A 72,089-nucleotide genomic window follows, 5' to 3' on the forward strand; every position below is an offset into this window, starting at 1 on the left:
AATGAAAATCCATACAATCATGATAGTTATGCTAATTGAGGGAAAATTAATCAACGTAATGTTGCAAGGGAAAATAGTATTGCAATCAAGAGAATCCAAAAGGTTATCTCCTAGAAGTCAAGCTAGGTTTCCTCTGTGAATGACTAGCAAGAAGAATCACAAATCAAATTCAATCAATGATGTAACCCCTAAATTAATGATTCATGTCATTAGTGATCACAACGCAATCTAGCTTGAAAATCAAGGTTAGCTACTCCTTAACAATTCAACCACATGCACAATTCTATCAACCAATTTAATCACATCATTTAATCAATCAAATCCACCAATTAGTAATGATACATCATTCATGCATGCTTCACCATTACCCTAGCAAGAAAATACTCACTACAGTCCATCATCAAATCAATAAGAATGTAAATGAAATCAAGAATAAACATATATTGAAGAACTACTACACTAATCAAGAAGTAATCATCAAAACCAAATCAAACAAACATGAATTTAACACAAAGCAATAAAATGAGATAGAGTTAGAAATCCTCATTGATTGACTATGGAGATCTTCAATACAATTGTCACCTTGAATCTTCAATCTCTTAAATCATCATTGAAATCTCTCACTTTCTCTCACTAAATCTACTCCTAAACTAACCCTATAACTAGAGAGAGAAACTCTCTCAACTAAGCTAAGAATATGAAATCTAAAATTGCTTAAAGTAATCCTCTTTCCCAGAAATAAGAAGGGCTATTTATATACAAAGGAAATAAGGCAAAAATCCCAAAATAGACAAAGTCTTGCGCACCCTCCCTAGAGCTTGCGCGCCCGCGATAAATAGGGTACTGTAGACACCTAAAAATGTCTCCCCAAAACCAAACCCGATGATGAACAACCTTTCACCGCCATTATTGGTCAGGTTGAGTATTTAATCTTTAGAGTGCTTAAATCCATGTTCATTCCCAATACATTTCATAAACCAATCCAATTCATAGTCCATTTCACCAAACCATAATTTATTTTCCTCATTTCGTGCCTTTAAACCCAAAATAATTCATTTCGTGTCCATTAAAATCATTCATTTCGTGTCCTTTTTATAAAAACGTTTAGACTAGTTTAGTTTGGTCCATAGTATAATGGGGCTTTAAAAGATCTTTCCAACGATATATTATAAGCCCAAATCCGAGTTATAACGAATAAGTTATGGTCAATTCTCTCTATTCTCTCTCTAAGCAATATAGCTTATTCTTTCTCCCTCTTTTTCTAAAACTAGCTATTTACATACAATATTCCGCATTCACAAGACTTAGAATCTCTTAGCCAAGTTCGAAGTTGCCTTCGTTCTAGACGTGAAAGCTTGATATTTTCTGAGGGTTTGGTCCAAAGCTAGTCAAAACTTTATTTAATTTGATTTTAATTTAATTATTTAATTGTTCTTTATTATTTTCATTGAAGTTTACTAACTTGTGTATTTTGTTATTAGAAAGAGGTACGAGGCTTCAAAGTATGTAATCTTTTCTAATGTCATGTTAGCATGTTAGTGCCATGTTAGGTTAAAGCTTTGATCTTTATTGTTTAGTGACATGCTAGGATTTGTTATTAATCTTGTTAGTATCATGCCTAGGATCTTGCTATTATTTTCAAGCTTTATTATGCCTTATCATGCTATTATCATCATTGTTATTGTTTATTATTATGTTGCTTGATATATTATATTGTTATTGCTTGATCACACCTTTTATGATTGTTAAAGGGAATTTGTATTTGAAATCACGCTTAATAAGATAATTAATAATTTTGGTTTAGGCTAATATGATTTTAACTCAAGTGATCGCCAATAATAGATTTATTTGTGCATTAATATTCAACCAACATAGATAAACAGATTAGGATTAACATAATGTTTGTATATTATTCGAAAAGCGCACATGAATACGAGCAGAACAAAGTGGAGGCCTATTTTATAGGGCGGGTCCTTTCTTTTGTAGATTGGATTCGTACCCTCATCCCCGGACCCTGTTTGGTTCAAGACCTTATGGAGTAGTTGATGGTCCTTTTGGATTGTCTTTTGGGTTTAAAAGTTCCTAAAACTTGTTGGCGACTCTTTTTGCTCTTTGTCTTTCCCTTTGGAACGCCACCGTACTTTAGTGTATGATCACAGTGGGGTTCAAGTTTGGGGTTATCATAATGCTTGAAATATTCCCTACAGACAAGATTGAGGATTTGAGATGATAGAGGTGAGTGAGGTGGAGCTATATGAGCTGTCAATGTTTTAAACGCATTTGAGGCAATATGAGGTAGGGGTGTTCAAATCCGGGTACCCGGGTTTTCAAGTACCCGAAAATCCGGGTACTCGGATCTTCGGGTATTTTGATACTCGGCCCATGTCCCGACCCGAGAAGATCGGGTACCCGGGTTTCGGGTACCCGCTTTTCTCGGGTCGGGTCATAGGGTACCCGGATTTGAGAGAACAATAATTTGCTCAAAATGTGAAAAATGACAAATAATCTAAAATATACTACCCATATTTCACACAATTAGAAGAAGAAGTACAATTAAAAAATACACACAATAAGAAGTTAAGTACAACTAACAATAGATCTTTATTAAAGATTTAATTAAAAAAAATAAAAAATCAAAACAAAAATCCAGATTTCGTTAAGCTACTCCCTTGATTTTACATCATGATATCATCATTCATTAATACCAACCATCAAATATCATCATCCACCATCTTCTTCCCTATCCTTATTTGATCCTTCTCTTACGGTGGGATTCAACTGCAACAGCAAAGGCACCACGATTCTCGCTGGGTTGATGACGATTCTCGCTCAGTTTATGTTTGCGTTTGTGAGTAAATGAGAAGAGAGAGAAAGAGAAGAGGAGGTGGGTGGCGTACTGCGCGTGAGTTGTGACTGTGAGTGACTAGTGAAGGAGAGAGAGGGGGGAGAGGGAGAGAGAGAGGGGGGAGGAGAGGGAGAGAGAAGATTAGAACTGAAACCCTAACTTCCTAAATGAAACTGAGTAAGTGAAGTGGGCTGGGCTACTTGAGTGCTTGGGAATCCGGGTATTTTTTCTTTTTTTTTTAAATTTTGTTTTAATTTATTAGCGGGAATCCTGGTACACCAAATTAGTAAAACGTGTCCCGTGTCCCGGCCCACGAAATTACTATTTTAACGGGACGGGTACCCGAACCGAAAAAAACTGAAAAAAGCCAATTTCCCATTAGGTTTTTGCGGGTCATCGGGAAATCGGGACGGGACAATCAGGTCGGGTTTTTTTTAAACACCCCTAGTATGAGGTGAGTGAGGTGATAGTGATTTCAGCCAAATGTATCTTCCTTTTTTTTTTCTATATTTATCTTCAACTTCCATATAAGTACATGGCTAATTAAAATCCTTTTAATGGACCTTTTTTCAAATTTTATTATTATTATTATTATTATTATTATTATTATTATTATTATTATTATTATTATTATTATTTTTTTTTTTTTTTTTTTTTTAAAGTTTTTGACTTGAACCGAACCCGACCCGACCCGAGAATGACCCGACTTAATTATAACCCGCAAATTATTGACTTGAATCGAACCCGACTCAAACCCGATAATGACCCGACTTGATTATAACCTGCAAATTATTAACTTGAACCGAACCCGATAATCACCCAACCTGATTATAACCCGAAAATAATTGACTGGAACCGAACCCGACTCGAATCTGAACAGGACCCTAACTCATTTAAACTCGTAAAAACCCGAATTTTTAACCCGACTTGTTTTTCACCCGACCTTTTATTGACCCGACCTAAACCCGACCCGAACCTGAAAAGATGTATGACCCGATGTGACTCGACTCAAGCATTACCCAACCCGAACCCGACCCACATAGGTCTTGACATTAACCCGTATTGACCCGACCCGAGATGACCCGACCCACTCAAACCCGACCCATTTACCCGAATTGACAGCTCTAGGCGCAGTAGCCAGGACTCAGCCCAGCCACCGCAGAACCCAGCTAGCGCAACCAGGCCTCAAGCCCAGCCACACAACCAAGCAGGTCAGCAGCTAGACGTGTAACAATTGCATCGTCAAGCCACTACCTAGTACGGCAAAACTACCGAGCTACTCTCTGTGACTGAGCTCTCCGCCAAGCCACACAACTCCTGCCGCAGCCAGGCCGAGCCCAGCCGCAGCCGCAGCTAGCCGCGCAACCAGGCAGAGTGCCTGATAGCCAGCTAGCAGAGCAGCAGCATTATATTTCAGCCACTGCCATACCTCTGTTCCGCAACCCTGCTGCCCTCTTCCCCACCTGACAACCGGAGCAGCCACCGTGGCCCACCCGAGGGTGGTTGTGCCACCCAGCTGTGGTTGCTTCCTCTCAATTCTTGTTTTTTTTTTTTTGAGTTAAAACTAATTTCACAACTTTTGTAAAATTAATTTTGGTGATCTAATTAATCAAACATAAACTCTTTGCGTAATTCCAAAATTAATCCAAAATCACTATTTCAATTAATTTGGGGCTTTTCATACAATTTAATCTATAATGCACGTAAAACCCTTTTACATAAAATAATTAATCAAACACAATATTTTATGTATTAATAATTAAAATAGATCAAATTTTATAAATTAGTAACTTAAAATTCGAAAATCATTAGCATTCATAATACATTAAATTCTTGAAAATAATTAGGGTTTAGGGTTTAATTCGGATTTGCTAGAACTATTAAGCAAGTTAAATCATATTTAATCATATTCCAAAAATTAAATCTCCATCTAATATGAAGATTGAACCATAATTAATTATTCTCCCTCCTAATTGAATTAAAATTGTGGACTATCAAAGAATTATAGTCAATATGTGTAAATGCAATAGGCTAACTGATACCATTGTAAGAGTTTATAGGTACTACACAGCGGAAATAACAGAATCATATTCATAAAGCACCTAAACCAAGGATCATTGCATAACACATAAAGAACATATAATTGTACCTTTGAAGCGTGATTCCACGTGCGATCGCGCAAGAACAATGCGAGATAAAGAACCTCAAGTGTGATTCCTCTACTTGGTCAACGGGCACAGATTAAGACATCCACTAATGCTAGCTAGTTGCAATTGAACCCTTCAATTGACCTTCTACGGAGAGGAGAGACATACTAACCAAGAACCACCACTATAACCACCACGAGCCACCACTTATGGGCACCGGCTGTACGGACGTGAGGGGAGAGGGAAAGCCGTGAGTTAGAGAGAGGATTAGGGTTTTGGGATTGGTTGCCTTGATGTCAAAATACACTGTGTGTGGATTATGACTACTTCATGCAACCCTAGGCATGGATCTTATTTATAGATCTCATCTCTAAATAAGAGCCCATGTTAAAAGCCCAAACCCTAATTCCAATCTAACTATGCTAGCCCAATCCAATTCATGATTAGTTAATAGCTCATGAGGCCCATTAATGGGCCTCTAACTTGCTTAACCTAATAACCTTGTGTGTGACCTCATAGGATCCATTCTAGCGGGCTTTGGACTATTTGACTAGTCCAAAGATCATCTCTCATAGTCTAGCAACAGATGATGACTCCCCAGGAGAACGAACTTATTATCTCCATAATAGTGATCCTTGATATATCTAGTAATTGGACTTATTGAAGACATAACTCTTTCAACAACAATACTGTGAAAGAGACTTTGCAAAATATTATAAGCTTATTTCTACATTCTTTGTTGTTGAAAAGAATAATGATGTTCTATTAAAGAATCACAACCTAAGACCAACTGGTTCTCAAGCATTTAATGAAACAAATAATGTAGAAAGCTCAAATCCAACTGAGACAGATGTTGTGCATGGCCGGAGGTGGACGTGGAAAATATAATAATCGCGGCAGAGGTCGTGGAAATTTCCACGGACGTGGTCGTGCTCGTGGTAGAGGTCATTTCTCCCCTAGGAACAACAATAAAAAAAGAGGCATCAACAAGGAAACAAAAATCAATCCACCACAAAAGGGAAAGATACATGTTATTGATGTAGGGTGAACTAGGTCGTTGACTAATCCTCCTTAGAGCCAAACAAAATTTATAATCACTTAACAAACCTAAATAAAAGTATAGAGGTAAGTCAAGGGTCGAACCACTAGGAACGGTTATGTTTAAGTGCTCTCAATGTGCGCCTAAGCTAGGTCAAAGTCAAAGGTGAAAAGTAGGGTAACCAATACTAACAACTACCAAAACAAACAATCAAACAAATGAAACACTAGGGAATGAAAATCCATACAATCATGATAGTTATGCTAATTGAGGGAAAATTAATCAACGTAATGTTGCAAGGGAAAATAGTATTGCAATCAAGAGAATCCAAAAGGTTATCTCCTAGAAGTCAAGCTAGGTTTCCTCTGTGAATGACTAGCAAGAAGAATCACAAATCAAATTCAATCAATGATGTAACCCCTAAATTAATGATTCATGTCATTAGTGATCACAACGCAATCTAGCTTGAAAATCAAGGTTAGCTACTCCTTAACAATTCAACCACATGCACAATTCTATCAACCAATTTAATCACATCATTTAATCAATCAAATCCACCAATTAGTAATGATACATCATTCATGCATGCTTCACCATTACCCTAGCAAGAAAATACTCACTACAGTCCATCATCAAATCAATAAGAATGTAAATGAAATCAAGAATAAACATATATTGAAGAACTACTACACTAATCAAGAAGTAATCATCAAAACCAAATCAAACAAACATGAATTTAACACAAAGCAATAAAATGAGATAGAGTTAGAAATCCTCATTGATTGACTATGGAGATCTTCAATACAATTGTCACCTTGAATCTTCAATCTCTTAAATCATCATTGAAATCTCTCACTTTCTCTCACTAAATCTACTCCTAAACTAACCCTATAACTAGAGAGAGAAACTCTCTCAACTAAGCTAAGAATATGAAATCTAAAATTGCTTAAAGTAATCCTCTTTCCCAGAAATAAGAAGGGCTATTTATATACAAAGGAAATAAGGCAAAAATCCCAAAATAGACAAAGTCTTGCGCACCCTCCCTAGAGCTTGCGCGCCCGCGATAAATAGGGTACTGTAGACACCTAAAAATGTCTCCCCAAAACCAAACCCGATGATGAACAACCTTTCACCGCCATTATTGGTCAGGTTGAGTATTTAATCTTTAGAGTGCTTAAATCCATGTTCATTCCCAATACATTTCATAAACCAATCCAATTCATAGTCCATTTCACCAAACCATAATTTATTTTCCTCATTTCGTGCCTTTAAACCCAAAATAATTCATTTCGTGTCCATTAAAATCATTCATTTCGTGTCCTTTTTATAAAAACGTTTAGACTAGTTTAGTTTGGTCCATAGTATAATGGGGCTTTAAAAGATCTTTCCAACGATATATTATAAGCCCAAATCCGAGTTATAACGAATAAGTTATGGTCAAAATACTAAACTGAGTCTAAATCGAGCCTAAGCCCACCTTACCTACGACCCAATGATCATGTGGAGGGTCCAAAGGATTTAATCTCATTCCTAAACCAATTAGGATTAATTGGAAGTTTCTATAAGTTTCTAAAAGATCCTAATTATCCTTTTTGAAAAGATAAGATTAAAGAGTTTGAAATAGAATAAAACTCCTCTAGTAATTCTATTCGAATTGAAAGACGTTCAAAGATTGACAGATATTATATTCGTGCTTCATAGTTTTTATCTGATTTTTATATGGTTGTATAGCTCTTGAAATTATCTTTCCAATGATATATTATAATATTAATTCCAAGCTATAACGAAAAAGATATTAAAGAAATACGAAACTCTATCCAAAACTGACACCGTACCACTATTTCGGCCATATATTTTATTCTACAAAATATTTTTATCTGATTTTAATTGGGTTAGAAAGTATACTTCAATATCTTTCCAATGATATCTTATTCATCTTATTTCAATTTCTGGATCAAAAGATATGATAAAAACAAAAACCGCAAAAACTACTGTCTATCGAAAGAGTTTTATCCAATTCGAATTCTTATCTTTTCTTGATTCGACCCCTCTTTTTTCCCTATAAATAGAGGTCATATCTCCCCTTTTTCAATCATCAACAAGCTTGATCATCAAATCATTCTCTCTTCCTCTCTTCTACACCAAAAATCATTCTCTCTCCCTACACCAAAAATCATTCTCTTGCTCTAGCCTAAATTCTAGCCACCCTATTCTCTAATTTTATATCCCTTAAGCACTCTAAGGATTCCATACAATACCCGAAGTTCTATACTTAAACCAAGGTGTGAAAGGTAGAATTAACTGAGGGTTTGTACCAAATCAGCTCTACTTTTTAGTTAATTTCAATTTGGTTTATATTTTTATTGAAGTTACTAACAATTTATTCATGATGTAGCAATTTAAAGGAACGCGCGGAGTGTGAGTAATTAATTCAATTACTTATATTATTTTATATTGCTAATATCATGATTAGGGTTATTTTTATTTGATTTGACTGACGCTATTATTGTTGAATTGCTTCCAATATTAATGTTTATTCTATTGTTATTGATCACCATATTGCATGTTAAAGGTAATATATAATTGAAAATCACGACTAATAAGATAATTTGGACAACCTGTTTAGGTTTCTTTTTAATCTTGTTGTTTAATCAAGTGATCACTAATATTTTAGAATTATATGTTGCATTAATATTCAACCAATTTAGCATAATAATAGTTTGGAGCAAATTGAATATTTTGTTTGTATGCCTTTGAGATCACAGGAATACTTTTCAATATAAGAATCGAGTAGAGGCCAATACGGGCGAATGTGACTCCATGACTCACTTCGTACCATCATCCCCGATCCTCCTTTCGTGGTTCCAAACCATATGGAGTTAGTAATCTCATGGATTATGAATGGGGTGTAACCTTCACGCGTCAATCGTTGTTGTCTTTCGTTGTCCCTTTTCGTGGTTGCCTTATAATGATCCGTGAACGGTTTACAAGTTCCTTAAAAACTTGTTGGCGGCTCCCTACTTTCCTTGTCCCTAATCGTGTCCCTAATCGTTATGTCAATTCCCACTTCCTATGAGTGCCAAGCATATTCACCACTATGCTTCTACGTAGGCGCACTTCGAACGACGCCTACAATTTGGCGACTCCACTGGGGAGGATTCTTGGTTATTTATCGATTTGAGTGATCGGTATTTAATTGAGATGAGTGGATGAGATTTGAAAGATTCTTGAATTGTATTCCTGCGATTTAATTGGCATTGTCACATATGCATATGCATATTAGGTTACCTATTTTGCCACAATAGTACGTGTTCTACGTATGTGGCTAGCCCGGGGGATTATGCTCTATCAACCCAAAAACGCTCATGGCAATAAGGGTTCATCCGAGTTTTTAAATTCACCCAAACCATGGAGTCGAGTTCGATTTCATCACGAACTCGCGGAGCCGCCCGTTGGCATACACCCTCAAGGGAGGCTGCCTTGCTAACGCGTCCAAACTCTTAACCATGGTAACCTTTGACACCCAAATAAGCTTGACCATAGTGGAACATAGATCTTGACTTTAGGTTGCGAACTTCATTGCATCATTCGTGACAATGTGCTTATGTGTGCATATTTTTATTTTATTTTTTTCTTCTCTTTTTTTTCTCTTATCAAATCTTTTTTTTTTTATTATTAGAGTCGAGTCATAGATTTTTTTTATTTATTTTGAGTCAACCCAGATTTTTATTCCCGTATCCTGCATAAGAGTCAACTTGTTTTGGTCATAGCCGAAGTTTTAGAAAGAGTTACGTGTCGTGCCACCTATGGATCTGTAGCCCCGAGTTTTATCTTTTATTTGGATTTGGTTTCACCACAATCAAAGTCACAAAACAAAAGTTATAACCGATATACTACAGCCTGTCCAGTTTAGGTGTCTTTTTTATTAGTGTGCAACCTCTTATTTTTATTTTTTCGTGTCAAGCTAGTCTTGCCAAGTCCTTTAATCCGTGTCAATTCGTATAATATAGGATTATAGGATTTTATTTATTTATACCCATGAGTCCTAACTCTTCTAGAATTCCACTTGTCTTACTAGTTTCTTGTGATTATTGTGCTAACCTTTGTCTTTGGTTATGGTTGATCTTATTTACAACTAACGATTGCCAATGGACCGTTTTCACCTAGTAAATAGCATAAACATTAAAATTGGACAAAATTAATCAATTTAGTTTGTCTTTTAGTCTTTCGTGCTATTTGGTCCTTTGTTTTTATAACGTCATCATGTCTAGCCATGCGAACATACCATGAGTCTTAATAAATTCACCTAATCACACATGTTGAGTCGTTGCACACACTTTGTCTTCGAGTAATGCACTATATTGTTTGTGATCGTATACTAAGACCATGCATGCGTCGTTTTCCGTCATAATAGGAATGAGTGGAGTATTTCACATTGGTTTTGAAAATACTTTCATACACTTTTCCTTTCCAATCCGAGTATTGAGTCAATGCATTAAGTGAGCTCATTTTGTTCCATATATAGTACTCGAGTTCAAGAATCACTAGGCAAGAGTTGGAAGAATAAGGGGAACGTCATTCCTTCCTTCTTTTCTTCCAATCAAAGCATCAGCAATAACAAATTTCTTGTCCCTCTTGGCGGTAACAAGTAATTCATAAGCATCCATGAAGACGAAGCACAAGACAAGTTTCCATACAAGATTTCATGCTTTTTTTTTTATCTTTTGTTCCAACCCTTTTTCCCTAATAAGTCTAGCATAGGTTCCCCTTATCCTTGTGTCTCTATGCCATGTTCCATCAATAAGCATTTCTTTCCTTTGCTTGATCATGTCATTCAACAAAAATAAAAAAAATAAAAAAAATTTGTCGTGTCACGGTACAGTGCACCGTCTGACGGGGTGCCGTACCGTGGCACGGGAATGTCGACCGTGACACGGTGGATTTTCCAAAAAAAAAAAAAAAATTGTCGTGTCACGGTATAGTGCACCGTTTAACGGGCGTACCGTACCGTGGCACGGGAATGTCGACCGTGACACGGTGGAATTTTCAAAAAAGAAAAAAAAAATTGCCGAACTAAACACAAGGTACACCAATGATTTGAGGCACCTTTGCAACCCTGTCATTCCCTTTAAACCATTTCAATCACATATCCATTTCTTCATCAACCACTTTGAGCCTCGTCTAATGTTTGGCCTTTATTTCTTCAACCCACATTCACTTAACCCAGGGATGGAAATATGTGCAAGTTGTGTAACATTCAAAAAGCTAGTTCAAAAAAAAAAAAGAATAAGTAAATTAAAAAAAAAACAGTGTCTAAAGGCAAGTGTTCCAATGTCTTTGATATGAACATGTCTCGAATTGCGTCTCTCATCGAGTGCTTGGTACCGTGCCTGAGAAACATGAATGCTAAGTGAGTGATGAACCGCATGATCCGGGATTGCCTACATTGATTCAAATGACCAAAAAAAAAAAGAAAAAGTTCAAAGCAAAAAAATATGTGAAAAATAAAACTTGCAAAGTTTTCAAATACACAATTACACATCTTTGGGGGTTTCTCTCGGGTCTTGAGCCTTTTACCCCTTTCTTCCTTAAACCATTAGCTTAACCACATTACAACCCTTGAAAGACCTCTTTGATGTGTACACACACTTGTGCAAAGCTCGGTTAGAGCTACGTTTGGCCTGATTCCTAACGGATATGTAGGCAACCTCACATTGAGGTGCGGCCACATTCATATTCATATCTATGCATGATTGAGTCAAAGAATATCCAATGCTTATCCCTTACCCATTTAGAGCTAGACTTGGGGGCTTGAATCCACATCTCTTAGCTTACCCAGCCTAACGAGAGTCATCATCTTTGACTCTTCTCACATCTATTTCCATCACCACAACCTTTGCAGCCAACCTTAGTATCACTTTCACACACTTCACTCACACATACATAGCCATATCATCCTTCCCTTTAAGAACCCTCTATCATGAAATCTTGTTTCAACATTGTGCATGTTACATCTTTCAAGACAACATTCATTAGAAAAAACATTGTATACTTGCTTAGCTTCCTGACCTGAGCAATATTCATTATTTCATGCATCGCATAATGTGTTGAGTTACATTTATATATCTGTGATTTTTAATCATACAAAGCATATCGTGCTTAGCTCCTTGACTTAAGCAACGTTCATTATGCAATAATCACTTCGTCTATATACGTGCTTAGCTTCTAGACCTAAGTGACGTTCAAGATCGCTTCTTACACCATATATGATGCTTAGCTCCATAACCTAAGTTCATTCATCTATCATGTCACATGATGTAATTGTCCTTAGCCTCCTCGCCAAAGAGCATGCATCATGCATAAACTGTTTTCAAGACAAGCAATTCAATTCATACGATTCATTTCGTCTTGCTTAAGGAGGAAGTTCAAAACTTCTTCCCCTTTTTCATTATTTTCTTTTGGGGAAGTTCAAAAACTTTTTCAAAATTTTCTCATTGAGGGAAGTTCGAAAATAAAATCTTTTTCATGTCTTTCTTTTTCGGGAGAAAGTCAGTACCCTCCACTCATGACAAAAATGACGGAATATTTTTGCTTTTGCATCTTCGTTTGCCTGTGTCTGCACACACACTCAAATCATACATATACACACACACACACACAATCACAAGTCATACACATGTCATGTCAAGTCAAGTCAAACTTGGTCAAGTCAGTTGGTCGAGTCAATCATGGTCTAGACGAGTCCCTTGGCAAATTTTATTTTGCAGGTCTCAACTACAGCCCACGTCCGGGGACAAGCGGACCATTTACAGTCCACGTCCGGGGACAAGCGGACCCTTTACAGCCCACGTCCGGGGACAAGCGGACCATCTACAGCCCACGTCCGGGGCCAAGCGGACCATCTACAGCCCACGTCCGGGGACAAGCGGACCAACCACAGCCCACGTCCGGGGACAAGCGGACCAACTACAGCCCACGTCCGGGGACAAGCGGATCATCTACAGCCCACGTTTGGGGACAAGCGAACCAACTACAGCCCACGTTTGGGGACAATCGAACCATCATCATTTTAGTGATCATCTCCCAAGAGAAGACGATTCACGGCGTAAGGTTCTCGATACACAGAGACTTGCAATTTCATCATCAGACAAGTTTTTCCTCAAGCATGGAAAATTGTCATCTATCGACTTTCCTCAAGCATGGAAAGTATCTCAACCGGTGGGTTTCTTCAAGCATAGAAAACCGCCAAAATCATCTGTCGATTTTCCTCAAGCATGTAAAATGTTATCCGGTAGATTTCTTCAAGCATAGAAAGCTACCAAATTCATCAGTCGGCTTTCCTCAGGCATGGAAAGCATTTCAGCGAAACATAATCCGGTGGATTCCTTCAAGCATAGGAAGCTACCAAACTCATTTGTCACCGATACACTGGTGTCAGATAAGCATTCTATCCCTTTACTCTTTTATCTGTGGAACTAATATTTTTCTGCAGGTATCGGCGTATACAGAGTGATTTAGGATCGCAGAACGTCTTAAATCATTCTCTGTCCCAATCGAATACTTTGACTATCGTTTTTGAAACTGTCGTTTCTACAAACTCAGTCAAAGTGTGGGCTTCTGTAGACACCTAAAAATGTCTACCCAAAACCAAACCCGATAATGACCAACCTTTCACCGCCATTATTGGTCGGGTTGAGTATTTAATCTTTAGAGTGCTTAAATCCATGTTCATTCCCAATACATTTCATAAACCAATCCAATTCATAGTCCATTTCACCAAACCATAATTTATTTTCCTCATTTCGTGCCTTTAAACCCAAAATAATTCATTTCGTGTCCATTAAAATCATTCATTTCGTGTCCTTTTTATAAAAATTTTTAGACCAGTTTATTTTGGTCCATAGTATAATGGGGATTTAAAAGATCTTTCCAACGATATATTATAAGCCCAAATCCGAGTTATAACGAATAAGTTATGGCCAAAATACTAAACTGAGTCTAAATCGAGCCTAAGCCCACCTTACCTACGACCCAATGATCATGTGGAGGGTCCAAAGGATTTAATCTCATTCCTAAAACAATTAGGATTAATTGGAAGTTTCTATAATTTTCTAAAAGATCCTAATTATCCTTTTTCAAAAGATAAGATTAAAGAGTTTGAAATAGAATAAAACTCCTCTAGTAATTCTATTCGAATTGAAAGACGTTCAAAGATTGACAGATATTATATTCGTGCTTCATAGTTTTTATCAAATTTTTATATGGTTGGATAGCTCTTGAAATTTTCTTACCAATGATATATTATAATATTAATTCCAAGCTATAACAAAAAAGATATAAAAGAAATACGAAACTCTATCCAAAACTGACACCGTACCACTATTTCGGCCATATCTTTTATTCTACAAAATATTTTACTCTGATTCTAATTGGGTTAGAAAGTAGACTTCAAGAGCTTTCCAATGATATCTTATTCATCTTATTCCAATTTTTGGATCAAAAGATATGATAAAAACAAAAACCGCAAAAACTGCTGTCTATCGCAAGAGTTTTATCCGATTCGAATTCTTATCTTTTCTTGATTCGACCCCTCTTTTTTCCCTATAAATAGAGGTCATATCTCCCCTTTTTCAATCATCAACAAGCTTGATCATCAAATCATTCTCTCTTCCTCTCTTCTACACCAAAAATCATTCTCTCTCCCTACACCAAAAATCATTCTCTTGCTCTAGCCTAAATTCTAGCCACCCTATTCTCTAATTTTATATCCCTTAAGCACTCTAAGGAGTCCATACAATACCTGAAGTTCTATACTTAAACCAAGGTGTGAAAGGTAGAATTAACTAAGGGTTTGGACCAAATCAGCTCTACTTTTTAGTTAATTTCAATTTGGTTTATATTTTTATTGAAGTTACTAACAATTTATTCATGATGTAGCAATTTAAAGGAACGCGCGGAGTGTGAGTAATTAATTCAATTACTTATATTATTTTATATTGCTAATATCATGATTAGGGTTATTTTTATTTGATTTGACTGACGCTATTATTGTTGAATTGCTTCCAATATTAATGTTTATTCTATTGTTATTGATCACCATATTGCATGTTAAAGGTAATATGTAATTGAAAATCACGACTAATAAGATAATTTGGACAACCTGTTTAGGTTTCTTTTTAATCTTGTTGTTTAATCAAGTGATCACTAATATTTTAGAATTATATGTTGCATTAATATTCAACCAATTTAGCATAATAATAGTTTGGAGCAAATTGAATATTTTGTTTGTATGCCTTTGAGATCACAGGAATACTTTTAAATATAAGAATCGAGTAGAGGCCAATACGGGCTAATGTGACTCCATGACTCACTTCGTACCATCATCCCCGATCCTCCTTTCGTGGTTCCAAACCATATGGAGTTAGTAATCTCATGGATTATGAATGGGGTGTAACCTTCACGGGTCAATCGTTGTTGCCTTTCGTTGTCCCTTTTCGTGGTTGCCTTATAATGATCCGTGAACGGTTTACAAGTTCCTTAAAAACTTGTTGGCGGCTCCCTACTTTCCTTGTCCCTAATCGTGCCCTAATCGTTATGTCAATTCCCACTTCCAATGAGTGCCAAGCATATTCACCACTATGCTTCTACGTAGGCGCACTTCGAACGACGCCTACAGGTACGGAAACAAAATCCCAGAGGTGCGCACCTGCGCTAAAATGATGCGCGCCGCGTAATTTAAGGCTTGTCGTGGTGCGGTGGAGGATGTCGTGTCGCGGCGCTTTCTGCCATGACGCGGCATTGCCTGCCGTGTCGCGGAGTTTCCTACCATGTCGCGGCGGTGCTTTCCTACGCGCCCGTGCTGCTAGAGCTGGGGACTTCCTTCGGTGCGAGCTTCATGTGGAATGTGCGCTTTTCATGATCAACATTGGGTATGGCAGTCCTGAAATGAGTTGACGGTGGGTTCAACACCATATTTTCATGTGAGCGTAGCATGCGAGCGCAACCACTTAGTCTTGGAGTTAGCCATCGCTTGCTCTATTAGCTTCCATGAGCAAAAGCCTTGCACCAAAAGGCCACTTTGAACCCGGAGAATCATCGTGACGGGTATCGAGCTTCGCCTTAAACCTACAAACAATGGAAAAGAGCAAATAAAAAGGAAAAACACTAGAAAATCAAATCCACAAAGTTGACGAAAACACAAAAATAAGCAAGAAAAAGGATATTAAAGAGCAAATACATAAAACTAAGCATTTGTTAAGAAAGAAAGCCATGAAAAGAAGGTAAAAACAACCTAAAAACTCATCAATTGAGTGCCATAAATGGCACTCATCAGTTATAGATGTGACATGGCAGGGCATTGGGGACGTACTTGTTGTACGACCAAGCATTTGTTAGAACTATACCAAGCATCCATTAAAGAAAAAGAAAAACATACCGAAGGAATTTATATTAATGACGAAAATGTCCATATAACTAGCCTTGATATGAGTACTTCATAGACAATGATGGAAATGGGAGTGATTTTATGTTTGTAGAAAATAACAATGCTTAGATAACTCACCTATCATTGTTATTGTTGATTATTGTTGTTTGTTGTTTGTTGTTGTTCATTGTTGTTATTGTTATTGTTATTGTTGTTATTGTTATTGTTATTGTTATTGCTATTGCTATTGTTATTGTTATTGTTATTGTTAAAGGAATTGTGTCTTCGATAAGTGCAATTACTAGATATATCAAGGATCACTATTATGGAGATAATAAGTTCGTTCTTTTGGGTCGTCATCATCTATTGCTAGACTATAAGCGATGATCTTTGGACTAGTCAAATGGTCCAAAGCCCGCTAGAATGGATCCTATGAGGTCACACACAAGGGTATTGGGTTAAGCAAGTTAGAGGCCCATTAATGGGTCTCATGAGCAATTAACTAATCATGAAATGGATTGGGCTAGTGTAGTTAGATTAAAATTAGGTTTTGGGTTTTGACTTGGGCTCTTATTTAGAGATGAGATCTATAAATAAGATCCATGCCTAGGGTTGCAAGCAAGCAGTCATAATCAACTTACAGTAGATTTTGACATCAAGGCAACCAATCCAAAAACCCTAATCCTCTCTCTAACTCACGGCCCTCACTCCCCCCTTCATCTGTACGGTTGTCCACCCCTAGGTGGCGCGTGTGGTATTCATGGTGGTTCGTGGTTGGTTTGTTGCTCGCTATTCTGCGTAGAAGGTCAATTGAAGGGTTCAACTGCAACTAACTAGCATTAGTGGAGGTCTTAATCTGTACCCGTGGATAAAGTAGAAGAATCACACTTGAGGTTCTTTATCTCCCATTGTTCTTGCTCGATCGCACGTGGAATCATGCTTCAAAGGTACAATTATGTTTTCTTTATGTGTTATGCAATGTTCCTTGGGATTAGGTGCTTTATGAATATGATTCATGTTTTTCCTCATTATAGTACCTACAAACTCCTACAATTATTATTGTTATAGTTATAGTTATTGTTATTGTTATTTCTATTATTATTATTATTATTATTATTATTATTATTATTATTATTATTATTATTATTACTATTACTACTACTACTACTACTACTACTACTACTACTACTACTACTACTACTACTACTACTACTATTATTATTATTGTTATTATTATTATTATTATTATAGAAAAATAACAAAAACCAACAAAGTCAATCGATTTACAAGAAATCAGTGGGATGCCGAGATATAATCTGGGTCCCCACTCCTCTAGCTAAAGAGAACCCAATCCTGTTGAAGATGTGAGCAGCTGCACGAGCACCAACATCCTAAATCCTAGCGAACGCCTGAACTCGCTTCAGCAATGGAACAACATCCTTCTCTAATAATAATAATAATAATAATAATAATAATAATTTATTATTATTATTATTATTATTATTATTATTATTATTAGTACTACTACTACTACTACTACTACTACTAATACTACTACTACTACTATACTATACTACTACTACTACTACTACTACTACTACTACTACTACTACTACTACTACTGTTATTATTGTTATATGTATTATGCATTATTTATTAACCTTTTCTTTTGTTTTTTCATTCCATTTGTGTACTTTTAATTTCTATCATTAATAAAGTAAGCTTACTTATTATTGTATGAAGATATGGATGTGCCTGAAGTTGGTTCCAAATATCAATGCCTTTTGGACAGTGGAACAACACACACTATTTTTAAGGATGGAAAATATTTTTTCAAAATAATAAATGTTTCACGCTAATGTCAATACCATTTCTAGGTCAACCAAGCTAACAAAAGGTTACAGAAAAGCTTGCACAATGCTCTTAAATGGAACAAAATTAATTATAAATGATTCTTTATATTCGAGTAAATCTCAAAGAAATCTTATATGCTTTAAAGATGTGTGTCAAAATGGTTTTATTTTAGAAACAACGACAATGGATCAAAAAGAATATTTATGTCTCACGGTAGAAAAACATGCCAAGAACATGTATATGAGAAACGACCATATTATTCTTCAGGGTTATATCATATAAATATACGACAAGTTGAAATAAATTTGATTTCTAACCAGAAGTTAAATAATAATAATTTGCTTACTTTAATTATGACATGATTGTTTTGGTCATTTGGGTCAGGAATGATGCACAAGATTATAGCAAATCAGTAAGACATTCAATTAGGAATGTCAAAATCAGATGAATTAACATATCCCGCGTGTTCACTTGACAAATTAATAACAAGGCCATCTATGAAATGATTACTACTTAATCTCCAACATTTATAGAAAGAATTCATAATGAGATACTGGGACAATTAATCCTGCATGTGGGCTATTTCAATATAGAAAAATTTGCCAAGAATAACACCACCTTTCACCGGTTTTCCAAGAATAGAACAACCTTTGGATTATTTCAAAATAAAACAACCTTTGATGCACATCCGCCAAAAATAAAACGTAACTGGTTCGTAACCTCTTAAATAGGTTACTAGTGACACGTGTCATAATGTCATTGCTCAATATTTTTTTTAACATTTTTTTAAAAAAAACCTTAAAATTAAAAAAAGTACTTAAAATAAAAAAAAAAAAAAGAAAAACTGAAATAAAAAACTCCCTCCCCCTGCTGGCAGCCACCCCCATCATCGGGTCCTCCTCATAAACGTCAGCGGCCAGAGCCTCCTACCACGGTGCCTGAAAATAGCTTGAAGATATTCTTCTTCTTCTTCTTCTTCTTCTTCTTCTTCTTTCATTCAAGCTTTCTCTTTCCTCTAAAATACCCCCAATTATCTAGCCCTCAATAAATCGAGAGTTTTACATTGTTCATCCCAATATTCGACTCGGCGGGTTTACTATGAAAGTGAGAATTGTACATAGCTCAGTGGCGTGGCTGCATGTTTTGGCGCCTAGGAAATGGGGTGGAGACGGCCGGCAGGTGTAGACACCAAATTTTGATCCTACTTTTGTAATTATCACGTGTAAAGATGCTCCTCTAAGACCCTCAAAAAAGGTGGTTAGAACAAGCAATCACACTCTTATGCAGGCAATTGGGGAAATCACCCTACCATTAGGGTATCATGATTGGGTTTGTGATGCTGAGTTTCAAGTAATTGATGACCCGGAAAGCCTCATCTTCACCTTGGGAAAATCATGGTTACAACACATAGGAAAGTTAAAAAGATGGTTGTGTCAATTTGGATGGAGAAAGAGATGGACGAGTAACGGCGCGTCCAAATAGACGGCCAAGTGAACGAAATTGAAATTTTCATCCCAAAAACCTAGCGTCCGAGCCTTCATCCGAAAGTTCAGGTGGCATGTTTCGTCCGCCTAGTTCTCAGACTTAATCATCCCTGAGAAAGGTGCCAGTCGGACAGGATACGTCATTCGGTCAAGGCAGCCAGCCCTTCAATGAACGGACACGATCTGTTCGCCCCCTCATATAAACTCAATCTCCGCGTATTCGGACGCAATAAGGCGAGTAGAAAATCAGAGGAGGCGGCCGGTATCACCCCTTCTGAGGGGCAAATGTTTAGGGTAAAAATACCCCATACACGCGGTCCAATCCCGTAGTGACACGTGTCCCAACAAAAAGGTAACACGTGTCCCTATGGGAAGATGACACGTATCAAATGCTCAAAGGAGCACCTAAAATAAGCATGAAAGAGGCCCTTATTACATCAGGGTCCAAATTGCGCAGCCAATAAGGTCATGGAATATTTGGGTACAAACCCTAAAGGGGCACAAACTCCCACCCCTATAAATACCCCAATCATTTATGATGGGAGGGGTGGATTGTGACATAACATTAAATAGAGCACTAAAAGAGCTCCAACTTTTCTCGACTTTCTCTCTCTAGCTTTTCCGTTTCAGATCACTGACTTGATCATCGGAGGCGAATATTCTGATAAAGGAATATTCGTTCATTTGCAGGTGTCCAAGTCTACTTGCCTGTAAAGCGCGACCAGTGTTCGAGGAGATCCAAAAATCACCCGAAACAAGTTTTACTATTCGATTGATTTTTCCAATTATGTGTGTCATGTATGAACAATTATAGTTGTTAATATGGAAAGATTTGTTTGTTCTAATAAATAAGGGTTAAAAAAATACTTCATTAATTCTTGAACATTTTTTTAGGTTTCATTAGTCGTTAATATTTTGAATAAATATTTATCTATATTAAAAATGAATATGTAACAAAATAAAAATGAAGAAATTGCTTTTTTTCTATTCAAAAAAAAAATAAAATAAAAACACACAATTGCAACAAAACAAATTAAAAACTAGGATATTATACTTGTTTTCAACCAAAAAAAAAAACAGCTTACAATTTTGATTTTCGACTATATTTTTGATAATTTTTCAAGCAATTGTGCAATTTGTTCTCATGTATTAGACATTGTGTTGATTATTGTAGAGAATTGTAACCTTTTGCGGGAATTTATTTGCAAATATTGAAGCTGTTGATGAGAGAAAATAGGGAAATAAAATGAATTATATAAAGAGAGAGAATTTGAATGGTGGTTTTTTTTTTTTAATATGTGGGGTATAGATTGTTACTACTGTAGCAAGTGGGTAATATATGAAAAGTGACAAATTAGTGGAAGGAAGGCTAAACGGTACCGTTTTACATGAGGGTGTAGGTAGAAGACCCTACACTAGTGTGTAGGGCTCAACAACTGCAGCAGCACTCCCTCACCCCATGAGACCAGCGGCATCAGGCAAGCAGCATGTACCCGTACTATAATCATTATTTGGTTTTTTTTTTTAAACAGCAAATGTTTCGAGCAAATGTTTCCTAAATTTTGCTCCAATTGGATTTCATATGATTATATTCTTCTATACAAATCCTAAAAAACGCTTAATGAAGTGTATGGATAGCGAAAGTTAAACTTGGTCAATTAAAAGCATGACTTGTGAACAGAGGATACCACAACCTTGCAAAAAATCTGCATCTTTCACATTTTGTGGTATGCTTATTTAAGAGAAGGAAAAATGTTTCCCTCCCTCTCCTTTCCCTTCCTTCCCCCAATCCTTTATCCAAACAAGAGAGTTTGTCCTACTCCCTTTCTCTTCCCTTCTTTTCCTTCCATTTCCTTCTATCCAAACAAAGTGTCAATTATACATCACAAATTTTTAAAAAAAGCTGGTGTTCATTAATTTAATGAATGGCGAAATTTTCGGACAAGCAATGTAGTGGGTATGCACGTGCGGTGTAATGATTGCTAAAATTGAATAAAGAAATAAAAGTTTCTCTCTCCTCGTTTTTCTCTTTCATTCAAACGTTGTTGCTTTCTATCTCCTCGTTTTTCTCTCTCTAAAAACCAGTTAACTTGCGATTGCGATCGTTTTCTCTCTCCTCCATTGTTGCTTTTCGAGCTTTTTCTCTCTTTTCTTTCACTTGTGAAGTTGTTTATCGCTTAATTCTGGTTAATTTACTTATTTTTTTGAGATTTTTGTTAGTTTAAATTGTTTTGGTTCTTCGATTTTTAGGTTTTTTTATTTTGATTTTGTTTTCGTTTTTTGTAGTGTTTGTTTCAGCAATGGTGAAGAAGAAGATTACAAAGAAGGCTGTAGATGCTGAAGAAGGTGTGTTTATTTAAATTTTTCATCATTTTTTCGAATTTTCAATTGAATTTTCGCTTATATATGTCGAATTAGTAGTGCATGTTATTTTTTATAGTTTTATGTTGATTTATTATGCATATTATGATAATTGAATTTCAATTTTGAAGTTATTATGTTTAATTTTGCTTTATTTTATTGTTCATTGTGATAATTGGTTCAAAATTTGATATATATGTGTTGTGGTGTTGTTACATGTTAAACAAATTTTGCATGTTTGTTTTCAGAAGTTTTATTCATTATTCTTCAAATTTTGATGTTAGGTTTTAGTTAGATTATGAGAATAGTATGCATATCTGCATTGTGTTTGTGTATATGCGTTTGAGTACCAGTAATATGTGCATTGTGCATTGTGTGTGAGTAATATATACATATGTTATTTATATGCATGACAAAGGTTATTTTATGCTTTGAAAAGGGTCACTTTATGCTGTGAAAAGGGTCACTTTATTCTGTTAAAAGGGTCACGTTTGTATTTAAAAGGGTTACTTGTTGTAGTTTAAAGGGTGACTTTATGCAGTGAAAAGGGTCACTTTATATAGTTAAAAGGGTCACTTTATGCTTGTTAAAGGGTTACTTTTTAGTTAAAAGGGTTACTTGTTGTATTTTAAGGGTGACTTTATGCAGTAAAAAGGGTCACTTTATTTTTTTAAAAGGGTCACTTTTTGCATTTAAAAGGATTTTTATGCATATATTCTAAATTTTCCCATGAGTAATATGTGAATTTGTAATTTATGGTTATCCTCTGTATTAATTAGATATAGGTGGTTCAATAGGTGTATATCGTTATAAATCGCCTTCAAGGGGAAAAGGAATGGGTAAAGAGCCTGCTAAAAAGAACAAGACAGCTCTTGAGAAGGACAAACCAGAGTCTAAAACTGTGAAGGCTAAAACTGTTCCTAAAAAGGCCAAAGCAGAGCCTCAGAAGGTTAAAGCAGCTCCTAAGAAGTCTAAAATTGTATCTAAGAAGGCCAAAGCAGATTCTGAATTGCAAGTAGTTTCTGATTCTGATTCTGATACTGTTGTGTAAGTATAAATGTTTTTTGTTTTGTATTTTTTAATCATATATATCATGATTCTGATTCTGATTCTGATATTGTTTTACTTATATTGTTATTATTTAGGGAAAAAAGACCCTTGATTGCAAGGTGCAGACCACACACATTGGAATTAATGATGAGTACTTTTAGTCCTAATCAACAAAAAGCTGTTGAAGAAATAGGTTTTGGTGGTTTATTACATCTGAAATTGAAAACATTGAATCGTCAAATGCTACATTGGCTGGTTGAACACTTTAATGGTGGTAGCTGCATGTTCACTATTGCTGCTGGTAAAGAGTTTGTAGTTACTAAAAACGATATATGCGATGTCTTTGGCTTGCCTATGAGTGAGATTGCTGTTCCTGAACTTCAGAAGAATCCTGAAGAAGGTAGTGTAGATAAACGTATCATTCAGTCATGGAGACTTGATTATGGTCTTACTGAGAAGCAACCTCTGCATTTGTCAAAAGTGGAGTCTAGGATGGTTGATTTGGATGATGGTGGTGAAGAATTCAAGAGATGTTTTGTGCTACATGCTATATCTAGCTTCTTAGCTCCTACTACTAATAGGACTGTTTCATTGAAGTTGCTGAAGGCTGTGGAAAATGTTGATGAAATCAAAACATTTGATTGGTGTTCATATGTTTTGAAAAAATTAAAGAAGGCTGTTGTGAAGTATAAGAATGATGAAAATGCTCAAAATGTAAGTGGTTGTTTGCTAGCTTTGCAAATTATGTATTTTCATCGATTAAATTTCCAAGGAGAAAAGGAAAGTAGTACCCTTCCTTTGATTCAACATTGGACTGATGCGAAGATTAAGAAGCGGATCAATTTGAAGATTAAAGCTGGTGATTTTAGGCAGGGACCATTGGATACCCTTACATATCCTGTTTCACAGCCTGAAGTTAGGGATCCTGTAACTCCTGTTGTTAAGCAAACTTGTGGTCAAGGGGCTTCTACAAGTGGTAGAAGTGGCCGCATTCTTGCATTTGATCTTCAAGATAGTGTGATGACTGATGATGAAATTAAAGAAATTTCAACTGATGTAAGTGTTCTTTTTTTTTATTTAGTTATTATCTCTTTATATGCACTAAAGTTACCCTTTTTGTGCACTAAAGTTACCCTTTTTGTGCACTAAAGTTACCCTAAATATTCAGTTATAAGGGTTACTTTATGCATTTTAAAGGGTAACTTTATACATAATAAAGGGTAACTTTATGCATTTAAAAGGGTAACTTTATGCATATATCATGAATTTTCATTTGTTTTTATTTTTATTTTTTACATTTGTATAGTTTCTTATTGATTCATATGTTTGCAGGCTGTTCATGAAACATTTCTTTTGGTCAAAAGAAATATGGATGTATTATTGTTGGTTCAGTCACAGGGTTTTCAAGCCTTGAGTGATATGATTGCTTCTCGCAGAACTGAATCATTATCCTCTGATGATCCTGTTGTATTTTCTCAAACACAACAGCTACTTTATGATCCTCATTACCTGAAGCTTTTAGATGGTTTAATTGAGGAGTGTAACAAGATGAAGTCTATTCATGAAATGTTTCGTGATTTTTATGAACCTGAAGGTCATAACAATGATGTTCCTGATAATGAACCTGAAGGTCATAACAATGATGTTCCTGATAATGAACCTGCAGAAGATTTGAATTTGAATAGGTCTGAGGATGATGTCAATGGTAAAGGAAAAAGTGTTTTGATGAATAGGTCTGAGGATGATGCTGGGCCTTCTGTAGCAAATGCTTCTAGACGTATCGTCAGAGGCAATAAATCTTTTTGCACTAAAGTTACCCTTTATGTGCACTAAAGTTACCCTTTATGTGCACTAAAGTTATTATATTTTTATATAAACAAGTTCTCATACTTTTAATAGTTTGCATTCTTGCATGTTTGTGAAAACATTGGCAAAGGTGAAGTTTCACAAGCTGTTAATGATTTGCACGATTTATGGGAAGGTTGGGTGAGCTATGAGAATCCTGAATGTGATATTATGGATGCTGAACTGGTATATTTCATGATAAATTACTATCAAAACTTTAAAAAAAGTTCTGTTTTGTGTTAATCTGTCTAAATCAGTGTTTTAATTTTTTCTGTTTCAGATATATTTTCCTATTCTTATTGAGAATCACTACATTTTGTTTGTTATTGATCATACAAAAGAGGTGGTATATTATCTTGACAATATCATCTGGCATGATGATGCTCTTGAATATACCAAAGAATTGTCTTCACACTTGGTATGTTTATGTTGATTCATTGTTATGAATCTGTTTACTTATTGTTTCCATTTAATTTTTTTTTCTTTTTTCTTGTTTTATTTTATTCTAAACTTTTATATTTTATGTCAGTGTGATCAAATGGGTGTTTTTCTCGGAAAAAGAAATCATCGAAAGAGTTCTCAACTACCTTCTTATAGGTTTCAAATTGTTGAGTTGGAATGGAGAAAAGTTTAAGTTGACAATTTGGACTGTGGGGTGTTTGTCATGTATCACATGCTCCATTTTGTTGGCGAATCGTTCAAATTAAATGAACTGAAAACAGTAATTATTCATCTATTTTGTATGTAGTTTTTCCCTTTCTAATGCTTTTATTAATTACATATTGATAAGTTTTTTTTTTTCTGTTGTGAGATTATTGGGAGAAAATTTCTACGAGGTGAGATCTGTACGACACTGGTGCTGTGTGATTTGAATGAATCTAGGAATGATGTGTTGTCAGAATTAGAGAAGTTCAATGAGAAGAAGAAAGATCCTGCTTATTGCCAGGAAATTGAAATGAGAAGAAAGGATGCAATTGCTGCAAAGAAGAAGAAAGATAATGAAGAAAGAAAAATGGCAGCTGAAGTAGAAGCAAAGGTAGAGGCAGACGAAGAGAATCCCAAAGGAAAAAGGGAAAAAAAGAAGACAGACAAGTACACTCCTTCTAAAGGGTGAAATGACTGTTAGAACCAAAGGTTGATTAGGTCTAGGAGTATTTTTTGAACAATGAAAAAACTTAATGTTTGTGCATATACATCAAGTTAAATGATGTAATTAAACTTAGTGGATAGTTTTGGTTCTTTTGGAATACTGATGTATGTGCATACATTAAGTAATTTGAAAGGTTCTTGTGTATGTTTTTTTGGGGTCACTTTTGTGCATAAAAAGGGTTACTTTGTGGCATAAAAAGGGTTACTTTTTATATTTAATAAGGTATACTTTTTTGGGTAGATAGGGTAACTTTTATGCATAAAAAGGGTAACTTTTATTGACAAAAGGGGTAACTTTTATTACCAAAAAGGCTAACTATTAACAAAGAAAAGGTTGATTTAGTGGATAGAAAGGATAAGGTATACTTTTTTGGATAGATAGGGTAACTTTTATGCGTGAAAAGGGTAACTTTTATTGACAAAAGGGGTAACTTTTATTACCAGAAAGGGTAACTTTTAGTGGATATAAAGGATAACTTTTATGCATGAAAAGGGTCACTTTTATTCATGAAAAGGGTTACTTTTATACGTTAAAAGGGTAACATAAGTTGATGTTTCCAAGAATTAAACATCTGCTAATAAAAGTGTCAATCACATTTTCATTAAACTTGTCATAGAGTAAAAAAAACAAAAGAAAAATAGTTTAACAATACAAGGTATATTAATTTCGAAAAAAAAATGTTCTAAAAAAGATCTTAAAAGAGTCGTAAGTTAGGTGTCTTTGATCTAAATTCTGAATTTGGAGGTGGCAGTGTTGGTTTTCTTTTTCTCTTGCTTTTTTCAAGTCCTCCTTTTGCTCTCTTGCTTCTTCCTTTTGTTACAGCCCTTTTAGGATCAAGTATTTGTGGTACACTTGTGCTTGTACTTGATGCTGAAGAAACGTCAGTATTGCTTTGAGTGCTGTCTGCCACATCAGGAATGTTAGAAGCAGCTTCTGCACTTTCTTTCTGAGCAGCAATAGCAAGTAAGTCTTCCACCATTTTAAGTCTGTTTCTGAAGCTTTCTTCCATAAATGCTCTTGTGTCTTCATTTTCTTGACTTTTTAAGATTAGATTGTAGAATTTCCTCATCATTGTTTGCCTCCATGGAATATATTGCTGTTTAGGATCCTGATTCTTCAACCTATCCCATGCCTCTGTTTTTGCAAACTTAGTCCATCTTTTTGAAACATACTTATCTGGTATTCTTGTTACTGAATGCAAATGTAGAATTCTGATGCAATGATAACATAACCATCCAGATGCTTCAAAATTTTTGCAAGTGCACCATACAGTTTGGCTCTCATGTATATAGTTTACTTAATGTGCAGACCATGGCTTGTCTTCTAGTGTTACTTGATAAAGTAGGCATTCTTCATTACTGCCTAACATCTGAACAGTTGTTGCCATAGAGTATCCAAACTCCTCTTCAAAATCTCTAAAGAGTGATAAAGTGAAAACCTGTACATCAAAATCATGTAGGTTCATTTAAATTGCCATATATTAGGTGTAATTTATGTAGTTGTCAGTTAACTTTTTACCTGTGCAGCATGCTTTAGCATTCCAGAGAGAGGCAATGAAGTGAATGCTATTGACTTGCTACAGGTAAACTCATCATATTTCTCTGTGCTTCTCCAACGATTGGTTGTATTCTTAAATATGGTATAAAATTCTGTCAAAGTAGTTGTTTTACTTGCTCTGAATCCTATAGCATGATTAGTGCTTTCACTCCTTTGTGACGATAAGATTCCTGCTGAAAAGAAATCTCTACTAAGGGCAGGACACCATTTGTCTTTCAACTCATACAATCTTTTGTACCAAGAGTGTTCTGTCAACTCATATTTCTGCAACATTGCCTGCCACTTTTCTTCGAATTCTTGTTCTGTCACACACATCTTTAAGCACTGGTTGAATGCAAATTTGAATTCTTTGTCTTTTTTAAGAGCTCCAAATCTGGTTATGGCATTTTGCTCCAAATGCCATATACAAAGTCTATGCCTTGTATTAGGAATCACCTGCATTGAAAATAAAGGGGTCACTTTATGCTGTTAAAAGGGTTACTTTATGCACTAAAAAGGATAACTTTATGCAGATAAAAGGGTAACTTTTATGTGAAAAGAAAGACTTTATTGTCAGATCTCAAATCTGTAAGATGTCAATATAAATCTTTTACCTCCAGAATTGCATTTGCCATTGCTTGGTCCTGGTCAGTGAATATTGAAGTTGGTTTTCTATCCTCCATAGCTTTGAAGAAGGTTTGTAATAACCACACAAATGAATCTGTTGTTTCATCCCCAATAAAAGCACATGCAAACATACAATTATGCCAGTGGTTATTTATGCCAACAAATGGAGCACATATAAGATTATATCTGTTGGTTCTGTATGTTGTATCAAAGACAAGAACATCTCCATATATCCTATAGTCTTCTAGCATCATTGAATCTCTCCAAAAGATATTGCAAATTCTTCCTTCTTTGTCAAACTTCACTCTAAAAAAGAAGTTTGGATCCTCTGATTGTTCTTGACTTAAAATGTTCACTAAAGTTTGAGCATCTCCAGCCTCAATTTGTTCCATTCTTAACCTTGAGCAGAAATTCAGGTGATCTACAACACTATGGCCTACATTCTGTTCTCCTCCAGCCTCTGTAGCCATGTAATAGTAAGTGTCCATTGTAGTTAAACCTGAAGATTTCATTGTTTTGATTGCTTCAGCTTTTTCCTCTGTCATTTTTCTTTCAGAACGATGCAAATAATGCCACTGTGGCTTTGTTAGCTTGTGGTTATGCTGAATAACATGAGACACCACCTCAAACTATCCTTCTTTATTCACTTTTTCTCTTATGCATGCCTTGCAATTTGATCTTGTAATGGCTACTTGTCTTGGCTTTCTTGCTTTTACATTTACATCCTCTTCATCAACCATTTCAACTAACTTTGTTTTCTTCTGACCTGAATGTCTCTTTCCCTCAGCAGAACACACATAGTTTTTCTCAGTTACTATTTTTGTGTGTTGTTTGAATCTAGTTGTATGTTTTCTTATTGAAAACCCTAGTATAGCAGCATGTTTTTCATACAATTCCAAAATTTCTTCAAAAGTTTCTCTTACCACACCAACAAATGATCCTCTAAGATCTAAACCAGAAGCATCAATTGGATTTGTATCTGTTATTTAATACAAACAAATCAGATAATAACCACAGCCAGCATAAAAAAAAAGGGTAACATTCGTGTGAAAATAGGGTAACTTTTATGCATGAAAAAGGTAACATTTAGGCATTCAAAGGGTTACTTTTTGCATACAATTTGAATTTTCAGCATACAATCTGAGTGTAACATTTGTGCATAAATAGGGTCACTTTTAAGCATGAAAAGGGTAACATTTAGACATTCAAAGGGTTACTTTTTGCATACAATCTGAATTTTCAGCATACAATATGATTGTAACATTTGTGCATAAATAGGTCACTTTTAAGCATGAAAAGGGTAACATTTAGGTAATCAAAGGGTTACTTTTTGCATGCAATCTCAAAAGTTCTGCATTCAATCTGAGAGTAACATTTAGGCATAAATAGGGTCACGTTTATGCATAAAAAGGGTAACAATTATGTATTCAAAGGGTTCTTTTTTGCATACAATCTAAAAAATTTATAGAAATTACCTTCAGTTGCATTTGTTTTGGTTGTTTGTTCTGAATTTGAATCAATTGATTTATCAGGAACCACTTGGTTTTCAGCATTGTGTATTGCGTCTTCTGCATTCTCAATTGCTTCATTTGCATTATCAATTGCTTCATCTGCATTGTCTGGATGGTTGAATATTGGTACGAATTCATCTCCAAAACAATAAGTTTCTTCTTCTTCTATAATCGATCGATTTAAATCGATTTCAAATTCAGTCTCAACTTGCCTCTGTTTTTGTAGCAATTCGTGAATGAGATTGCTGCAATTTGTTGTATCGAAAGTCGAATTCTCCATTGATGATCGATTTCTGCAATTTGTAAGTTTTCTCACCTTTTTTCTCCTCGATTGATGATCGAATTCTTCTATTTGTGCGTTTTCTCACCTTTTTTCTCCTCGATTGATGATCGATTTCTGCAACTTTTGCGTTTTCTAACCTTTTTTCTCCTCAATTGATGATCGTTTTTTGCAATTTTTGCGATTTCTCACTTTCTCTCTCCTCAATGGATGATCGAGAGCTGCGTTTTCTCACTTTCTCTCTCCTCCATTGTTCTGCGTTTTTTTGATTTTTAGGTATAAAATTCCGCGATTTTAAATTCTGCGATTTAAAAAAAAAAAAAAAAAACAATAAATAAGTTGCACGTGAGAAAAACCCGATGTACAGTAAAAATACTGTACACCGGGTACATGCAAATGGAATTGATTATACATTACAATAAATCCTACATATCGTGGACCTGAAATATTAAGAACCTAGTCACTGGCTCACTGTACGTTAAACATTCTCCTAGTCAGAAGATGTGATTAGCTGCAAATTACCGAAACTTCATAGCACAGTTCAGTAGCATTCAAACCAGCCTTGAGCGTAACTAAACAAACCCAGAGATGTTCTCCAGATCAACCATTGACATCCAGCTTTTCTCGAGTGAGCTTGAAAGCATTGCTTAAAGAAAAAGTTGACCAACTATACCCAAGGAACACCCAATCAAAGTTCTTGCATTCAGAGCTCATAATGAAAACTTATTGCTGCGCCTCAAGATTCAAGACACAAGAAATGGTACTGATCCTTTTACGCCCCCTTTGATCCCCAACTGCATGCTTGCAAAATCTGTTACAAATCTTTTAGCCGCTGCCATTTACCTTAAGGACTGAACGATCTTCATGAAAAAGTTATTGACAGTGCAGAAACACATGAGAATACATAGTCATCGACCATTAATACAACGTTTGTGCTTCCTCGTGTGTCTCTCAGATTCTGAATCCTCTGATAAACTATATTCAGCATCATTTTGGGTCTTCTTATACCTGCATCTTTTACCTTTTTTGCTTGACTTCTCTTCACCTGATGAGCCACCTTCATGCAAAGATTTCGACTTTTTATGTCTACGTAAATCCTTATGCTTACTCCTTCTAAGATACCTTTCATCCACTGAATCCTCTGACATGCTAGAATGAGATAAATCCTTTTTATTCGACTTGTTATGTACGCACCTTTTTCTTGATCTTCTTTTGTGCTCATAACTATCAGAGCTAAAACTACTCTCTTGATCAGTATCCAGATGTAATCTCCGCTTCTTATGCTTACTACTACTTTTACCCTTTAATTTACCACTGTCACCATGAGACACAGGACTATTGCCTTCATGACTTTGTCTGTGTGACGCCCCCTTCTGTTTTCTTTTGCTGCTATGTTTCATTTTTGAGCTTCTTCTGTCATTGTCCCCGTCTGAAGAAGAACTGCTGTCTTCATGATCTTTTCCACTTGACATATTCTTCTGATAGCTTTTACCTTTAGACTTCCTTTTATGAGTTGTGGAGTTGAAATTAGTCAGCAACTCCGGTATATATCCCCCATTGAGGAATCCTGCAAAAGTTTATGAGCAACAAACTAAGCATCATTCTAAACAGTATGAAGCAAAACAGTAACAGGGAGTGCATGAACTAAACTGAATGCACTTTACCTCCATACTCATCAAATATCTCCTCATCAGCAACTATCTGCTGGTTAGGATCATCTAGGTGAAATCCACCACGTGGAGGGCTCATGCCTGGTTTCTGCTTCAACTCCCACTTTAAAGGCTGACAATGTACCCAAAAATATAATAAAAAAAAAGGTTATAATTTGAACAAGCAAGACATCAGAACTATGGATTTACAAAATATTATTTGACTGCTAAAACAAATGCGCTGCAAAATTGACAACCTACAATTCACACAACAATTATACAATCAATCAAAGCCTTAATCCCAAAAGTGGGGTCGGCTAACACCAACAATTATACAAGGTTTAAAAAAAAAAAAAAAAAAAAAAAAAAAAAAAAAAAAAAAAAAAAAACTGAAATGTGAATTAATCTATAAAAAGATACTACATATAAACACCTAAAAGGGGTCTTCAGTTCACACTTCCATTATGGTAAAATTGTTAGTTGAAACTTGTTAGGCAAATTAATTCATTTTTTCGATGAAGGCTGATGTGAAATTACCACCCAATCATTCAAAATCAATAAATTTCTTAACTTCAAAGAAGCTTCTGTTGGGGTTTTGAAAATTTTGGGGAAATCAAAGAAAAATAAAAGGGATAAAACCTTGATTCACAAAGTTTAAAGAATTCAAGGGTTTCAATCATAACCTCACACAAAGTCTGACTAGATTACGGTGTTCACCCAAAAATAAAAAAAAAAAATTAATAAATAAAAAAATAAAAAAAAAGTTAAGGCATTCACAAAGATAAAAATGCTCACAAAGAGGCAAGGAGAGAAAATCTCATGAATTCATATTAGCTGTCATCATAAAGGTGTTTCTTGCTATAGCCAACATAATCCTAATTAACTTCTACTGATATATATGAGATTAAATTGATCAGTCAAGGACTTTAGTAAATACAAAAGAAAGTTTAAATCCACTTTCTTTTTTGTTGCGGGGGGTGCACCAAAAGTTGTAGGTACGGGCAAAACACATAGGTCTGAGCGAACCAAAGCTCCAAATCTCTTCCATCAATCAACTTAAGGTGGGGGAGTACCTCAGAATGATATGGTTTAGGCACACGGCCACACCTAACGTTCTAATAGCTATCTTCCAGAGGAAATCCTAACCTTCTAAAGAGTCCTTAATGCAGTTATTCACCAACGTCGCATAATTAGCTTAAAGACTAAAGATCACATCCAAATTAGTTGTTTCAAAGCCAAAAGGGTAGCAATTTGGACATGGGTGATACATCCATATTCAACTCATGGGTTTCTTAGATGCTCCCACACCAGATCTTATTTGTTAAAAACGAATTGACCTCATTTTTCTAGAGGTAATAACAGAACTAACACAGCCAAATGGATGATAATGCCTCTTAAAAAAACATATAACCTAGTCGAAATAAACCATCTTGAACCATTGCATCGGCCCAAATCCAACACCAATTATTGTCGATCCATAATCACAAGCATCCAATGTGAGAACAATAAGACAACCATGGCGGTCTGTCAATAAGAGTAAACCCATCATTGACCAAGAAAGCTTATTAAAAATCATAATATACGATGTACAACATTAGTAGAGAGAAAGCAATTTAAACTTCTAACTTCAAGGTTACATGAATTGAATACAAATTAAGCATCATAAAAGAAGATATCACATTCAAACAATTCTCTTACACTATGGTAAGATATGGTAAACAAGAACTAAGCATAACAGACACTTCATCAAATACACATTCAACAAGTGCAGGTCCAATACAAATCCCGAGTTCATCACAAAAACGTGTAGTACAAACCATATTAAGATCTTAACAATGATCATAGTCCACTTCTAATCCTTCTTATATTCAAATAGGTGTAAAATTGTAGGAGTACTAAGGTAGTTCATTAATACTAGCATGAAATTTGAATTCCTCGTGGCATGACAAATAAATAAATTAAATATGTAAATAAAAAAAATATATAAAATAAAAAACAGATGAACTACACTATATAGTGAGGTGAGATAAGTTGGAGGCATGGCTTCCTAGTCATAAAATGACGCACCAAAATCAGCCTTAAAATTATCATACAAAAAATTGAGCAACCAAAGTGTAGATCTCATCATCTCAAGAGTGCTTTTTAGTTCTTTGCTATGAGCATAGAACTACCTTGTTCTTCAAACTTGTATCCCTTCTTCTAGGACATATTACAATCCATGATATTTTGAAATATTCTATCAACAATGCTCTCTATGTTTTGCATCTAGAAAGGCAACACTCATTTCCTCTTTTATACTCACAGCCATATATAAATCTATTATCCATGTTGCTAAGCTTATACTTTCTCCGTTCCCCTAATATTGCAACAAGGGGAGAAGACACGAAATTTAAGATAAGGAGAGAGAGAGAGAGAAATAAAGATAGGGACCATGTGATGAGGAGAGAGAGGAAGAGAAAGCATGCACAAATATGGTAATGTTGCAATATTTGTGAAACTTCTGAAAATGGTAATTGTTGCAATATTAAGGGAACAAAGGAAGTATTAAAAGCACATCAAAGGCACAAGGCAAGGGCACAATGTGAGTTAAGAAGTTAAAAGCATGGGGAAGTCTAAAGGCAAGACAAGGAGTGTGCCACATAACACCTTTGGTGATACACTTAAGTCACCATCCATATAGATGCATGTACGATTGTAGATTTGAGTAAAATTCAAGGTTATAAGGAAAATTTTCATCAAATTAAAACGTAAATTGCCTAGGTAAAATAGAGAAAAGAAAGAAGTTCAAAGATTGAAATTAAACTTAAGGATCATTCTATTTCTAGCTAATGTTCTAGTCTCTTGATACCAGTTTGATGTGAAACTATCACTAAATCATTCGACTTATAAATTGCTCTTTGTTTCGAAGGAATTTTATTTTTGGGATTTTAGGGGAAACAAAAAGAAATACAAATAGAAAGAACAAAACTTGATTCACTAATCACAAATATTTATGAATTCAAATTGAAGAAAAAATTTTGATTTCCTAAACACAAAGATTGGGATGTTTACAAAGACGCAATATAAGAGATATTTCTCTTCAATTCATAAATCATCAAAAATATTCAATACAAAGAGTTTATCACCCTTTCTATAATTAGCCAGTATTAAAATTAACTATAGAATTCAATTCAAGGATCAAGATCAACTTTAATGTGCTGGTGTAGCATTCGTGAGGATGCATCACAAGGAAGAAGCAAGCGCACCTAAGCAAGAAATATAATTTTGATATTTCCCTAAAGGTGTGGGCTAAACACACTGAATTGGTGTGGGCACACTATTAAAGTAGATCTTGCACACCTAACTTTGTTCCTCATGCTCTTCTTCCTCGATATTTCTTAAGCTTCCAAAAGGTCTTTATTCCACACCATTAGGTTATATGAGCTAATCCAAATAGTAGTTTCATACTTTCAAAGGCAAAATGCCACAAATTTAGATTCATGTCATAAATCCATGTTTAATCCATGGGTTTCCTGGATGCTCCGATCTTAAAAATCAAATGGCAAACATATCATACATTTAGTTGAGATATTGAGGTACATAAAATTATCTAACCCAAATTCTTTTAGGGGAGCATAACATATCTCCACATGAGTAAACCACTTTTTCAGGTGCCAAATGTAAGAATAAAACTTTAAAAGAACATATCGAAGTTTAGGATTTTAGACTATGTTGAAGGTTTAACGACTTACTAAAAGATAGCATAATGAAGTAATGAACCCTTAAGAGAACATAGTTAATCCAATGAAACTCTAACATCTTAATAATCTGCAAAACTGAAATAAAGAAAAATAACCATTAATTTAAGTAAACTACAGAAGAAATACCATCTTATTAGGCATGTCACTATGAAGTTTCACAAGGGCAACTTCAAACTAAAAGTTCCAAAAAAAGAATTCCCAAAGAGCAAGGCAACAACCTCTAAAACACAAAAGTGCCAACTAAACTCCAATAAACTTCATAAAGGCTATTATGTCTTATGATTCACTTGCCTTTTGTTCTTTCCACACCATCACTCATAATCATTTGAAATTGAATATATTTATTATTTATTTCCCTGAATTAAGTTTTCTCAGTTGATGTTGAATCTTCTTCTCAATTGATCATGTTTAGTCAATTAGTCTTGCACCTAGGCTCTAGAGATCCCTTGCACAACGCCGTACTACATGTCTTTCTAAACTAACCTACCTGACTCCAAAAGGAATTATAGCAGATAAACGATGTATGCAAATGAAACATGAAAGAAAGAAACAAGATAGGTCTTAGTCACCAGCAACACTGTACTACTAGTCTACTACTACCAATCTACCAACTATTAATAGACAGAAAGACCTGCCAAACCAAGCAATCATAACATTTAACATTTTTATTTTACCCTGGTATTCGTCCACTATTTCAAAGATATAAGAAAATTAAGCTACCTACCATCATTAGAGATTCCAAAATTGCAAAATTAGTCATACAATAGAGAGTATACAATCATTAGATCTACAAACCAGAATATGAACCATTTAAGCACACGAGATATTTGGTGATGTACAAAGATGGCACCACCATCAAGGAGCCACAAAATAAATAGTAAGAATATAACATCTTATCTACAGAATACAGTGTTGTATGTATGTATATATAATTTTATGGGCACAGATGGAGGTAGGTATTAATAAAAATTAATCCATCATACTCGATTTCAACTGGAGAAAAAGAGACATGGTGGCCCTAAAAATAATCAAAAAAATAATAATAATAATAATGTTTGTAGTAACCAATCACTTTACGTTTATAGAGATGCCCAGTTTAAAAGTCATTTCTACTCTGCTAAAAATTTCACTAACCAAGATTTCCTATAGAACTATACCCCACTCTTAAGTAAAAGTGAGTTTCCACAAAAGGTTAATCACCTGAGTTTCAAATTTTGATTTTGATTCAATTAGTTTTATATTAGGTTAATGCATGAGTTACCCTATTATCTTTTGACTGCGGTGGCAGGAGAATTCCCAACATACAGAATAATTGAACAACAATAATCTGCCAGGAGATCAGATCAAACATCTACCAAATTTTAGTAGCTATATTTTGCCTACATCAGTTATACACTACCGTGGTTGCAAATTTGCACATGGCAACAAAGTTGTGATAAAAGGATCCAGTGAGAAGAGCAAAACACAAACAACTATTATAGACATTTGTGCTAAAATTAGTTAAGTAGAACACAAAAAACTACCACAAACAAGCATGATCAGTAGCAGAGGATCCCAACATTGCAGGTTGAATGGTGTAACCCCCAACCATTACACATTTACACCACAAAATCAAGATATTAAAAGTAAAGTCACAGGTCTAGACATGCAACTAACTGAAAAGTACTAGAACAACCAGTACATTTGGGGCAACTAGAGGGATATGGATTCATAATAGCAAATTATAAACATTTAGTTGTCTAAGTTAAAAGAATTTCTGGAGTATCCACCATGAGCAACTCAAAATTGTACCATTAGAAATTTCAGGTTTACTCATGTGCCAGCATCACAGTTTGGCATAAGCACATTACTATCCATATAATTAAGCATGCAAACAGTAATAACCATACTCACCTCACTTGGATCCATCTGCGCCATAATAGCAGTCAAGGGGTCATCTCTCTTCAGCCTACTCTCATCATTTGGCATTATAGCATCTTTCAGTGGACATTCACGGTCTCCACTTTGATGCCCGTAATTTCCACACCTTACACATTTAACATTGCGAACTTCTACCGCAAAGGGTTTAACCCTACCAGTAACTCCAGTCTCTAACCTGCAATTTATAAATTAAATATTTAGAAGCCACATCACATAACATAAACACCAAAAAAAAAACAAGCAACAGCATTAGGAGATAATTAACAAAATCCAAAGGCTTATTATGCATAAAATGTGCAAGGAATCAATATTAGGGGAAGGGTATGTTAGTCAAAGCCTATTAGTAGTAGCTTGGGGAATAAGTTAGAGTTTGTTATAAGAGTTTTTCTATAAATAGGCCTCATTAGGAGGAATAATCATCATGTTGAATATTGTGAGGATTCTTATTGGGAGAGAGTGAGCCTCTCGAAAGCTCATATTAGGAGAGAATCCACCTCTCGAAAGTGGAATTATCATTCTATTAGTGTAATTCACATATTATCAATATAATCAGCATTGTCCTTCCCTAATCTCTGCCATAATTAGAGCTGTAATCTTGTCAGAAACCATGCTAATTCCTAGCAAAATGCAAGATTGAACAGCAACCATAATAAGTCATTCACCGTGCGCTTGTGAGTTGTGAGCCTGGATGTCCATGAACACAGAAATCTACCAATTTACAATGTATTAGATGAAAACAGTAGTCTTACAATCCCATTACCATAGTAAACAATGGAAGAAGGGTGAGTAGCATAAGGCAGTCAATCTATCAATTTAAGGATAAGTAGCTGGATAGGCCAACAATTTAAGGCAGTCAATCTTTCTCCAACGGATGCAAAAAGATGATAATGAAAATTTTGTATTAAGCAAGACATCACAGAAACTATAAATTGCTATAAGTGTATGAATTTATGAATTGAAATATTTAAAAGAGATCTCTACGATCAAGGGTTTTGAAAACCATACCAAACTGAGCATGTATACTGGACTACTGTTTCAACAAGGAACTCGCAAGTTTAAAGCCCAATGAGCCCACATGGGTCAAAAGTACTAATCCAATTAATTTAGTCTTACAGAAAACAGCTGGAGACAATAAAAGAATTAAAGAGCATAGTGGTATGATAACCTGAGCCAACTCATCAAACCAGATCAACCAAGATAAATTCTGCACAAAATTGGACAGTTCGAAAATTGCTCATTAGCATTGTGACCATTATGACACCTACAGAAAAATAATGCACCTTCTCTAACTCAATTTCATATTTAGTTTTTGTCGAGTGTAAGTTGTAAGTTTTCAAGCGACTTTTGCTAGAATTTTTGCATATAATCTACCTTTAGACATTTGATTCCAAACATATTATAATTACTTTGACAATATATAATGTGAAATCAAAATTTTACAACCAAATAAACCTAATTGGGACTAAAAAAAAGGCTCATATTTTTCATATACAATTAAGAGGTTTTCTTTCTGTAAAAGTAATTATAAAGTAATTTTAAAGGAAAAATGGAATTTAAAAAATCCAACCTTTGCTCGGTCTTCTCGTAAAAATCCAATGTTAAGTTAATCTCACAAAAATCCAACCTTTATACCCCACCTTCATCTAAAGATCCATTACTTGTTGATGATCGGTCATTTTAGTTTATATGCCACGTGTTAGGTATTAATAGGTCAATTAATTTTTTTAATTATTAAAAAACAAAAATAATTAAAAGAAAAAATAAAAAATAAAAATCAGAAAACCCAGCCCCACCCCTCTTTCCCTGACTACTCCATCCCCACCAGCCACCGGAACCCAGCAACCACCCTATTTTCCTTACCACTCCTCCCGCCGGCCAGCACCCCCTACCATACACTCCATTTCCAATCTCCGTTTCAGCAGCCCCGCAACAACCACAATCACAAATTCACAACCGCACCACCCTCCGACTCCAACCTCACGCTGTAGCGTTCCCACCAATCACCAATCCACATCCATCTTGCTCGCCATCACACGAACCAGCAACACAACCGCACAGCCACACACTTCACCAACAACAACTCGCCACCTTCACTAACAACATCAACTCGCCAACAACAGCAATTGGCACAATTGCAGCAGCTAACCACCAATTTCAGCCCGATATTAGCCAACAATCAACCACCAATTGCCACCAATAACAGCCCTTATCACTCACAACAATTCCCCAAATACAAGCACCTACCCCAAACCGACCACCAATTTGGCTGCCGCCATATCATTTCCACCACCGCAATCGAAGCCCATCAAGCGCTGCCACCATTCAAATTCAACAAGCCCCAACCTCACGCAACAATTCCCATTCAAACCATTGCACCCCGTTTAATCGTCGGGTTTCGGATTTTGGTGGTGGTGATTGGGTTACGGGTGGTGGTGTTGGTGCGAGTTATTTAAAGTGGTGGTTGACTGGTGTTGGTGGTGTGTTGGTGGTGTGTTGGCGGTGTCATTGGTGGATTGTTAGGTTGTTTCCATTTTTTAGGAGAGAGGGGTGAGAAAGAAAATTGAGAGAATTATAAAAATAAAAAAAATAAAAAATAAAAAATAAAACTAAAAATAAAACTTTTTAACCTAACATGTTAAAGGTCAAATGGATGTGTTGGTGAAGGTGGGGTATATAGGTTGGATTTTTATAAGATTAATGGAAGGTTAAATTTTTAAAAGAAGATCGAGCAAAGGTAAGTTGGATTTTTAATTTCCATTTTTCTAATTTTAAATTATTTTGAATTTTTTAAGAGATGAACAAAAGGTTCCATGAAGATGAACATTCAAAGAGAGGAAATAGAATTGATTGAGGTTGACAAAAGAAGCACCGGGATTAATTACATGTCATAATTGTAAATTTGATTAAAAATGAAAGAATCACAATGGACATGTTATTCTCAGGCCAAAGTCGCTGAAAAAAATATAGGATAGCAATAATCATGAACTGGTTAAAAAGGTAGTAGTGAACAATTTTTTTTTAATGTAATATTTGACAAAGTGTCTAGTTTGCTAGGTAGTAAGCGACAAATATTCCTACAACATTACTGGATTGAAAGTCAAAAACTAAAATTAGAAATTTTCTTCTGGCTGCTTTAGAGTTTATGGTGGGGAGTTTTAGATTCAGATTGATTCCAAATCAACTCTTAGGTAAGCCTTAGAGGTTCTACCTTTGTCATTTCAAAAGTGCTTTTTCCCACCGGAGAGGTACTAGTTAGGTTTTACAGTAAGTGTCAATTTTAACATATCCTTTTTAATCCCCGACCGTCTAATACTTTTTGGAAGGACAAAATCAACCTTTTGAAGGGTTTGTAAGCACGATCATAGACTTTATAATCCTAAATGAAAGGGAGCTAAGCTACTAAAAATGTTCAGCTGTTGAAGTTTAAGGAAATTTTAGAAAATAACACCACAAACAAAAAATAAGTTTTTATTTTAACACTGCAAAAAAACTAAAAAATTTGATTTCACCACCACTTAACTTTTCCATCCAAATAAACCGTTAAGTGGGGCACATAATTGACACATGTCAATAATCTACTGGTTTAAAAAATTAAAATTAAAAATATATATATATTTAAAAAATCTATCCCCTAACCCAGCCAGCCCCACCGCCGGAGCCACCAAATTCACCGCCGGCTTCACCCCAGCCGCCGATACTCTAGCCTAGGTAGCCACCCGTCGGCACCCCTAGCCCCCACCCAAACCGACGAAAACTAGCCCCACCACCCACCACCCATTCTGGCCTTCCCACTCCCCGAAAACCACCCCACGGCGCAAACCCAAGGCGTCGGAAGTCTCCTACCACTGCAACATCACGCCACCACCATCTGCCTCTGCAACATCACCGAACTCCCCTACCTTACCCAGATTCGTCGCCGACACCCGAACCCACACCCAAACCCAAATACCGCATCTCTCACCCTCACCGTCACCTGAACCCGAACCCGCGCCCAAACCAAATCGAATCGGGGCTGAGGCTAAGGCTGGGTACGGTCCAAGTTTCGTTGGTCGGCTAAGGAGAATCAGCAGCTCGGGTTGGGGTGACGACGGTGGTGAAGGTGGTGGCCGAGTTAAGAGTTTAGGGTGTTTTTTTTCTTTTTTCTTTTTTTTTTTCTTTTTTAATCCATTAGATAACTGACACATGTACAATGTGGGGCCCAGTAACGGTTTTTTGGATAGCGTTAATAACTGAAATCAATTTTTTTAGTTTTTCGTGGTGTTATAATCAAAATTTGGGTTTTTTGTGGTGTTATTTTTTAAAATTTCCAGAGTTTAATTATAAAATTAAAGTGTAAGCACTAGCAGAGGAGCTAGGGGTTGTACAAATTCCCTTGGCTTTACGATTTACACTACATACCATAATTATAGCTGCCTAATACAGTGTCCTAACATATGTCATGTAACTAATTCCCTATTATCCGTCAACTTAGCAATGCAAACATTCAATAAAAATTAACATACAAAAAAAAAAAAACTTTCAATAAGTGAAAAAACTTTATTTATATATCGGAAAAAAAATAGGAAATCAGGTACAAATCTATTGCTATCAGTTACAAAAATCAGTTTATATTATGCATCGAAAATCGGGTAAGGAGTCCAGGGCTTTGCTTTATATCTTATAGCAATTAGCAACAACCCATGAAACATAATCATCAGTACTTATCTTATGAAACAATATCAGTGTTACTCTTAAGACTAAAGAGAGTTGACCATATTAATAGAGTTTGACCATCATGCCACAAAAATAATGGTCCATCAAAGTTTCAATGTGATACATATAGATGTACGCAAAAATTGGTACAGGAAGAAACAGAAATAGATAATTTCAGTTTAACACATTGCAAACCTTAAGTTTTCTATGACCGATACCTTAGCCTACATGAGACACAAACAACTATACCAACCAAACTTGACATGCTTGCACTTTTTTTTTTTTATCTAATCGCAGCATATCCCCTTACATGTATTTCACATAAGAGATTAAAGAATATAAATGGACAAATTAACTAAAATTTCTAGAACACAGATAAAAATGAAAGGGTCAAATTACTGGTCTTTAAAATATTTTAATTAAATTATATGTTTACCTTCTCTTATATCTTCCTTAAGATGTTTGCAAAGAGACATGATTTGATTAATATATGAAACAATCAACATTAGCATGTGTATTAGAGAATGTAGTTTAATGCTTCTCTGAAAGAGGTGTGAGGTGTGAGGGTGAGGGTGAGGGTGAGGGTGAGGGTGAGGGTGAGGGTGAGGTGTGAGTGTGAAGTGGCAGATTAAACTCTTCAAACCCTCGCAACCAAAAATTAACTTAGATTCTCCTAAGCCCTTGGTTGACTACAGTTTGCCACCGTATCTTTATAGCTGGTTGGTCAAATTTTGAATGGGCTATGAAAGGTAGAAACAACCAGCAATTGTCATGTATATAAAGCAATATCCAACAAAGGCATCAAAGAATTACTCCTAACGCTTCGCTACAACTGAACCAGCATTGAATCCTTCCATTTAGAACAAGCCAACATACCCCTCACAAGAATAACATAGTAGAGGAGCTACCCAGCTACGCCTAAATTAGATCCGAGATAAACTAAGCAAGTGTATAAAAAAAGAATGAAGCATCACACCCTCCCAGTTGGCCAAGATCAAGAAAATTACAACTTATTGTCGTAGCTTCTTATATTCAGAATCACAAGTCATTAAAATTCAGTCAATGCGGTCTTTAAAAAGACAGAATGGCAAATCAAACAAAGCCACCATTCACTTTCTCCAATTATTGGTCCTTTGATAAACACAATTATGCTTCAAGAGACAATTAGCAAAGGAGAGAGGATTGGCAAGCAGTGAAAGTAATTTACACAGAGCAAACTTGTGGAAATTACAGGCTGTTTCTCAAATTCAGCTAGGTCATGTTATTAGAAGGTTTCTTATATAATTAAATTCTAAAATCATAACTGGAAGATTAGATTAAACCTTGAAATTGCTTTCATTAAGCAATAAAGATGTTGACCAAAACCACAACTATGATAGTACAGATACAGAACAAGATAGTTTCTTACAATTTTACCTTGGAGCATTCTTGAGAACAGCAAATTCTTCTTCAGTTGGTAACGTCCGGCCAAAAACATCCTTAGGTCTTGCTTTCTTTTTCTCTTCCTTCACAGCTACAGCTTCTTGCGGCCTACAACCAACACCAAATTTCAGACAGAGGTTTTTTTAAGGCAATACACAATCAAATCACCTCGCTATAAAACCAAAGGAGGGTAAGATGGATACACTGAAGAGGAAGAAGCAGCAGTTGGGTCACTCTCACCAATCTTCCTTCTCTCATCAGCAATCTCAGCTGCTTTTGCACTCTCGGCATTGTAACCGGGTGGACGCACATACATAAAGCTAACAGCTTGCATTATATCCACCTATAAATAAAAACAATCTCAAATTCTCAACACCCCATAAACAAAAGTCCAAAGTTGCACAGATTACCCAGAATCAAGGAAAACCCAATTCCAAAATTGTGAATTTAGAGTACTAGTAAAAAAAAAAAAAAAAAAAAAAAACCATCCTTTGTCAAAATGCCCACTTCAAAAAACTTAGTATAAATAAACACTTCACCTCAAAATCAAATCAAAGCATGAAAGAAACCCAAATTTGAGAAAATCATGAGCTATGGAATCAACATAATATCCACCTATATATATGTATACAAAAACCCCATCTCAAATTCTCAACACCCCATAAACAAAAGTTCAAAGTTCCACACAGATTACCCAGAATCAAGGAAAACCCCATTCCAAACTTGTGAATTTATAGTTAAGAAAATTAAAAAAAAAAAAAAAAAAAAAAACCACCCATTGTCAAAATACCCACTTAAAAAAAAAAATAATTCACCTCAAAATCAAATCAAAACATGAAAGAAATCAACATAATGTCCTTCCTCTATGATAACACTCATAAATAAACAAACCATTTACCTCAAAACTATAAACAAAACAAGAAAAGATGGAATTTTGACCTTTTGTTTCTCTTTCTGAGAAAGAAGGGAGGTCTGGCGAAGGTACTCCTGTTCTTGAGAATACTCGCGGGCGATCTCCTCGGCGCGGCGTTGGCGCTGAGAATGGGTTTGTTCGGCGATCCATTTGCGGCGTTGATTAGGATAAGAGAGAGGATGCCAAGGTTTCTGATTGAGAAAGTTATGACTCCAAGCAGTGCCTGCTTTAGTCTTGAAATCAACCTCACCTCCATCTTTGTCTGAGAATCTCTTGCTTAACCTTGGTCCTCCTCCTTCGTCCTCCATCTTTATGTTTTTCTCCAAACTTTTTCACTTCCACTATTCTCAATGCTTAGTTTTTTCTCTTTCTCTTTCTCTTTCTTATGTTGGGCCTTATAGCTTGCTTTGTTTCACTCCACATTTTAAGTTGTGACAAATACTAATAAGGCCTTGATTTATTCACCTTAAAAAAATAATATTAAGTAAAAATAATTTCAGTCAGTTCAATAAAGTTCAGTTTTCTTAAAGAAGAATTATAATAAAAAATCAGTCAAAATAATTTCAGTTCAGTAAAAATAATTTCAGTTCAGTAAAAATAATTTCAGTTCAGCAAAATTAAGGTGAATCAAACAGGGCCTAAGTATTATTCCTTCCGTTTTTTAAATACTTCTCCACTTTTCTTTTGTCGTTTTTGAAAAGATTTTATAATATTTAATTTATTTTTCTCGATTAGTGGACCCAATTTTATTACTTTTAAATTCTCTCTCCTCTAATTTACCTTTTACCAACTCCACTATCTTCGTATTTTAATATTTTCTCCAATATCTCCTATGATGGGCGTTAGAACGGTCGCACATTCCACACTCAATCAAACACATTTATAAACAAACATCTCACAACCCAAGTACAATGATAAGTAAGAGTTCGGTCCACAAAGAACGGGATATGATTGCTAAGAATCTTAACACTTAAGCTAATTCGAAGTCTTTTGTGATTTGGGATTTGTCAAGTAAACAAACAAACTATATATAGTTCTAATTCAATGGATCAAAAGTGGGATCCACTCAACCGTGACAATTAGGCAAATAAGGAGTAAAATAGACAAGAGATAGCAAAGACTATATGTAAGATCAACCTCATGCAATTAGGAAACAACTCACATTACTAAACTTAGATTTCTCATTAGTTTAGCAATAAGAAATACATAATCAAATTGCAATAATGAATGACATACTCAATTCACATTTACATGCCAAACTAAGCATACCATGTTATCAAGCTCCTAAATCAAGAATAGCTAATCCTATCATGAAGAACTAACAAGCAATCTCATACAATCAATTTAATTGCAATATAAACATCAATACTTCTCCCACATTTACATAACTAACCAAAAGGTTGAGCTTCACTCAACCCCTAGCAAAGAAGACTACTAACAACTCATCTTAAGTGACATGAAAACAAGGGTTAGGGTTCTAATTAATTCAATAATTGGAGAAAAGTGATTAACTAATGAATAAATTATCATCCAACAACAAATTATCAAGAATTAAAGAGATTCGAGTGACATGCAAATACAAAATGAAATCAAAAATTAATTAGAGAAAAGTAGAAGGAAGTTACTAATTGAAGCTTAAAATGTTGAATACAATGTGCCAAAGCTTGAAACTCACTATTACAATGATTACTTTGATGAAACTAAATTACCAAAGTGGAATATTTCTGTAACACCCCCGATTTACTAACTAAAAATAAATAAGAATTAAAGGAAAATTAACGACCTTTAAAATAAAATTGCGGAAGCATACATCTAAATCGGAGGTATTACTGCCACACTCGACAACTTGACAAGTGCTAAGGCTTACAAAATCCCAATAATTACAACCAAATACATCTAGGTGAGCTATTTATACAACTTTACAAACTTGTTATAACAAACTAATCGAAACACTTGAGCTCCTTTAGCTACGATCACCTGATCAACCTGCTAAAACAATCTTGTCTGCTCACCATTTAGGACAAATTCCAAAATAGATCGTCGCAGGGCCACCATAAGAAAAAGACATGGCCGCAAACACAAGTAGCACAACAAAATAACACACACGTCAGCAAAAAGCTGAGTAATCACCACTTATCAAAATACAAAGAATAATTGAATAATTTATATTACTAGCTTAATTAAATAATGTAGTTCGAAACTACATTACACACTGTACTATGAAAATAACCTTTATCAACTCAACCTCGAATAATAATACTATCCTTTACTCAACTCTCTATTCCATAAGTGTGCCATGCTCATTGTTCTATAACTAGCCTTGGACATGGGTAATTCGAATAAATAAAACCAACAAGTATAAAAACTTGAATACTCTCAAGAACTAGAAAATACCTTGAACCAGACCACATACGAGTCAATTCCCACTGTAGGGGACCATAAAAAAATAATAAAGATTGTACCTCATTCTTAACTCATGATTATCATCTCCTTACCAACATGCCAAGGACTAAGGTCTATAACGCTGAGCCTCAAACCAAGAATAAAATAATAATTTCTAAACCTTTTGATCTCATACATTGATCAAATAATCATTCACAAACTAATAGATTATATCTCAACAATGGCACAGATTCCCAAATAACATGACAATTCGATCCATAAACATCTCAACCCTTAGGAAAATAATACGAATAACCCGAATATAATCAAATCTCAACCCAATATAATAATTTATATGAGTAACCTTAAAACCTCAATAATAAGACTCTCTAGAGTAACAACATTAAAGAACCTAAAATTAACACAATTAATAAAATCAATAATACAACAATTAAATCATAGAGCTTGTCCAGGTTACTCATCATGAGTAACTTCAAATGTTACTCAAATGGCATTAAGCGTAAATAATGGCATTAGTTTGCAATAAAATCTGTTATTTTAATGAGGCTAGGTGAGTTGGCAAGTGGGAGCGTAGAGTTATTGAATTAACGTCGTTAACTTGAGGTTTTGAAGGGTTAAGTCACGAAGACAGGGGAAACAAAAAGGGGGGCTCGACGACAGCCGTAGTTGTGGTGTCTCTATTAGGTCGACGATCGGCGAATATCCTGTGGTGTAGGCAAGTGACGGCGTTGTTTAAGGTGCGTAATTGCTGATATTGTTGTGCTAGCTGCAAAATTGTTAGTGTTTATTGTTATTTAAATTTTGTCGGACATATTTGCGTGTACTTGTTGGATTGAAGTTTGAAATTGCTGATTTTGGGGTTGTTTGGTTGATTAATCGCTGTAATTAATTGTGATTTCGGCTGGAGTTTGGTTCGGTTTGGTTTGTTTTTGGTTGGTGTATGCTTTAGTTTTGTAATAATTTTTGTGGAGCTATCTTACATTATATAGAATGACAAGATTTCCCAAAACACAGCATTGTCTTGTACTCTTGTGTATAGTGACTTTCAGTCATATGAGTTTCTTGTTTGCACTTAGGAAGTATTATTTTGCTTGAAGATGGATACTCATTTTCAGAAGTTTTGAGATGCTTTTGGACATTGTAAGTGTATGGAAAGAGATAAGCATGAAATTTCATTTGCACTCTCACAACAACTGCAGCTATCTTCTGAAATGTGTAAGTTCAATCTAGCATCAGTTTCTGGCTATCAGGTCAATCCAATTGCCTTCTTTCAGGAATGGCTCTTACTGTAGAACATTTAATTGGTTTGTCATGTCTTTGATTAGTATTCTATGTCATAACTCATAAGCATCTGTAATATTCAGTTAGAGCACATCACCTTGAATTGTTTGTGCACATAGAACAAATGGGATTCCCAAAAAACCTAGCCCTACTATTATTTGTTGACTTAGCACTTTCTATACCTTGAATAAAGGATCAAACTATAAATTCTGTCATACTCTCATCTCTTAGGACCAAAATGCTAAAAAAATTCTCAAGTCCGGTCTTGAGAAATTATAATTTTGAGCATATATTGTGTGGATTGTTTTCGTTTGTATTAATTAGCTTTGCTTGCATTGAAATTTTGTTTGATGATGCCTTCGTTTTTGTCCTGCACTCCTTTGCAATTGCACAATGAATTGGTGTATAAAGGAGGTTGAGTTTGCATTGAATTTTTGTTTTATGTTGCACTCCATTTTAGTGTGGTTGTGTTTAAGTTTGATTGGATGCAATTGTTGTTTGGTCTGTAGTGTGGATTTCATTTTATTTTTCTGGGTTAGTTATGGTTTTCAATCTGTGGTTGTAAGATTAAATGGATGCAATTGATGGGGAACTTAGTGATTCTATTGCGTTTATGCAAACTGAGTTGTGCAGCAGTCCTAGTACATCCCCATTGGTTCCGATTGATGAAAATAAATGCATTACTCCCCAGAGTGGAACTTCACTGGTTCCAGATTCTGTAGAAACTTGCACTGTTGTCATGTCATCACCCATTGGTACTACTCATACAATTGACACCATACATTCAAGTAATAGGGGTGTCTCTGTGTTAGAGCCTCCAAAGGTAGGTATGATTTTCAAAAACTGGGAAGATGTTGAAAGGTATTACAAAGAGTATGCTGAACAAGTAGGTTTTGGGGTGACTAGGTGTCAGTGGTCTTCATCTAAGAAAGATAAGAATGTAAAGCTTCAATGTACATGGAGGTGTGAGTGTTGGGGTCCACCTAACCTCAGGGCCAGAAGGGAAGCAAACAAACGGGCGAAGGCCATGAGTGAGGGTGGTACTGGAGGTGTTGTGAATAGTGTAATTGGTGAGGATGAGCTTGCTCGTGGGAAAAGGAAGTCCAAGAAATGCTTTTGCCTTGCAATGTTATATGCTGGTGTTACTGTAGAAGGTTCTTAGGAGGTTAGAAAGGTTGAGTTGAATCATGTGCATGAGGTGAACCCTGATTTGTCTAAATTAGTCAAAGAATACCGTATGAAGAAGTACACCGCTACAGTGAAGAGGAGGTTAGCCAATTATTTTGGGGAAGGGGTTCCTGTTAGAAAGATCCATGGTTGCTCAGCTGTGGATAAAGGGGGTGTTGAAAACATGCCAAGTGTTAAGGACCTCCAACATGAGGTGTACAAGGAGAGGAGGCTTAAAATGCAAGGTGGAGATGCTGCCGCCATGATGAGGTATTTTGAATACATGCAACGGGACAACCAAAATTTTTATCATGCTAGTCGGTTAGATGAAGAGGGTCGATTGAACGACGTTATGTGGGTTGATGCTCATAGTCGTGTTGCTTACGAGGATTTTGGCGATGCGGTGTGTTTTGATGCAACTTATTTGACTAACGAGTTCGAGTTGCCATTTGCTAATTTTGTGGGGGTCAACCATCACGGCCAATCCATCCTCCTTGGATGTGCTCTTGTCTCTCATGAAACCACAAAGACTTATATATGGGTTTTTGAGCAATGGTTGCTGGCCATGAACAACAAAGCTCCTCAGGCAATACTCACTGATCAAGCACCTGCAATGCGTAGAACATTAGCTGAAGTTATGCCCGGTTGTAGGCATAGATGGTGCATTTGGCATATTATGAAGAAACTGCCAGAGAAACTTGGGAAGCTAGAGCTGTAAGTTGTTTAGCAATACGTGTTTGTCTATGTTTTAATGTCTATTAGTTTAGTTATAAATTGCTTATTCCTACAGGTAACTTTGTTGTATGTATTGTCTCTTGTGAGAGCTCCTAGGTTCATAATTTGCTATAGTGTTGAGTTAGAGTTAAATCATTATTAAACTTGGTAGATTTGAATTTGTCATAATATTTAAACGAGAGGCTCATGAGGAGTAACCTGACAGTTGTTTTTGTTAACAGAAATGAACTAGAAAGTAGAAAGAAATGTTTTTATTTTGTTACAATTGAAATTTGACGGAGTAGACTACATTTCTAACTACATATTTATTTTGTTACAATTGAAATTTGATGGAATTTATCTAAGTACATTTTTTTGGATTAGATTTATTTAACATGCCTTTGAAATTTAAAAATGGAAAAAAAATAAACATAGAGCATAGATACAACGACTTCAAAAATCCCTTGTTGTATTCCAATGATGTTATGGTTTTAGTAATATTTGTAATGTTTGAGCAGATACAACGACTTCAAAAATCCGTTGAAGGCCGTCATATACGAGAGCTTTACGGCGGAAGAGTTTGAAAGTAGTTGGTGTGCTTTAATGAAAGAGTATGACCTCAAGGGAAATGATTGGTTTGAGGGTTTGTACGATGAGAGACACATGTGGGTGCCAGCCTTCGATCATGAAAGAGTATTTTTGGGCAGGTATGAAGACTACCCAACGGGTGGAAAGCATTAATAGTTTTTTTGATGGTTTTGTTACAAGGAAAACCAAACTATTTGAATTTCCACAACAGTATTGCAAAGCTTTGGAGAAGCGTGTTGAAGATGAAACAACTGCAGATGACAAGGGGATGAAGTATGTGAGGAGGCTAGTAAGTGGTTTTAGGGTTGAAAAGTTATTCCAAAAACTATATACCGATGCAAAATTTCAAGAAGTGCAACAGGAGTGTGCACGAATGTTGTACGTTGTTCATCACTTTCATCGACAATTAGATGAAACTAATTGGGAGTATGTGATGGAAGACAGGGTCTGGATTGTTCCAGAAGGTAGTAGCGAGGAAAAACTAACAGAGATGAGAAGGATGTACTCTGTGAAATTTAATTGTGTCACAAAAGAAGTAAAATGTGACTGTTGCAAGTTTGAAACATTTGACATTCTTTGCAAGCACTCCATTCGGGTACTTGATCAAAATTATGTGAATGATTTACGAAAGAAGTACATCCTTGATCGGTGGAGGAAAGACGTACCAAGGAAGCATGTCCGGGTCGTAGTGCCATATCATGACCCCACCAAAAGCATTGAAGTGAAGAGGTTCAACTTGATGTTGTCTGAGTATGAGGCCGTGTTTGACGAAGCAGCTACGACCGATGATGCAACTGTTGAAATTTTTATGAACAATTTAGCCAAGTTAAAAAACGATGTCAAGGAAAGCATGGAGAAGTTTAGGAACAGACAATTAATTGATTGTTCGGAATTACCTCCACCTTCTGAAATTGGATCTAATAGTCAACAGAGACAACATGGTTGTACTTCTACATCAGCTTTCATGATAGAGCATGAGGTTGCGGGATCAGATATCCCTTCGGTGATGGAGGTATGTTTTCAGTCCCACAAACACAACCACCGTGAAGGATCCAAATATTTTGAAGAGGCCACGGGGTCGGCCTAAGGGCAGTAGGAACAAGTCGTTGGCAGAGACAGGTTTCAAATTGCCTAAATGTAAACAGGGTATTAATAAGAAAAATGTTCCATGTGGACAAGTTCCCAATGTGCTTCCCAAGAATTAAGTAAGTTTTTTTGTTAATTTTTTGTTTATTATGTTTATTTTAGCGGCTCTTATATTAGTTTGTGTTATGTGTGTGTATTGGGGTTTATGGTTTTGTTGTCTTATATTTTGGGGTTTATGATTTTGTCGTCTTGTCTTATATCAGACCAAAAAAAGTAGGGAGGCTGCTACATCCATTAATGGCAGTAATGGAAAAAAGAAGCGCGCAACAAAGGATGGAGATACCGTCGTGAAAAGAAAACGATATAAACGTGTGGTTGATGTGTCGTCTCCAACCCATTCATTTGAGTTTTAATCTGGTGGCTACATGGGCTTTGTGTCCATTAATGGGCATAATGAATTTTTCAACATTTTGGACTACTATGAACTACATTTGTTTAAACATGGACTGTATTTGTGTTTCAATTTACAAGCATTTTTGTAAATATGGCCTTTTTTGAAGTTGGGCCAAGTCTTTCAATGGGCCCAACCTTTATAAGTTCTTATTTAAACTCATTTTACCCATTTTACAAAATGGCCCAAATGTAATGGCGCTAATAGCTTTCCAATTAGCCATATTCATAATGGGCCCAACTATTATAATTTTTTAATTTAAACTCATTTTACAAAAAGGCCCAAATGTAATGGCCCTAATAGCTTTCCAATTAGCCATATGACATAATCATAATGGGCCCAACCTTTATAAGTTCTTATTTAAACTCATTTTACTCATTTTACAAAATGGCCCAAATGTAATGGCCCTAATAGCTTTCCAATTAGCCATATTCATAATGGGCCCAACTTTTATAATTTTTTTTTTATTTAAACTCATTTTACAAAAAGGCCCAAATGTAATGGCCCTAATAGGATGACATAATCATAATGGGCCAATTTATAAGTTTTTATTAAAACACAATTTACAAAATGGCCCTAAATGTAATGGCCCTAATAGGGCCCATTATATATGCCCCATTATCTTAAATATTTTGCATATGGGCCAATAATAGGGCATATATAATGGGGGGGGCATATATGGGCCAATTTTGAATATGGGCCAAATTTGATGGAGCAAATTGACATTTTATAATTGTAAATATTTTGTGTTTTTTTGTTAAAGCAAAAGTGATGCTAATGAAAGCAACATATAAAAACAGTTACAATTGTGTTATTTTCAATTCTATTTTAAGTAGTAAAGCAAGTTCATAATCTATATGACCAAAAGTTACCACAAAATACTGCACCACAACATATCAGATCAATACTCCTTACATCAAGAGTTTATATTACATGACCGAAAGTAAGATTAAGGAGATGAAAAGTGGTGCAACCCTACAGTTTGTAACAAGTCTAGTAGTAGTTAACATAGTTTTGAAAATCTAATAAAACAAAAGTCCAACAACACACAGATGATTAACATAAGTTTTTGAAACCCAAAATACTGCGAATGCTACCCGCATATGTGAAACATCAAAAATCAACTGAAGAACATGACCATGTAGATGGGATTGATATCTGCCAACTCAACCACAGCTTTCTCATCTTCTTCAATCTTCACAGCATCAGCGATTTTACGCATCCCATGCTTGATCTCGCATTTGGTAATGATTTTGTTGTTGTAGCGGTTTCTGGTGCTGCTGCTAGCCCCTGTGTTGTTCTTGCTGTTGTTGTTGCATCTCTTGTACACAATCCTCATTTTCACGTCCCAAGTTTTACCATCCAAATACAGGATAACTGGAGTCTGGTCCTTAACTCCATGAAAATACTCTCGAGCGAAGTCCAAAGGAATGTTCTGCATATAAAACACAATTCCAAAGGCTTATTCAAGCTGCTCTAAATTAATGAAATGAAATCAAAGTAGTGACAAATGAAAACTAATGAATTGAAATCAAAGTAGTCACAAATGAAAATCAATGAAATGAAATAATTACATAAAACAATACTGACATATAGCCCAGCCCAAATCATGGGCCTGTTGTGGACCAATTTTTTAAGAAAAAAACAAAAAAAAAAATTTGTTGGTGATTAAAGCCTGTTTTTATTAATATAGTTAGTTTACTCAATCATAATGGCCTATAGTAATAATCAAGTTATGTCAAAAGACCATTCCACTTGGCCATTATACTAATTCTGTCACAATAATATAGAATAAAATGCTAGTTCTGCTTTATTATTAAATGTGGATCATCCCAATTAACATATATAATGATGAGGCCCAATTGGCCCAAATATAATGTTCTTAGATTAAAGCCTTATTATATTAGTTGTTTTTGGGCCTTGAGTTTGTGTGGTCATAAATCAGTACCTTTTGTTTTGGGTGGAGTTTCATTATTAAGCATAGTAAATTAGATTAAACTGTTTCAAATAGTTTTACATTGTTCCATTACCTATAGATTTACATAATACTATTATATTTACCTAAAAAAAAATTTATAGAAAAATTAAAAATCAATTTAGTTCCTGACACATAGTCCCAGACTTGGGCTTCGGTCTGTCCACATGGGCTTGGGTAGGCCCAACATTTTGCTGGTACTTTAGAATTTATATGCTTGAGTTCAGCTTTGAGGAGACCACATTTAGTTTATCAACATTCCTTTATTTGGATTTTGGTTTTCACTTCAAAGTCTAAAAAGATTGTAGCCCAACATAGTAAATTGATTATCATGGCTAAATTATATCTCCTTTATTTTCCTTTGTTAATTTCATATCATGGCTAAAAAGATTATCATGGATTCATGGCTAAATTATATCTCCTTTATTTTCCTTCGTTAATTTCATTTCATTATTGGGCTGACAAATAAAAATATAATCCAAAGATATAGCAATTCAGACCAAAGATATAGCTATGAAGCCTCTAGCAAATCCAGTTACACTATTGGGCTGACAAATAGACAACAATTCACATAAGCCCATTGTTACTTATCAGTCCACTCCAATCACAGTTCTGCTTTTGATGTTTGGGTTTTTTTTATCTTTCTAGCATAATATGAAGTCATGAATTTAAATCTTTCTATTCTAATCCCTAAATATGTGCTCTTTTATCTCATGTATTTTTCCACTCTTTTATGGATAAGGAGAGTTTTATAGCACCATTATTGTCCCTAAATCGAGGGCATAGATATATTTTGAAAAATAATGGATGATTTAGGTAACGTAAGTCCAAGAGTTTAACACACATAAGTAGATTAAAGGCACCAAAATGCCTTAGCTCTTAAAATCATAAACAAGCTTAACAACCATAAACAAGCTTAACAAACAAACACCCAAAATGGCAAAGTTGGTGACAAATTATAAACACACACTACTTTAAATGACATAATTGAGGGTACATTGAAAATAAATATAGAATAGAATCACAATAATAGAGATTAAAAGTGAAAACATACGATTGCGAGTTTGTCAATGTAGCCTTTGGTGAACGTGCAATGGAAGAACGGATCATGCTGATGAAGCATCTCAACGGGGTTGAGCACATAATCAATGGAATTGGCGCCAGCAACTGTTATTTCTTCATCATCACGCCAAATGCGAACCTGGTACAAGATAACATCTACCACCTGTAGCACAAATCGTAGTCGGTCTCCAAGTTGCAAGTTGTTTGAGCTAGCAAACCTGCTCCACCCCTCACACAGAGCAGTTTCAACTTCACCGGTGCTCCTCATCCGTTCCTTCACACTAACAGAGAATTTTCTGTTCTCTGTACCCCATTGGAAGTACAAAACTCCCGGTTGAAACCTATGTCTAGTCCATAACTCCTTCACCTCCCTGGCCATACGCTTAGGAAGCGTCTGCCACCAAAAAAACAAATCCATTATAAACTTATCAAAGAATTCTAATCAACCAAAAGAGAGCAAGACAGACCGAACACTCAACAACAACTTACAACTTTTCTTAAGAGACAGTTACTGTCGATGATGAATTCATAGCGCCAACACGACATGGTTCACCTTGTTCACTTCAAAATTATATTTATGAACCAAAATTATGCACAAGTCAGTGACATAATTTAAAATATAAAACAACAACACTAAGTTTTGGTCACTAAATAATCCATTGAATTCGAAGTTGATAGTACATAATCGCAAAGGTACATTTTTCCCATATCAATTAATAACAGAGACAACAACAACAATTCATATCAATTAACAGAGATAACAACAATTTTTCCCAAAGGTACAGTTTTGGTACATTTTTCCCAAATGTACAGTTTTGGTACATTTTTCTCAAAGGTACAGTTTTGATACATTTTTCCCATAGGTACATTTTTGGTACATTTTTCCCATAGGTACATTTTGGTACATTTTTCCCAAAGGTACATTTTTTGGTACATTTTTGGTACATTTTTTGGTACATTTTTGGTACATTTTTTGGTACATTTTTTGGTACATTTTTGGTACATTTTTTGGTACATTTTTAGTACATTTTTGGTACGTTTTTCCCATAGGTACATTTTTTGGTACATTTTTTGGTACATTTTTGGTACATTTTTTGGTACATTTTTTCCCAAAGGTACATTTTTGGTACATTTTTCTCATAGGTACATTTTTGGTACATTTTTCCCAAAGGTACATTTTTGGTACATTTTTCCCAAAGGTACATTTTTGGTACATTTTTCCCAAAGGTACAGTTCTTGTACATTTTTCCCAAAGGTACAGTTTTGGTACATTTTTCCCATATAAAAAAAAACCTCAAAAAACAGAGACAACAACAATTCATATCAATTAACAAATCTCAAAAGCCAATTATTCCCAAAACGGAACTAAATGAGTAGACAAATCTCTCCCAACAACCACCATTATCAATTAACAACCAACATATGCATCCTAAAATTACTATCCATCCTAAAATATAACAAATGATTCAAACATATACATGATAATACAAAAATAATATCTACATTTTTAACATAATTCAACCACTACAAAACAATGACCATGATAATACAAAACCACTAACTATCATATCCATCCACATCAAATCAACATATAACAAATGAAACCCTTAGTCTATACAGATTACCTCAAAATAAAAGCCACTACTAACATAACGAGTACACTCTTAATCATAAAAATTTAGTTGAAATAACCCTTACTTAATTAATTCCTATTTCATTTCTAAATTTAGTTGAAACAATTGAAATTATACATGAATTACGTTTACAACCAACAAATCAAGCAAAAATCGAAATTCAACAGCCAACAATTGAAGCAAAAATATAAATTTTATATAAACAAAAAAATCTGAAATCATGTAATTAAAAGGATTAAAATTAGAGAAGCTTACCTTAGACCGAAAATGGCGTGAGTAGAGCTAGAAGATGGAGAGCTTGGAGTGAGAAAAAGTGAATATTGAATTAAATATAGTGTAGGGTAAGTGAGAACATGTGGGGCCTCTTTGTTTTTACATAGTAAACCGTAAATTAAAGGCTTATGTAAGGGTTTTATTTTGGTTAAATTTTTGTTCTTATTTTTAATTTAAATTTTTAATTTTTTTTAAAAAAGAATCTAATGTAATAATCATCTCACATCCGTTTTTGATCTTTCTTTTTATTGAATTTAATTTATTTTTTAGTTGAAGTATCTTATTTATTTAATAAATACAATTTTAAGGGAAAAAAAATAAAATTATTAATTGCAATTAATTATGTCCCCTTAAAAAGACTGTTTCAAAAAATTAAAACTATGCACATTAATTCCATTTTTAAATCAATGTTCATAAGTATGTTAATGATCCCTTGAAACAAGAACAATAATTTAAAAATTGTTAAACCTCTATTATTGTTAATACCCCTTATGGTAACTCGTATTGTGTATTTCGTTGAAAACCGTCACATAAAATGCTAAAGTAAGTTTTTTTTTTTATTTACCAAAAAAATTGATAATTATAAACAAATTAAAAAGGTTTTTCACTTAAGTCCTATTGAAATCCTATTTGTCATAGTATGACTCTAATCTCAATGTAATCAAAGAGCGTGTAACTCGACTTTGACTCGGTCAAAAATTGAATCGAATGAGGTTGACTCGGTTGAATTGAATTGAATTGAAATGTTAACGAGTCAATACTCGAGTTGGAATAGGTCAAAACTCGGTCAAAACCTGACTCGAGAAAGCTTGAATCAAACTCGAACTCGAGATCGACTCAAGCATTAACGACTCGAGTCGAGTTGATCATTACTCCACCCAAAAGCTCGTAACAAGCTTGAAGTCTTTCATATAGTATTATATTTGTACCAAAATAAAGATCTTTTTATTTAAAAAACAAAACAAATAAGATATTATTTTAGATTTTACATTAATAATTATTAATTTTTCATGTAATCTTACATGACAAAATTAAGGACAATGAAAAGTTGTTAAACAGATTACAAGGAGTAGGGGTGCTTATGATGCGAGTCGAGCTCGAGTTCAGCTAAGTTCGACTCAAACTCGAATACACAAAACTACAACTCGACTGGAATTCGAAACTTGCGAGCTCAAAAAAATGGAGCTCGAATCGAACACGAAAACATATTACTTAAACTCGACTCGAGCTCAAACTCGAATTGTACTTGAATTTTTTTTTTCCCAGGGTAAAGTTATTATCCTATTAATTTAAAGCAATTTTTTTTTTTCTTTTAGCCAACATTTAGTTTAATCTTTTAATCTAAAATATATGTTTCACTTATCACTAGCAGTTAGGAGAAGCATAAGAGTAAGTTGGGCCATTAATTATAGGAATAATTGGATAAGAAAATTAAGTGAAATTTTTTAAATATATAAATAGTTTTTTTTTTATCAAATATAATACTCCATAGTGTATTTTAAAAATCGAGTATCTCACGAGCTTTTCGAGTCGAGTAAGGAGTTGCTCAGCTCGTCTCGTTAACAGTTCGAGTCGAGCCCGAGCTGGAGTCGATCTCACTCGAGTCGAGGTTTGACCGAGTCGGACCCGAGTAGCTTGCGAGTTTACTAAGATCAATCAAATTGGAAGCTACTTGAGATCGACTCGGACAAAGCTCGAGTCGGTCAAATTCAGTCAGAGCTCCACTTCACCAGAGCTTAGTAAATACAAGACTCGGTCAAAGGTAAAATATAAAAAACTATGTAAAATATTTGATTTATCCTTCCACAAAAAATGCAAGAAAATTACTATAAATTTAAGCATTTAAAAAAAGTGCCAAATTTATGTTGTATAATTAAACGTACTGTTAATACGAAATAATTACTACAAGTTACTTAGTGTATAGTTTAATGTAGACTAGGATTGATTGCATATTAGACTACTAGGACAAGATGTGGACTAGATGTTTTACTTGCTAGTATTTAAAGTTTGGATTTGAAAGTAGCAAAGGTGTTGATTTGACAACACAATGCCACTTTTTGCATTACCAACACAAGACAATAAAAAGGCAAGCTTCAATACCAAGACAACACAATGCCACGGATTTGTGGCTCATTTTTTAACAAAAATTTAAATACAAAATTAAAAAAAAAAACAAATTATCATACATACTTGAGACTTGAGGGCTACGACTGTTCTTTACAAAATAAATAAAAAAAAGATATTTTTAGAAGTGTTAAAATAATTAAAGTATATCCTTTAAAAATCATATTACAAATAAAATTTATTGGTAAATCTAAATTGTAAATTAAAATAAGAACTCTATGCAGTCCACTTTACCATGATATACATAATTATTTTGTTGCCAATTTACCACGGTCAAAGACTGTCCCAATGGCACAATTTACCACAATCAAAACTCTTTCTACCACCCAAACATCAAGGGTTTGAAACCCCACAGCTATTTTTTTAATGCTTTTTTGTTTAATTTACATTATTCTTCAAACTACACTTTGTAGATTAACTATTTATCAAGGGATCTATATATGATCATGATTTGTTAAAGTATGCTTAATCAAGGGGTTCGAGTTATTGATTAATCAATAGTACACAATCATTAGATTAAAAGTCCTAACCTTTTGGGTTGGATAGTGTCATCATTACATTCCAAAACAAAAATAGTAGCTTAAAGTACTAGACATTAATCCATTGTATCTAACAAAAAGTAACCATAACCTAGCCAATGGATTATGGAATCACAATGGCACAATTAACAAAAGCATAGGTCCCCATAGTTAATAAAGGATCAAACTACCCATGTAATGCATGTTACACTAAAACCACATCAGATTGCTAGCTATCAAGTGAATCTAATAGTAAGACGGACCGATTTTGGATCCGTACCATCTAATTCAACTAGAACTTTTTCGCCAACTTCAATCTCTTCACCTTCAACCATTTCTGGAACTCCTTTCCGGATAGTGCACGTAGCAATCTTCTTATCTTTCCTGTAGGTAAATCGCATGGTCGCGTTCCAAGTCCGGCGGCCATATATTTCAAGCTCTGTGGGGTCTTCAAGCCCCTCAAAATGTTTTCGAGCAAAGGATACCGGAACGTTCTGCGTACCACACGCATCAATTTATTTGGTAATCAAAAAAGGAGATGACAACTTAAACAATACACGTAAATTTAAAGCAAGTTAGTTAGCTTAGATTAAAGGTAACATTGAGGTTGAACATAGGGGTAAACCATACAAATAATATAATTAATCAGGATATGTGATTTATTTTAATCAGGATAAATAAGCTAATATACTCGGGATACATTATCTGAATTAATCATGATATGATTAATTAACAAAAATATTATCTAAATTATAATAAACAATAAAGAAGATATGATTACCGCTAATCAAATGATAGCAGTCAGAGCTAAAACATTTTAAACTGATTGTATTATATAGATTTTTAAACCAGTTTATCAGTTAATAATTTCATATACACATGATCCAATAAAGTTCAAAAGTGTGGTAAACAATAAACATAATCTATTTTAATTTACTTAAACAAATAATAATTATGAACTTACAATTTGTGGTTTCCCATGGTATCCTTTGCTGTATAAGAATATGAAGGATGGTGGCACGAACAAGCACTCCATAGGCACGTACTCAGTTTCATCCACATCACTTATTGTGCCGTCATTCTCTATTAGTACATGCGGGTCACTCACTGTAATCTCTGTTTCCCCACGTCAAATCCGAACCTGATAATACATGTCATCCGTGTACTCTAATAGCAGCCGAATGCGATCGAAATAGCGTAACTTGTTAGAGGTGACAAACTCTTTCCAACCCTTTCCTAAAGAAATCTCTGCCTTCCCTGGACCCTTAGAGTCATAACTCAACCGTACGGGGTACTCTTTGTTCTCAGTACCCCGGTGTAGACGTAACACACCTCTTTCAGCACATTTGTGTCCCTTAGCATATTTCTTATCATGTTTCCTAGCCTCTTGCTTATTCCATATTTCTTGCAATTCCTTGTTCATTCGTTTTGGAATTACCTAACAAAGTTTAAACATGCCCCAAGTAAGTTCACCCAATGTCTAAGGACCTAAGACATAATATTAAATCAAGTAATGAGTGGGATACTAACCGGTTTGTTAAACATCCGATGATTATCGATTGTGAATTCATAACACCGAGCCGACATATTTTTTGATTTGGCACTAGCATTTGGATGGAAAAAAAACAAGGACATATATGATTATTATTCTGTAGCTAATGGAATTGAAATAGCCAAATAAATTCTGCTTAAGCAGGACAGATATCACACAGTAATAAGTTGATAATAATAAGGATAATATCACAATGACTATGAATAAGGTTTGCATATGAACAAAGTAATCGTATAGAGCAGGACAAAAATCACACAAAGCACTCATATTATCCTAAACGAGTATAAACTAACTTGTTATAGTACCTGACATCATATTGACATACTACTATATTAAAATGTATATGTAATTCTAGGTGAAATTGCCAAATTCAGGTAGGGTTGTTAGAAAGTAGTAGAGTGATTACTTTTTTGGAGATCTAAACAAATTACACCCCTTTCTAGCTCTAGAAGTACTTGATTACACATAATAGAGTATAAATTTCAATCAGCGCAACCACAATCCGAAAAAAACATAGCATTGCATCCAACGTATTTAGTATTATCCCTAAATCTAAGATCCCATATTCAATTGGGATTTTTGACAACATACAAAGTCAATATCTATCAATAATTCCTAATTGATCGAAAGAAAAAATATTGATTAAGATGCTGCATGTGTATAAGCTCCCAATTTCGAATCTAAAAATCTACCCAATTTCGCAAAAAATTTGTAAATCAGAATACTAATCAACAGATCATAGAAATATTATTAATACTACTACTTTAATATATGAAAATAAAAAAAAAACGAATTTGTAGGTGATAAAAGTTGGTACTTACCTGATTGGAGCACAAATTCGATGAAGATGAGGTTGGGGTTAATTTGCAAAAAGGTGAAGTCGAGAAGGTTGTAGTGTAGGTGATATAGGGTTTTAAAAGTAAGAATTCAATTGGGGTTAATGTAGGTGAGTAATGGGATTTAATGATATCATTGTTTTTGTTACAACATGTGATACTTAACAGTTGATGCACTTAGAACTTGTTACACTCGAATCGTCTTTAAAGTATTTGAATTTCAATTATAATTACTGACTGACTGTTGTTTTGGTTTTTTTTTTGTTTTGTGTTTTTAAAATAAGTGTTTTAATTACTAGCCTTTAATTGAGAGTAGTGGTGTCAAATGTCAAACCGAGACCGTGTAACTGTCCGAAACGAATCGACCCAAATGGAAACTGGATCGCTTAAAAACGAATCGGCTACAAACTGCTGACTATAATGATAATATTAAAATCAAGTAATGAAACTAGTTATTGGCTTGGGCGATGACCCGGGTCATTCTAAATTTATTACTTTAATCTAACTATATATATTTTGGCTTATTTGTATTGAGAGATTAAGTGGTGGTCTTGTTTTTTATTATTAATTTTTTTTATATGGTAGCTTATTAGTTTGTTGATTGGGTTGGTTTGATTATAAGAATAATTTTTATACATTAAAATCATAAAAATATGATAAAATTTGATGTCAAAATATATACGACTCCGTAATGCACAAAAATCTTTTCCCTCTATGATTACAATGTTATGAGTTAATGCACAAAATAAAAATGGAGTAATTTTTAATTTCTTACAAACTTTATTATTATGTAATTATTAAGGAGTTATAGTCCAATTCAAGGAGTTATAGTCCAATTCAAGGGAAAGTTAATGCATAGAGTTTTTCAATAATTAATGCTATGGTATGATTTGGCCACGACATCATTAATAATTAATGCTATTAATACATCATATGCCAAAAGAGCAAAATTGTTGACACATGGCAAAACATCTTGTCTTGCCATGAGTTTTAATATATGTATTGATTTATATTGATATTGATATTGATTTAATTATGCACACATGTTTACTACCGATCGAGCACTAAAGCCGATCTAGTTATAAAATGAACTAGTTATACATAGAGATGTCAATTCGGATAACCGGATGGAGTGTGGGTCGAGTCTGCTCGGGTCGGATATGTCCGGATCAAAATTATCCTTTTAACTCGGATCGGGTCAAATTCCGATTCGGATCAAATTCGGGTCCTGGTTTATCGAGTTCGAGTCAGATATGGGCCGGGTCAATTCCAGATGGGTAGAGATACTATTGAGTTTTTTCCTTATAATTGGTTCAATAGATTATTAATTATGAAGCACGAAGTTATAGTTTTCAAATTTGAAAAAGTTTTAGTTTTCTCATTTGATCAAGTTATGTATAACAAGGGGTGCTTATGGGACGAGAGCTACTTGATTTAGACTCGGTCAAAACCCGGTAAAGACTCGATTTGAGTGAACTCAACTCGATTTATAGTTTTAGTCGAAATGTTCATGAGTCAATTCGAGTTGCTCATAACTCAACTCGAAAGCTCGTAAGAATATTGAAATCCTTCTTATAATATAATATTTACAAAGGATGAAAATTTTATGATAAATAAATTTTATTATAGATTATTTATTAATAAATAAATATTATTTATGTACTATAGTCTAAATGTATATATACTTATCAAATGACATAATTAAAGAGAATGAAGAGATGGTTTAGAAAATTAGGAATTTTAGTCAACAAAGTTGTAATTGCAAGGTACTTGAGATCGACTCGATTAAAGCTCGGTCAACACACGACACGGTCAAAACCCCGGAAATTCATTCATTCTAGCATTATCGACAACTATCAATGATAAAAAAAAAATATACTTATATATAAAAATTTGTACTAATATTAATTGTCCAATAATTAAAACATTAAAAATGAGCATCAAACTTATAATACTTTTTTATATAATTAATTATTATACAAAGCCATACATAAGTGACACTTGTCACATTCCCATTGGGCTTCAAATCTTTAAAAGGTGCTATATGTTTAACCCATTAAAGTTGCTCCACACTTCATAAAATTTTTTTCGCAATCGACTTCCACTCACCAAATATGGCTCTACCTGTATTAGGCGTCACCCCTCTAGGTAGCCCTGTTTTAATTTTCTGCACCGCCCCTCAAGGTGGTTTGGATGCCGAGTTTGACATGAATTAGATGGCTTACTACACCCAAACCAACCTAAAAACAACCCCCACTGAAATTAAGGACCTATGGAAGGCCGTGTACAACCCTTCAATCCGCTTCGACAATGAGCCTTCAAACTTGAAAATGGCTCCTAGAGCTGGTGGTCCACTCAGAGCAGCCCACCTCCCTTCTATCAACGATTGGATTGCAATGGACGAGAAGTTTAAAATTTTGCTCGACTGGTACTTCATTTCAGCACTAGAGAAGGAGGATACGCAAACCCTATTGCCCTCCTTCTTGATGCAATTAATAGACCCTGAGCCTGTTATTAACTTTGCGGCCCCTTCATTTATTATGCATGATGATGATTTGCGCCTCCGGATGGCTTCATTCTGTGATGCTTTTCAGGTACAAACAAAAAGTTCAACATCCTTCATACTTTAAAGTAGCTTGGTATTTCCCTAATTTTATCTTTAGATAGACTTGTATAATGTTAATTATATAGTAGTATTTATCTTTAGATGGGACTTGTATAATGTTGATGAAGTCTCATTTTTTATAATCCAAATAATTAAAGTATATTTTATAATCCTACCTTCAACTTTAAGCTTCCCAACTTAAAGGAATGCATTAAATAAACTCTCCTCATCACCTTTTTAGTTAAAACACAATTGATCAAACACAGTTGCCCTTAATAATATATACATTTGTTTTGTTAAACAATCATTGCCCATTAATTTTTAAACAAACATTTTTAGTTACAAAGTTGGTATGATCTAATTGTTGTCATGTTAAAATGATGGTTGGAGTGTTAGACAACTACTTATGAAAATTTAGAATTTACTAATATAGTCTTATAGAGTAAAAACAATCATATATATCATTTTTTAAGTTAGATTTTGCCTTTAAAGTTAGACTTTTATTTTTAAGGTAAAAATAAAAAATAAGAACACTAGGAAGGCCACTTAATTATGAAAATTTAGAATTTACTAATATAGTCTTATAGAGTAAAAACAATCATATATATCATTTTTTAAGTTAGATTTTGCCTTTAAAGTTAGACTTTTATTTTTAAGGTAAAAATAAAAAATAAGAACACTAGGAAGGCCACTTAATAATTTATACAATCAAACTTGTCACATGCACATGTAAATGCACTAGTTTGATCTTACATTCTTACATATACAATCCTTCATTGGCTTTTCAGGTAGTGTACCTCCCCGCTGCACCACGCTATCTACATCTCTATCTCATTGAGTCTCTTCCTCTCGAAGTGCCAAGCTATACTTGTGCAGTCCTTCAACCTATACGGTGCACTCGAAGAAATGCCATGCATCCAATGCCTGCTTCTTCTAAGCTTATTTGCTGGAATGTGCGTGGGGTGGGTCGACCTTCCTTTGTTCGGAATTTCAACTTCATGTTTTCAATTCATCATCTTGATATTGTCATACTCTTAGAAATTAGAAACAGTGTTGGTAATCTTGTTGAAATGATTGCAAGGCTATCTGGTAATTATAGCTACTCTCACTCCGTGCTTAACTCCTTTGAAGGAGGGGCAGCGCTGCTGTGGCGGTCTGAAGCAGTTCAGACTCACACCAACTACCACGGTCCGGGGCATCTTTGCATTTTAGAAGCCTTTGTTCAGGTGATCGTTAAAGCAATTTGATTTATTTTTTCAACAGTTATTTCATTTTAGATAATTTAGTTTACTTTATATTATTTTATTGTAGTTTATTTTAACTAAGAAATTATGTTTTAATATAGGGCTATCCCCCAGCAGTAAGGTGAATGAGCTAGAATGGTGTCCAATGGCGTGCAATTAAGTGGACCTGTGGAGTACTTTTGGGTTGATGATGTTGTATTTTGGTTGTATTTTGAGGAAGCCATTGGGTGTTGTATTAAGCTAAGCTTGGATCCTTGCATTGTTATCCTATTATTATTAGAACTTTGTTAAGTTGTGGTATTATTAGAACTTTGTTAATTTAGGGGCCTAATTTGGATAGCTTGTTTGCCCCTTTTATATGTTTTAAAAATGCTTTTATGTTATTTAGTAAGTTTGTGTAATATCGTATGTGTTACAAAGTAATTATTTATTATTAAGTACTTGTGCTTATGGTTAATTATAATTAGATTAATTGATAAAAATATATTGCTAAAATGTAGGTAATATAGTAGGTGATATATAAATTAATTGTTAAAATAGTAATTTAACTCACTATACTTTCTATGCTATTGTTATTCCAAGTTAAATTACATATATTGATATATATATACTTGGTTAAATTAGAAACACTAAAGTTTCTAAACATAGAAACTCCTAAAACCTGTCTTTTTTTTGGTAAAAAAATCAATTGGAAGGAAATTTTTAATTATAAAAGGTACTTATTTGACCAATTGGCATACATTAAAAATTAGTTGACCAATACACTTACATTGGAACTTAAATTAGAAAGGAAATTGTTAATTATAAAAGGTACTTATTTGGATGTGACTTGTCATTGATGACATAGGCAACACCTCTATTGAAGTATATTGGATTTCAAGTACATTGGATTTCAATTTGGGAATGGTTAAGTGCATTTTAAATTATTTATGGGGCAAATTATAATGTTTCAAATAGTAGGTTATGTTAATTTGAAATTAATAACTTAGCGCGATTTTGTAGTGGTATAGGAGATTTTACAAATTAAGGTGTTATTATACGCTCATTCAAAGAGTTTACACACCTTAGTATTCGGAAACCGACAAATTTTATTTTCGTACTTTTTAGTTGAAGCAACACCACATAATTATTATTCGCAAGAATCTTTTATTGATGGGTATCGTCGTCACTTACCTTTCTAGCCTATAAAAGGAGGATGAACAAATCTCAAACTTGAAGCATTACGGTATTATCAACAAATTACCAAAGGCTACAAATCTTTAAAGTTTAATAATAGTGATAGCAATAATTTTGATATGGTAATCTTTTGATTCCATAATCTCGTCTCTAAATCTTCTGTAAGATGTGTTAGGTATTACATCTTTAACATCCAATTTTTAACATCTCATTTCAAAAATTTTGTAGGCGACATGGAATTACCCAAATTTTGAAGTGGAGGTGAACGAAAGAAGGCTTGCTGGCGTTGTAAGTGTTTAAACTATGTAGCATTTGTTTGTTATTACAACTTTACTTTGTTTTTGTTTTAGATAGTCTTTGTTTTTTGAACCCCTTGTAGCGTATTCCGGGTAATTTAATTGAAGAAATGCAAGGTTTGAATGGAAATGTAGAGGTATTTAAGGGGTATGGTAACGCATCGTGGAATGTACTCCTGCGGATCGTGGATTTGGGATCCAAGTGGAAGTATTCTTTAGAAGACGGTTGGGAAAATTTTGTGTCTCAAAATGACATAAGACTAGGTGATGTCCTAAAAATTTATTTATGTCATAAAACATGTGTTCGTGTGAGGTTGTTCAGAGCCGGTGTAGAGGTTCCAGATCCTATAGACGTAGCCCCAAATGATAACCCAATCGTGGTTGAAGAAGAAAGACCGTGGTTTTTATCAACTTTTACGAGGTCATACATGCATCTAGGCGTACTGGTAAAAGACTAATCTAAGTTTTAATGTGTTTGTCTTAAGCCGACTCATATTATTAAATTTTTGAAACATGGTTATGATTTTTACGTTAATTTGGAGAGTGTACCAATTGATTTCGCTCGGGAGCCCTTCATTGATTTCCCCGATGACACCGCTGCTGTTTTGCGATTTGGAGACAATCAGTGGGATGCTAATTTGCAAATAGAACGTGATGGTTGGAATAAAATCATTACTTGTTTCATTAACAAGGGGATTACCGATCTAATTCAAGTAAAAAATATCTGGGGTAAGGAAGAAGTTGTTGTGGAATTTTACGGCAACAACCTCCCATTTTTTACATGTATTACCATTAGGCTTCAGTAGGAAAAATGGACTGGTTTGTCTCTTTTGCTCAAAATTGAAAATTCCATGTACTTCAATTTAGCTATTTGTTGATGAACATTGTGACAAGCTATTGGACATGCTCTTTAATGTTTTGTTAAAAAAAGTAACTATTAATTACTCTCCCATAATAGTGTTTATGCATTATAACTTTGTAACACTTGCATTGTCCAATCAATGTAAGAATTATGACTTGAAACACCTTGTAAGAGTGTTAGTTGTCCAATCAGTACTTGCCTCTACCATCCTTGCAATTTTAGTCAACACCTAGTTATTGTAGTCTAAAGATTTATAACTTGTACTTCTATTTTAATATTACAAAATGTGATATGGTCTAAATTTGTACAACTTAAAATTTTTAAACTTTGTAGGCACTTAGTATTATTAATGCTACTCTTTTATGTATAATATGGGAATATATGACATATTAATACTATATTTTATTTTCTTTTTTTATTCCAAATAAAAACTTGTTGCTATCAGAAATTTTGCCAAATATATATTATGGGTTTGAAAATGAAACTGTAAATATCTTAGGCTTTGCAATATTATTTCGATTTTGCAAAATATACAAAGTATTGGCATTGTGTTGTCAAATCAACCCTTTAAGTAGTGTCATGTCAAAACTTTTAATATAGACAAGTACAACATCTAGTCCACACCATGTCCTAGTAGTCTAATACAAACCCAATCCTAGTCTACTTTAAGGGGTACATATAAAATTACTCCATTTAAGTTGGTTACATTTTACTTTACGTATTATCGAATATATTGTATATTGTATAGATTGCATATTGTCCTCCGTAAGTCCGTATGGAATACCTAAGAATTTACTAGTTATTAACGACCTATATATCTTTGGGTATGACATTAATAGTATATAATATTGTGAGTGTTAAAAGTAAACAATGATCGTATATGACAAATTTAAATTTAATAAGGTGTATGAAAAACATTTCATTTTAAAAAGTGTATATGTTAATTCTATTATCACTCCATTTGGTTAGTTAATTTAGTTGCACTACCCCCGTGTAAATGAATAATTTGATTTAATAGCTTAATTGTAGCAAAATTTGTCCCCAATGACATTAGTGATTAGTTGTACAAAATGCAATTGATTTTATTAATATTAATACAAATCTTGTAACCAATTTTTGTGAATACTTACTTGTTAAGATTGATAATTTGTGGAGAAGATTGAAATAAAGCATTGGTTTTTGGAAGAGTGTTGTCAAATCAACATCTTGAGATATGTAGTTTAAATCACAACCACTTAAAAGTCATATGGACATTTTCTAGTCTACATCTCTTTTCCCTTTTTTAAAAGTATTTGGAATTGGAATTATAGTCTACATCACAACTTAAGAAATTGAAAAGTACAATTTGTAGTGTGTACTTTTAACAATTATGTAGTCTAAATAATAGAAAAGTAAATGTTTTGTTTTGGTTTTTTTTTTTTTTTTTTTTTTTTTTTTTTTTTTTTATGTAATTATTTTTTTTTATATTTTTTTCCTTAATCTTTTACACGTTTTTTTATTTAATTTTTTTATTACACCCTATTTTAGGTGTTCTTTTATTTGCTATGAAGTGTACTACTTTTAAATGTAGTACTAATCACTTATTAAATTCAAGAGCATTGTATTGTCAAATCAAAAAAGATTTAATAGTACTAAATAATCCCTTTGGTTTGATATATGTTGTACTATACTTTTACTTAAATAGTAATGAAAATTGCTATTGTGGAGTGTTATTGTGGTCTACAGTCCTTTTTAGAAGTCTAATTGTTCATAATTTTGTCACAAATAAATCTAAGTATGACATTCGTTTGTTATTGTTTTTTTAAACATAAATCATTTCAATCTAAACACTTAAGGTATGATTTACATATAAGGTATGATTTATTAACATATAAATAATGATTTTTCAACAAATAAGTAATGTTTTTTAAACGTAATGAAAGTATGACTAATCAGCAAAATTCAGTAATGAGTTTCATCTTTTATGAAAGTTTCCACTGTATGCAAAATTAGCAAAATTAATCAGCAATGAAGTACATGAAATGTTCACTATGACTAATTAATATGTATAACATATCATAAGCAAAAAATACAAATACAAAATATAAAAGTTTTTCTAAATCATTAATTAATAAAAATTAACAAGCTTGTATATTATTCGTAATGATGGTTTTTATGTAGAAAAGTAAAACCAAATATGTAAGTGAATTGATCATGAAGTGTTGATAAAGGAAGACATGATTGTTTAAAGATTTTGTTGCAAGTTGAATTGACCTTGAAAATGTACATGCATTGTGTTGTCAAATCAACACTCTTTTTAGTACTTATACTTAATCTTTATCTATTTTAATTTTTATATTTCTGGAAGTAATATGTACGCATACATGTAATTAATGTATTCAAATACGTGTTGTCAAATCAACCAAAAAATTAATTGAGAAGTGCAATATCTAGTCTAAAGTCCTTTCAAGTAGTCTAATTGCTAGGGTAGTACTTAAATTTATAGAATATGTAATTAAAAAACAAGATGTTCTTGACCTTTACCTCTAGTTATGTAATGAAAGAAAAGAACCATTTAACAAAATAATTAGCCCTTTCAAATTTATTATGTACTTTTAATAAAAAATGAGGTTTATTAATCTAAAAAAATAACAAATTAATAAAAATTGCGGGTTATTAATCTAAACAAATATTTACAAATTCAAGGAATTACATTTTGCAAAAAATATTTTAATTATTTTAAGAATTTATTTTTTTAATGGTTGATTAAAAATTTATTTTAAAAATCTAGTTGAAGCTCTAGGTGGAGTTCTATTAGGTGGAGTTCTAGTCTAAACTCATGTGTTGAAGTCTAACTGTACAAATTGTCCTACTTTTCAGATATCCAATCACAACTTTAAGTATGACATCTCCCTTTACAAGTGTCACACATCTAGTAAAGGACCTTTATAAGTGTCGAAATATTACCAACCATGATCCTTTTATAAATTGAAGTTTTTACCAACAAATCTACAATCCATTACAAACCTACACACAATAGCTCAGGTTTTTTTACTTTTTTTTTTAACTCCAAACTAATGATGAGACCTAGGCAAGTAATTAATGCTCTTCCTTCCCCAGTGGTGCTGAACACACCTTTGTGTGCTTGTCACCCACCCAGATTCACTGATGTCCGAGTTTCAACAACAGTTACAAATCCGAGAAGGGCATACTTTTGATGTCTTGCTTGTGGGTATTTCAGGTGGATCAGTCCTGCAGATGTCATTTTTTAAGGTAATGTTAACCTCATAAGTGGCGAACAATCTCAGCCGACTAACCCGCAGCCAAATAACAACGTCGGAGCAGGCTATATGAAGTGGGCGGCTATTACAATCGTATTACTTCTGTTGGTGGTTATTAAAGGTTGAACTTTGTGTTCAATTGTTCTTTTAATACTTTGTATTTTTGTTTTAAAATAAAATTAACTATTACATAAAAGTAACTCTTACTAGCTTGTAAGCATTGTAATTTTTAAGTTGATTTGACTATTGTGAAAGTGGTAAAGTACCCATTGGGGTAAAGGAGTGTTGTGCACGCAGCTCCATAAGTGACTAATATATTATTTTTTATTAGTATGTATTTAAAGTGACTTGCCTTTTTTTTTTTTATTAATAAAAAAAAAAAACAACATCTAACTTGAATTAATAATATATTACACACTTAATATTGCAAGTACCTTGTTACGCGAATTATTAAAGTTCCAATTTGTTGTTAAATCAAATATTTGCGAATTGAT

At 34.3% G+C, this 72,089-nt stretch overlaps 2 protein-coding genes across 2 annotated transcripts; one reads left to right on the top strand and one right to left on the bottom strand.

Moving 5' to 3' along the window:
• Nucleotides 1–30,517: 30,517 nt before the first annotated feature.
• Nucleotides 30,518–44,879, bottom strand: LOC145611609 (putative zinc finger CCHC domain-containing protein At4g19190). The gene is made up of 6 exons (XM_081666950.1): nt 44,515–44,879; nt 43,779–43,918; nt 43,570–43,683; nt 37,435–37,636; nt 31,817–31,934; nt 30,518–31,719 (listed from the first exon to the last, which is right to left on the bottom strand). The coding sequence occupies exons 1-6, from the start codon at nt 44,794–44,796 to the stop codon at nt 31,061–31,063; spliced, it is 1,515 nt and encodes a 504-aa protein (XP_081523076.1). The 5' UTR covers nt 44,797–44,879; the 3' UTR covers nt 30,518–31,060.
• A 4,530-nt stretch (nt 44,880–49,409) lies between these two features.
• On the top strand, nt 49,410–52,140 carry LOC145610666 (protein FAR1-RELATED SEQUENCE 6-like). Its single transcript, XM_081665969.1, has 4 exons — nt 49,410–50,053; nt 50,572–50,760; nt 50,822–51,653; nt 51,991–52,140. The coding sequence occupies exons 1-4, from the start codon at nt 49,410–49,412 to the stop codon at nt 52,138–52,140; spliced, it is 1,815 nt and encodes a 604-aa protein (XP_081522095.1).
• The last annotated feature ends 19,949 nt before the right edge of the window (nt 52,141–72,089 follow it).

This window comes from Chenopodium album, chromosome 24 (assembly GCF_948465745.1).
Source record: "Chenopodium album chromosome 24, dcCheAlbu1.1, whole genome shotgun sequence".
Lineage (NCBI taxonomy): Eukaryota > Viridiplantae > Streptophyta > Magnoliopsida > Caryophyllales > Amaranthaceae > Chenopodium > Chenopodium album.

Coding starts and splice junctions, on each gene's coding strand:
- LOC145611609 (XM_081666950.1), bottom strand. CDS start 44,796: ATGGAGGACGAAGGAGGAGGACCAAGGTTAAGCAAGAGATTCTCAGAC. Junction 37,637..43,569: donor GTTCTCAAGAATGCTCCAAG/GTAAAATTGTAA, acceptor TATAAATTGCAG/GTTAGAGACTGGAGTTACTG. Junction 31,935..37,434: donor CGCAGATGGATCCAAGTGAG/GTGAGTATGGTT, acceptor GTACATTGTCAG/CCTTTAAAGTGGGAGTTGAA.
- LOC145610666 (XM_081665969.1), top strand. CDS start 49,410: ATGAAGAAGTACACCGCTACAGTGAAGAGGAGGTTAGCCAATTATTTT. Junction 50,054..50,571: donor AAACTTGGGAAGCTAGAGCT/GTAAGTTGTTTA, acceptor ATGTTTGAGCAG/ATACAACGACTTCAAAAATC. Junction 51,654..51,990: donor ATATCCCTTCGGTGATGGAG/GTATGTTTTCAG, acceptor GTCTTATATCAG/ACCAAAAAAAGTAGGGAGGC.